Genomic DNA, 70,541 nt, shown 5'->3' on the forward strand with positions numbered 1-70,541 from the left:
CCTCTCTGACCACTCTGCATGCAGCCTCCCTCTCTGACCACTGTGCGCGCAGCCTCCCCCTCTGACCACTCTGCACGCAGCCTCACTTTCTGCGCAGCATCACTCTCTGACCACTCTGCGCGCGGCCTCACTCTCTGACCACTCTGCAATCAGCCTCACTCTCTGACCACTCTGCGCGCGGTCTCTCTCTCTGACCACTCTGCGCGCAGCCTCCCTCTCTGACCACTCTGCATGCAGCCTCCCTCTCTGACCACTGTGCGCGCAGCCTCCCCCTCTGACCACTCTGCACGCAGCCTCACTTTCTGCGCAGCATCACTCTCTGACCACTCTGCGCGCGGCCTCACTCTCTGACAACTCTGCAATCAGCCTCACTCTCTGACCACTCTGCGCGCCGTGTCTCTCTCTGACCACTCTGCAATCAGCCTCACTCTCTGATCACTCTGCGCGCGGATCCGCTCTCTCTGACCACTCTGCGCGCCGCCTCTCTATCTGACCTCTCTGCGCGCTGCCTCTCTCTCTAACCACTCTGCGCGCCGCCTCTCTCTCTGACCACTCTGCGCGCCGCCTCCCTCTCTGACCACTCTGCGCGCCGCCTCTCTCTCTGACCTCTCTGCACGCCGCCTCTCTCTCTGACCTCTCTGCGCGCCGCCATCTCTCTCTGACCTCTCTGCGCGCTGCCTCTCTCTCTGACCACTCTGCGCGCAGCCTCTCTCTCTGACCTCTCTGCGCGCCGCCTCTCTCTCTGACCACTCTGCGCGCCGCCTGTCCCTCTGACCACTCTGCGCGCCGCCTCTCCCTCTGACCACTCTGCGCGTCGCCTCTCTCTCTGACCACTCTGCGCGCAGCCTCCCTCTCTGACCACTCTGCATGCAGCCTCCCTCTCTGACCACTGTGCGCACAGCCTCCCCCTCTGACCACTCTGCACGCAGCCTCACTTTCTGCGCAGCATCACTCTCTGACCACTCTGCGCGCGGCCTCACTCTCTGACCACTCTGCAATCAGCCTCACTCTCTGACCACACTGCGCGCGGTCTCTCTCTCTGACCACTCTGCAATCAGCCTCACTCTCTGATCACTCTGCGCGCGGATCCGCTCTCTCTGACCACTCTGCGCGCCGCCTCTCTATCTGACCTCTCTGCGCGCTGCCTCTCTCTCTGACCACTCTGCAATCAGCCTCACTCTCTGATCACTCTGCGCGCGGATCCGCTCTCTCTGACCACTCTGCGCGCCGCCTCTCTATCTGACCTCTCTGCGCGCCGCCTCTCTCTCTGACCACTCTGCGCGCCGCCTCTCTCTCTGACCACTCTGCGCGCCGCCTCTCTCTCTGACCTCTAAGCGCGCCGCCTATCTCTCTGACCACTCTGCGCGCCGCCTCTCTCTCTGACCACTCTGCGCGCCGCCTCCCTCTCTGACCACTCTGCGTGCCGCCTCTCTCTCTGACCACTCTGCGCGCCGCCTCTCTCTCTGACCACTCTGCGCACCGCCTCCCTCTCTGACCACTCTGCACGCAGCATCCCTCTCTGACCACTTTGCGCGCAGCCTCCCCCTCTGACCACTCTGCACACAGCCTCACTTTCTGCGCAGCATCACTCTCTGACCACTCTGCGCGCGGCCTCACTCTCTGACCACTCTGCAATCAGCCTCACTCTCTGACCACTCTGCGCGCGGCCTCTCTCTCTGACCACTCTGCAATCAGCCTCACTCTCTGACCACTCTGCGCGCGGATCCTCCCTCTCTGACCACTCTGCGCGCAGCCTCCCTCTCTGACCACTCTGCACGCAGCCTCCCTCTCTGACCTCTGTGCGCGCAGCCTCCCCCTCTGACCACTCTGCACGCAGCCTCACTTTCTGCGCAGCATCACTCTCTGACCACTCTGCGCGCGGCCTCACTCTCTGACCACTCTGCAATCAGCCTCACTCTCTGACCACTCTGCGCGCGGCCTCTCACTCTGACCACTCTGCAATCAGCCTCACTCTCTGACCACTCTGCGCGCGGATCCTCTCTCTCTGACCACTCTGCGCGCCGCCTCTCTCTCTGACCACTCTGCGCGCCGCCTCTCTCTCTGACCACTCTGCGCGCCGCCTCTCTCTCTGACCACTCTGCGCGCCGCCTCTCTCTCTGACCACTCGGCGCGCCGCCTCTCTCTCTGACCACTCTGCGCGCCGCCTCTCTCTCTGACCACTCGCGCGCCGCCTCTCTCTCTGACCACTCAGCGCTCCGCCTCTCTCTCTGACCTCTCTGCGCGCCGCCTCTCTCTCTGACCACTCTGCGCGCCGCCTCTCTCTCTGACCACTCTGCGCACCGCCTCTCTCTCAGACCACTCTGCGCGCCGCCTCCCTCTCTGACCACTCTGCGCGCCGCATCCCTCTCTGACCACTCTGCGCGCCGCCTCCCTCTCTGACCACTCTGCGCGCAGCCTCCCTCTCTGACCACTCTGCGCGCAGCCTCCCTCTCTGACCACTCTGCGCGCAGCCTCCCTCTCTGACCACTCTGCGCGCCGCCTCCCTCTCTGACCAGTCTGCGCGCCGCCTCACTCTCTGACCACTCTGCGCGCGGATCCTCTCTCTCTGACCACTCTGCGCGCCGCCTCTCTATCTGACAACTCTGCGCGCCGCCTCTCTCTCTGACCACTCTGCGCGCCGCCTCTCTCTCTGACCTCTCTGCGCACCGCCTCTCTCTCTGACCACTCTGCGCGCCGCCTCTCTCTCTGACCACTCTGCGCGCCGCCTCTCTCTCTGACCACTCTGTGCGCCGCCTCTCTCTCTGACCACTCTGCGCGCCGCCTCTCTCTCTGACCACTCTGCGCCCCGCCTCTCTCTCTGACCACTCTGCGCGCCGCCTCTCTCTCTGACCACACTGCGCGCCGCCTCTCTCTCTGACCACTCTGCGCGCCGCCTCTCTCTCTGACCACTCTGCGCGCCGCCTCCCACTCTGACAACTCTGCGCGCCGCCTCCCTCTCTGACCACTCTGCGCGCAGCATCCCTCTCTAACCACTCTGCACGCAGCCTCCCTCTCTGACCACTCTGCGCGCAGCCTCCCTCTCTGACCTCTCTGCACGCCGCCTCTCTCTCTGACCTCTCTGCGCGCCGCCATCTCTCTCTGACCTCTCTGCGCGCCGCCTCTCTCTCTGACCACTCTGCGCGCCGCCTCTCTCTCTGACCTCTCTGCGCGCCGCCTCTCTCTCTGACCACTCTGCGCGCCGCCTCTCCCTCTGACCACTCTGCGCGCCGCATCTCCCTCTGACCACTCTGCGCGCCTCCTCTCTCTCTGACCACTCTGCGCGCAGCCTCCCTCTCTGACCACTCTGCATGCAGCCTCCCTCTCTGACAACTGTGCGCGCAGCCTCCCCCTCTGACCACTCTGCACGCAGCCTCACTTTCTGCGCAGCATCACTCTCTGACCACTCTGCGCGCGGCCTCACTCTCTGACCACTCTGCAATCAGCCTCACTCTCTGACCACACTGCGCGCGGTCTCTCTCTCTGACCACTCTGCAATCAGCCTCACTCTCTGATCACTCTGCGCGCGGATCCGCTCTCTCTGACCACTCTGCGCGCCGCCTCTCTATCTGACCTCTCTGCGCGCTGCCTCTCTCTCTGACCACTCTGCAATCAGCCTCACTCTCTGATCACTCTGCGCGCGGATCCGCTCTCTCTGACCACTCTGCGCGCCGCCTCTCTATCTGACCTCTCTGCGCGCCGCCTCTCTCTCTGACCACTCTGCGCGCCGCCTCTCTCTCTGACCACTCTGCGCGCCGCCTCTCTCTCTGACCTCTAAGCGCGCCGCCTATCTCTCTGACCACTCTGCGCGCCGCCTCTCTCTCTGACCACTCTGCACGCCGCCTCTCTCTCTGACCACTCTGCGCGCCGCCTCCCTCTCTGACCACTCTGCGTGCCGCCTCTCTCTCTGACCACTCTGCGCGCCGCCTCTCTCTCTGACCACTCTGCGCACCGCCTCCCTCTCTGACCACTCTGCACGCAGCCTCCCTCTCTGACCACTTTGCGCGCAGCCTCCCCCTCTGACCACTCTGCACACAGCCTCACTTTCTGCGCAGCATCACTCTCTGACCACTCTGCGCGCGGCCTCACTCTCTGACCACTCTGCAATCAGCCTCACTCTCTGACCACTCTGCGCGCGGCCTCTCTCTCTGACCACTCTGCAATCAGCCTCACTCTCTGACCACTCTGCGCGCGGATCCTCCCTCTCTGACCACTCTGCGCGCAGCCTCCCTCTCTGACCACTCTGCACGCAGCCTCCCTCTCTGACCACTGTGCGCGCAGCCTCCCCCTCTGACCACTCTGCACGCAGCCTCACTTTCTGCGCAGCATCACTCTCTGACCACTCTGCGCGCGGCCTCACTCTCTGACCACTCTGCAATCAGCCTCACTCTCTGACCACTCTGCGCGCGGCCTCTCACTCTGACCACTCTGCAATCAGCCTCACTCTCTGACCACTCTGCGCGCGGATCCTCTCTCTCTGACCACTCTGCGCGCCGCCTCTCTCTCTGACCACTCTGCGCGCCGCCTCTCTCTCTGACCACTCTGCGCGCCGCCTCTCTCTCTGACCACTCTGCGCGCCGCCTCTCTCTCTGACCACTCGGCGCGCCGCCTCTCTCTCTGACCACTCTGCGCGCCGCCTCTCTCTCTGACCACTCGCGCGCCGCCTCTCTCTCTGACCACTCTGCGCTCCGCCTCTCTCTCTGACCTCTCTGCGCGCCGCCTCTCTCTCTGACCACTCTGCGCGCCACCTCTCTCTCTGACCACTCTGCGCACCGCCTCTCTCTCTGACCACTCTGCGCGCCGCCTCCCTCTCTGACCACTCTGCGCGCCGCATCCCTCTCTGACCACTCTGCGCGCCGCCTCCCTCTCTGACCACTCTGCGCGCAGCCTCCCTCTCTGACCACACTGCGCGCAGCCTCCCTCTCTGACCACTCTGCGCGCAGCCTCCCTCTCTGACCACTCTGCGCGCAGCCTCCCTCTCTGACCACTCTGCGCGCCGCCTCCCTCTCTGACCAGTCTGCGCGCCGCCTCACTCTCTGACCACTCTGCGCGCGGATCCTCTCTCTCTGACCACTCTGCGCGCCGCCTCTCTATCTGACCACTCTGCGCGCCGCCTCTCTCTCTGACCACTCTGCGCGCCGCCTCTCTCTCTGACCTCTCTGCGCACCGCCTCTCTCTCTGACCACTCTGCGCGCCGCCTCTCTCTCTGACCACTCTGCGCGCCGCCTCTCTCTCTGACCACTCTGTGCGCCGCCTCTCTCTCTGACCACTCTGCGCGCCGCCTCTCTCTCTGACCACTCTGCGCCCCGCCTCTCTCTCTGACCACTCTGCGCGCCGCCTCTCTCTCTGACCACACTGCGCGCCGCCTCTCTCTCTGACCACTCTGCGCGCCGCCTCTCTCTCTGACCACTCTGCGCGCCGCCTCCCACTCTGACAACTCTGCGCGCCGCCTCCCTCTCTGACGACTCTGCGCGCAGCATCCCTCTCTAACCACTCTGCACGCAGCCTCCCTCTCTGACCACTCTGCGCGCAGCCTCCCTCTCTGACCACTCTGCGCGCAGCCTCCCTCTCTGACCACTCTGCGCGGAGCCTCCCTCTCTGACCACTCTGCGCGCAGCCTCCCTCTCTGACCACTCTGCGCGCAGCCTCCCTCTCTGACCACTCTGCGCGCCGCCTCTCTCTCTGACCTCTCTGCGCGCCGCCTCCCTCTCTGACCACTCTGCGCGCAGCCTCTCTCTCTGACCACTCTGCACGCAGCCTCCCTCTCTGACCACTTTGCGCGCAGCCTCCCCCTATGACCACTCTGCACGCAGCCTCACTTTCTGCGCAGCATCACTCTCTGACCACTCTGCGCGCGGCCTCACTCTCTGACCACTCTGCAATCAGCCTCACTCTCTGACCACTCTGCGGGCGGCCTCTATCTCTGACCACTCTGCAATCAGCCTCACTCTCTGACCACTCTGCGCGCGGATCCTCTCTCTCTGACCACTCTGCGCGCCGCCTCTCTATCTGACCTCTCTGCGCGCTGCCTCTCTCTCTGACCACTCTGCAATCAGCCTCACTCTCTGATCACTCTGCGCGCGGATCCGCTCTCTCTGACCACTCTGCGCGCCGCCTCTCTATCTGACCTCTCTGCGCGCTGCCTCTCTCTCTGACCACTCTGCAATCAGCCTCACTCTCTGATCACTCTGCGCGCGGATCCGCTCTCTCTGACCACTCTGCGCGCCGCCTCTCTATCTGACCTCTCTGCGCGCCGCCTCTCTCTCTGACCACTCTGCGCGCCGCCTCTCTCTCTGACCACTCTGCGCGCCGCCTCTCTCTCTGACCTCTAAGCGCGCCGCCTATCTCTCTGACCACTCTGCGCGCCGCCTCTCTCTCTGACCACTCTGCGCGCCGCCTCTCTCTCTGACCACTCTGCGCGCCGCCTCCCTCTCTGACCACTCTGCGTGCCGCCTCTCTCTCTGACCACTCTGCGCGCCGCCTCTCTCTCTGACCACTCTGCGCACCGCCTCCCTCTCTGACCACTCTGCACGCAGCCTCCCTCTCTGACCACTTTGCGCGCAGCCTCCCCCTCTGACCACTCTGCACACAGCCTCACTTTCTGCGCAGCATCACTCTCTGACCACTCTGCGCGCGGCCTCACTCTCTGACCACTCTGCAATCAGCCTCACTCTCTGACCACTCTGCGCGCGGCCTCTCTCTCTGACCACTCTGCAATCAGCCTCACTCTCTGACCACTCTGCGCGCGGATCCTCCCTCTCTGACCACTCTGCGCGCAGCCTCCCTCTCTGACCACTCTGCACGCAGCCTCCCTCTCTGACCACTGTGCGCGCAGCCTCCCCCTCTGACCACTCTGCACGCAGCCTCACTTTCTGCGCAGCATCACTCTCTGACCACTCTGCGCGCGGCCTCACTCTCTGACCACTCTGCAATCAGCCTCACTCTCTGACCACTCTGCGCGCGGCCTCTCACTCTGACCACTCTGCAATCAGCCTCACTCTCTGACCACTCTGCGCGCGGATCCTCTCTCTCTGACCACTCTGCGCGCCGCCTCTCTCTCTGACCACTCTGCGCGCCGCCTCTCTCTCTGACCACTCTGCGCGCCGCCTCTCTCTCTGACCACTCTGCGCGCCGCCTCTCTCTCTGACCACTCGGCGCGCCGCCTCTCTCTCTGACCACTCTGCGCGCCGCCTCTCTCTCTGATCACTCGCGCGCCGCCTCTCTCTCTGACCACTCTGCGCTCCGCCTCTCTCTCTGACCTCTCTGCGCGCCGCCTCTCTCTCTGACCACTCTGCGCGCCGCCTCTCTCTCTGACCACTCTGCGCACCGCCTCTCTCTCTGACCACTCTGCGCGCCGCCTCCCTCTCTGACCACTCTGCGCGCCGCATCCCTCTCTGACCACTCTGCGCGCCGCCTCCCTCTCTGACCACTCTGCGCGCCGCATCCCTCTCTGACCACTCTGCGCGCCGCCTCCCTCTCTGACCACTCTGCGCGCAGCCTCCCTCTCTGACCACTCTGCGCGCAGCCTCCCTCTCTGACCACTCTGCGCGCAGCCTCCCTCTCTGACCACTCTGCGCGCAGCCTCCCTCTCTGACCACTCTGCGCGCCGCCTCCCTCTCTGACCAGTCTGCGCGCCGCCTCACTCTCTGACCACTCTGCGCGCGGATCCTCTCTCTCTGACCACTCTGCGCGCCGCCTCTCTATCTGACCACTCTGCGCGCCGCCTCTCTCTCTGACCACTCTGCGCGCCGCCTCTCTCTCTGACCTCTCTGCGCACCGCCTCTCTCTCTGACCACTCTGCGCGCCGCCTCTCTCTCTGACCACTCTGCGCGCCGCCTCTCTCTCTGACCACTCTGTGCGCCGCCTCTCTCTCTGACCACTCTGCGCGCCGCCTCTCTCTCTGACCACTCTGCGCCCCGCTTCTCTCTCTGACCACTCTGCGCGCCGCCTCTCTCTCTGACCACACTGCGCGCCGCCTCTCTCTCTGACCACTCTGCGCGCCGCCTCTCTCTCTGACCACTCTGCGCGCAGCCTCCCACTCTGACAACTCTGCGCACCGCCTCCCTCTCTGACGACTCTGCGCGCAGCATCCCTCTCTAACCACTCTGCACGCAGCCTCCCTCTCTGACCACTCTGCGCGCAGCCTCCCTCTCTGACCACTCTGCGCGCAGCCTCCCTCTCTGACCACTCTGCGCGGAGCCTCCCTCTCTGACCACTCTGCGCGCAGCCTCCCTCTCTGACCACTCTGCGCGCAGCCTCCCTCTCTGACCACTCGGCGCGCCGCCTCTCTCTCTGACCACTCTGCGCACCGCCTCTCTCTCTGACCTCTCTGCGCGCCGCCTCCCTCTCTGACCACTCTGCGCGCAGCCTCTCTCTCTGACCACTCTGCACGCAGCCTCCCTCTCTGACCACTTTGCGCGCAGCCTCCCCCTATGACCACTCTGCACGTAGCCTCACTTTCTGCGCAGCATCACTCTCTGACCACTCTGCGCGCGGCCTCACTCTCTGACCACTCTGCAATCAGCCTCACTCTCTGACCAGTCTGCGGGCGGCCTCTATCTCTGACCACTCTGCAATCAGCCTCACTCTCTGACCACTCTGCGCGCGGATCCTCTCTCTCTGACCACTCTGCGCGCAGCCTCTCTCTCTGACCACTCTGCGCGCCGCCTCTCTCTCTGACCACTCTGCGCGCCGCCTCTCTCTCTGACCACTCTGCGCGCCGCCTCTCTCTCTGACCACTCGGCGCGCCGCCTCTCTCTCTGACCACTCTGCGCGCCGCCTCTCTCTCTGACCTCTCTGCGCGCCGCCTCTCTCTCTGACCACTCTGCGCGCCGCCTCTCTCTCTGACCACTCTGCGCGCCGCCTCTCTCTCTGACCACTCGGCGCGCCGCCTCTCTCTCTGACCACAATGCGCGCCGCCTCTCTCTCTGATCTCTCTGCGCGCCGCCTCTCTCTCTGACCACTCTGCGCGCCGCATCCCTCTCTGACCACTGCGCGCCGCCTCCCTCTCTGACCACTCTGCGCGCTGCATCCCTCTCTGACCACTCTGCGCGCCGCCTCACTTTCTGCGCAGAATCACTCTCTGACCACTCTGCGCGCGGCCTCACTCTCTGACCACTCTGCAATCAGCCTCACTCTCTGACCACTCTGCGCGCGGCCTCTCTCTCTGACCACTCTGCAATCAGCCTCACTCTCTGACCACTCTGCGCGCGGATCCTCTCTCTCTGACCACTCTGCGCGCCGCCTCTCTCTCTGACCACTCTGCGCGCAGCCTCCCTCTCTGACCACTCTGCGCGCTCCCTCCCTCTCTGACCACTGTGCGCGCAGCCTCCCCCTCTGACCACTCTGCACGCAGCCTCACTTTCTGCGCAGCATCACTCTCTGACCACTCTGCGCGCGGCCTCACTCTCTGACCACTCTGCAATCAGCCTCACTCTCTGACCACTCTGCGCGCGGTCTCTCTCTCTGACCACTCTGCAATCAGCCTCACTCTCTGATCACTCTGCGCGCGGATCCGCTCTCTCTGATCACTCTGCGCGCCGCCTCTCTATCTGACCACTCTGCGCGCTGCCTCTCTCTCTGACCACTCTGCGCGCCGCCTCTCTCTCTGACCACTCTGCGCGCCGCCTCTCTCTCTGACCACTCTGCGCGCCGCCTCTCTCTCTGACCTCTAAGCGCGCCGCCGCTCTCTCTGACCACTCTGCGCGCCGCCTCTCTCTCTGACCACTCTGCGCGCCGCCTCTCTCTCTGACCACTCTGCGCGCCGCCTCTCTCTCTGACCACTCTGCGTGCCGCCTCTCTCTCTGACCACTCTGCGCGCCGCCTCTCTCTCTGACCACTCTGCGCACCGCCTCCCTCTCTGACCACTCTGCGCGCAGCCTCCCCCTCTGACCACTCTGCACGCAGCCTCACTTTCTGCGCAGCATCACTCTCTGACCACTCTGCGCGCGGCCTCACTCTCTGACCACTCTGCAATCAGCCTCACTCTCTGACCACTCTGCGCGCGGCCTCTCTCTCTGACCACTCTGCAATCAGCCTCACTCTCTGACCTCTCTGCGCGCGGATCCTCTCTCTCTGAACACTCTGCGCGCCGCCTCTCTCTCTGACCACTCTGCGCGCCGCCTCTCTCTCTGACCACTCGGCGCGCCGCCTCTCTCTCTGACCACTCTGCGCGCCGCCTCTCTCTCTGACCACTCTGCGCGCCGCCTCTCTCTCTGACCTCTCTGCGCGCCGCCTCCCTCTCTGACCACTCTGCGCGCAGCCTCCCTCTCTGACCACTCTGCACGCAGCCTCCCTCTCTGACCACTCTGCGCGCAGCCTCCCCCTCTGACCACTCTGCACGCAGCCTCACTTTCTGCGCAGCATCACTCTCTGACCACTCTGCGCGCGGCCTCACTCTCTGACCACTCTGCAATCAGCCTCACTCTCTGACCACTCTGCGCGCGGCCTCACTCTCTGACCTCTCTGCGCGCGGATCCCCTCTCTCTGACCACTCTGCGCGCCGCCTCTCTCTCTGACCACTCTGCGCGCCGCCTCTCTCTCTGACCACTCAGCGCGCCGCCTCTCTCTCTGACCACTCTGCGCGCCGCCTCTCTCTCTGACCACTCTGCGCGCCGCCTCTCTCTCTGACCACTCGGCACGCCGCCTCTCTCTCTGACCACTCTGCGCTCCGCCTCTCTCTCTGACCTCTCTGCGCGCCGGCTCTCTCTCTGACCACTCTGCGCGCCGCCTCTCTCTCTGACCACTCTGCGCGCCGCCTCTCTCTCTGACCACTCTGCGCGCCGCCTCCCTCTCTGACCACTCTGCGCGCCGCCTCCCTCTCTGACCACTCTGCGCGCCGCATCCCTCTCTGACCACTCTGCGCGCCGCCTCTCTCTCTGACCACTCTGCGCGCCGCATCCCTCTCTGACCACTCTGCGCGCCGCCTCCCTCTCTGACCACTCTGCGCGCCGCATCCCTCTCTGACCACTCTGCGCGCCGCCTCCCTCTCTGACCACTCTGCGCGCAGCCTCCCTCTCTGACCACTCTGCGCGCAGCCTCCCTCTCTCACCACTCTGCGCGCAGCCTCCCTCTCTCACCACTCCGCGCGCAGCCTCCCTCTCTGACCAATCTGCGCGCCGCCTCTCTCTCTGACCACTCTGCAATCAGCCTCACTCTCTGACCACTCTGCGCGCGGCCTCTCTCTCTGACCACTCTGCAATCAGCCTCACTCTCTGACCACTCTGCGCGCGGATCCTCTCTCTCTGAACACTCTGCGCGCCGCCTCTCTCTCTGACCACTCTGCGCGCCGCCTCTCTCTCTGACCACTCGGCGCGCCGCCTCTCTCTCTGACCACTCTGCGCGCCGCCTCTCTCTCTGACCTCTCTGCGCGCCGCCTCCCTCTCTGACCACTCTGCGCGCAGCCTCCCTCTCTGACCACTCTGCACGCAGCCTCCCTCTCTGACCACTCTGCGCGCAGCCTCCCCCTCTGACCACTCTGCACGCAGCCTCACTTTCTGCGCAGCATCACTCTCTGACCACTCTGCGCGCGGCCTCACTCTCTGACCACTCTGCAATCAGCCTCACTCTCTGACCACTCTGCGCGCGGCCTCACTCTCTGACCTCTCTGCGCGCGGATCCCCTCTCTCTGACCACTCTGCGCGCCGCCTCTCTCTCTGACCACTCTGCGCGCCGCCTCTCTCTCTGACCACTCAGCGCGCCGCCTCTCTCTCTGACCACTCTGCGCGCCGCCTCTCTCTCTGACCACTCTGCGCGCCGCCTCTCTCTCTGACCACTCGGCACGCCGCCTCTCTCTCTGACCACTCTGCGCTCCGCCTCTCTCTCTGACCTCTCTGCGCGCCGGCTCTCTCTCTGACCACTCTGCGCGCCGCCTCTCTCTCTGACCACTCTGCGCGCCGCCTCTCTCTCTGACCACTCTGCGCGCCGCCTCCCTCTCTGACCACTCTGCGCGCCGCCTCCCTCTCTGACCACTCTGCGCGCCGCATCCCTCTCTGACCACTCTGCGCGCCGCCTCTCTCTCTGACCACTCTGCGCGCCGCATCCCTCTCTGACCACTCTGCGCGCCGCCTCCCTCTCTGACCACTCTGCGCGCCGCATCCCTCTCTGACCACTCTGCGCGCCGCCTCCCTCTCTGACCACTCTGCGCGCAGCCTCCCTCTCTGACCACTCTGCGCGCAGCCTCCCTCTCTCACCACTCTGCGCGCAGCCTCCCTCTCTCACCACTCCGCGCGCAGCCTCCCTCTCTGACAACTCTGCTCGCAGCATCCCTCTCTAACCACTCTGCGCACAGCCACCCTCTCTGACCAATCTGCAATCAGCCTCACTCTCTGACCACTCTTCGGGCGGCCTCTATCTCTGACCACTCTGCAATCAGCCTCACTCTATGACCACTCTGCGCGCGTATCCTCTCTCTCTGACCACTCTGCGCGCCGCCTCTCTCTCTGACCACTCTGCGCGCCGCCTCTCTCTCTGACCACTCTGCGCGCCGCCTCTCTCTCTGACTACTCTGCGCGCCGCCTCTCTCTCTGACCACTCGGCGCGCCGCCTCTCTCTCTGACCACTCTGCGCGCCGCCTCTCTCTCTGACCTCTCTGCGCGCCGCCTCTCTCTCTGACCACTCTGCACGCCGCCTCTCTCTCTGACCACTCTGCGCGCCGCCTCTCTCTCTGACCACTCGGCGCGCCGCCTCTCTCTCTGACCACTCTGCGCGCCGCCTCCCTCTCTGACCTCTCTGCGCGCCGCCTCTCTCTCTGACCACTCTGCGCGCCACATCCCTCTCTGACCACTGCGCGCCGCCTCCCTCTCTGACCACTCTGCGCGCTGCATCCCTCTCTGACCACTCTGCGCGCCGCCTCACTTTCTGCGCAGAATCACTCTCTGACCACTCTGCGCGCGGCCTCACTCTCTGACCACTCTGCAATCAGCCTCACTCTCTGACCACTCTGCGCGCGGCCTCTCTCTCTGACCACTCTGCAATCAGCCTCACTCTCTGACCACTCTGCGCGCGGATCCTCTCTCTCTGACCACTCTGCGCGCCGCCTCTCTCTCTGACCACTCTGCGCGCGGCCTCCCTCTCTGACCACTCTGCGCGCAGCCTCCCTCTCTGACCACTCTGCGCGCAGCCTCCCTCTCTGACCACTCTGCGCGCAGCCTCCCTCTCTCACCACTCTGTGCGCAGCCTCCCTTTCTCACCACTCTGCGCGCAGCCTCCCTCTCTCACCACTCTGCGCGCAGCCTCCCTCTCTGACCACTCTGCGCGCAGCCTCCCTCTCTGACCACTCTGCGCGCAGCCTCCCTCTCTCACCACTCTGTGCGCAGCCTCCCTCTCTCACCACTCTGTGCGCAGCCTCCCTCTCTGACCACTCTGCGCGCAGCATCCCTCTCTGACCACTCTGCGCGCAGCCTCCCTCTCTGACCACTCTGCGCGCTGCCTCCCTCTCTGACCACTCTGCGCGCAGCCTCCCTCTCTGACCACTCTGCGCGCAGCCTCCCTCTCTGACCACTCAGCGCGCAGTCTCCCTCTCTCACCACTCGGCGCGCAGCCTCCCTCTCTGACCACTCTGCGCGCCGCCTCCCTCTCTGACCACTCTGCGCGCCGCCTCTCTCTCTGACCACTCTGCGCGCCGCCTCTCTCTCTGACCTCTCTGCGCGCCGCCTCTCTCTCCGAACTCTCTGCGCGCCGCCATCTCTCTCTGACCTCTCTGCGCGCCGCCTCTCTCTCTGACCACTCTGCGCGCCGCCTCTCTCTCTGACCTCTCTGCGCGCCGCCTCTCTCTCTGACCACTCTGCGCACCGCCTCTCCCTCTGACCACTCTGCGCGCCGCCTCCCTCTCTGACCACTCTGCGCGCCGCCTCTCTCTCTGACCACTCTGCGCGCCGCCTCTCTCTCTGACCTCTCTGCACGCCGCCTCTCTCTCTGACCTCTCTGCGCGCCGCCATCTCTCTCTGACCTCTCTGCGCGCCGCCTCTCTCTCTGACCACTCTGCGCGCCGCCTCTCTCTCTGACCTCTCTGCACGCCGCCTCTCTCTCTGACCACTCTGCGCGCCGCCTCTCCCTCTGACCACTCTGCGCGCCGCCTCTCCCTCTGACCACTCTGCGCGCCGCCTCTCTCTCTGACCACTCTGCGCGCAGCCTCCCTCTCTGACCACTCTGCATGCAGCCTCCCTCTCTGACCACTGTGCGCGCAGCCTCCCCCTCTGACCACTCTGCACGCAGCCTCACTTTCTGCGCAGCATCACTCTCTGACCACTCTGCGCGCGGCCTCACTCTCTGACCACTCTGCAATCAGCCTCACTCTCTGACCACTCTGCGCGCGGTCTCTCTCTCTGACCACTCTGCAATCAGCCTCACTCTCTGATCACTCTGCGCGCGGATCCGCTCTCTCTGACCACTCTGCGCGCAGCCTCTCTATCTGACCTCTCTGCGCGCTGCCTCTCTCACTAACCACTCTGCGCGCCGCCTCTCTCTCTGACCACTCTGCGCGCCGCCTCTCTCTCTGACCACTCTGCGCGCCGCCTCTCTCTCTGACCTCTAAGCGCGCCGCCTCTCTCTCTGACCACTCTGCGCGCCGCCTATCTCTCTGACCACTCTGCGCGCCGCCTCCCTCTCTGACCACTCTGCGTGCCGCCTCTCTCTCTGACCACTCTGCGCACCGCCTCCCTCTCTGACCACTCTGCACGCAGCCTCCCTCTCTGACCACTTTGCGCGCAGCCTCCCCCTCTGACCACTCTGCACGCAGCCTCACTTTCTGCGCAGCATCACTCTCTGACCACTCTGCGCGCGGCCTCACTCTCTGACCACTCTGCAATCAGCCTCACTCTCTGACCACTCTGCGCGCGGCCTCTCTCTCTGACCACTCTGCAATCAGCCTCACTCTCTGACCACTCTGCGCGCGGATCCTCTCTCTCTGAACACTCTGCGCGCCGCCTCTCTCTCTGACCACGCTGCGCGCCGCCTCTCTCTCTGACCACTCTGCGCGCCGACTCTCTCTCTGAACACTCTGCGCGCCGCCTCTCTCTCTGACCACTCTGCGCGCCGCCTCTCTCTCTGACCACTCGGCGCGCCGCCTCTCTCTCTGACCACTCTGCGCGCCGCCTCTCTCTCTGACCACTCTGCGCGCCGCCTCTCTCTCTGACCTCTCTGCGCGCCGCCTCCCTCTCTGACCACTCTGCGCGCAGCCTCCCTCTCTGACCACTCTGCACGCAGCCTAACTCTCTGACCACTCTGCGCGCAGCCTCCCCCTCTGACCACTCTGCACGCAGCCTCACTTTCTGCGCAGCATCACTCTCTGACCACTCTGCGCGCGGCCTCACTCTCTGACCACTCTGCAATCAGCCTCACTCTCTGACCACTCTGCGCGCGGCCTCACTCTCTGACCTCTCTGCGCGCGGATCCCCTCTCTCTGACCACTCTGCGCGCCGCCTCTCTCTCTGACCACTCTGCGCGCCGCCTCTCTCTCTGACCACTCAGCGCGCCGCCTCTCTCTCTGACCACTCTGCGCGCCGCCTCTCTCTCTGACCACTCTGCGCGCCGCCTCTCTCTCTGACCACTCGGCACGCCGCCTCTCTCTCTGACCACTCTGCGCTCCGCCTCTCTCTCTGACCTCTCTGCGCGCCGGCTCTCTCTCTGACCACTCTGCGCGCCGCCTCTCTCTCTGACCACTCTGCGCGCCGCCTCTCTCTCTGACCACTCTGCGCGCCGCCTCCCTCTCTGACCACTCTGCGCGCCCCCTCCCTCTCTGACCACTCTGCGCGCCGCATCCCTCTCTGACCACTCTGCGCGCCGCCTCTCTCTCTGACCACTCTGCGCGCCGCATCCCTCTCTGACCACTCTGCGCGCCGCCTCCCTCTCTGACCACTCTGCGCGCCGCATCCCTCTCTGACCACTCTGCGCGCCGCCTCCCTCTCTGACCACTCTGCGCGCAGCCTCCCTCTCTGACCACTCTGCGCGCAGCCTCCCTCTCTCACCACTCTGCGCGCAGCCTCCCTCTCTCACCACTCCGCGCGCAGCCTCCCTCTCTGACAACTCTGCTCGCAGCATCCCTCTCTAACCACTCTGCGCACAGCCTCCCTCTCTGACCAATCTGCAATCAGCCTCACTCTCTGACCACTCTTCGGGCGGCCTCTATCTCTGACCACTCTGCAATCAGCCTCACTCTCTGACCACTCTGCGCGCGTATCCTCTCTCTCTGACCACTCTGCGCGCCGCCTCTCTCTCTGACCAATCTGCGCGCCGCCTCTCTCTCTGACCACTCTGCAATCAGCCTCTCTCTCTGACCTCTCTGCGCGCCGCCATCTCTCTCTGACCTCTCTGCGCGCCGCCTCTCTCTCTGACCACTCTGCGCGCCGCCTCTCTCTCTGACCTCTCTGCGCGCCGCCTCTCTCTCTGACCACTCTGCGCGCCGCCTCTCCCTCTGACCACTCTGCGCGCCGCCTCTCCCTCTGACCACTCTGCGCGCCGCCTCTCTCTCTGACCACTCTGCGCGCAGCCTCCCTCTCTGACCACTCTGCATGCAGCCTCCCTCTCTGACCACTGTGCGCGCAGCCTCCCCCTCTGACCACTCTGCACGCAGCCTCACTTTCTGCGCAGCATCACTCTCTGACCACTCTGCGCGCGGCCTCACTCTCTGACCACTCTGCAATCAGCCTCACTCTCTGACCACTCTGCGCGCGGTCTCTCTCTCTGACCACTCTGCAATCAGCCTCACTCTCTGATCACTCTGCGCGCGGATCCGCTCTCTCTGACCACTCTGCGCGCAGCCTCTCTATCTGACCTCTCTGCGCGCTGCCTCTCTCAGTAACCACTCTGCGCGCCGCCTCTCTCTCTGACCACTCTGCGCGCCGCCTCTCTCTCTGACCACTCTGCGCGCCGCCTCTCTCTCTGACCTCTAAGCGCGCCGCCTCTCTCTCTGACCACTCTGCGCGCCGCCTATCTCTCTGACCACTCTGCGCGCCGCCTCCCTCTCTGACCACTCTGCGTGCCGCCTCTCTCTCTGACCACTCTGCGCACCGCCTCCCTCTCTGACCACTCTGCACGCAGCCTCCCTCTCTGACCACTTTGCGCGCAGCCTCCCCCTCTGACCACTCTGCGCGCCGCCTCCCTCTCTGACCTCTCTGCGCGCCGCCTCTCTCTCTGACCACTCTGCGCGCCACATCCCTCTCTGACCACTGCGCGCCGCCTCCCTCTCTGACCACTCTGCGCGCTGCATCCCTCTCTGACCACTCTGCGCGCCGCCTCACTTTCTGCGCAGAATCACTCTCTGACCACTCTGCGCGCGGCCTCACTCTCTGACCACTCTGCAATCAGCCTCACTCTCTGACCACTCTGCGCGCGGCCTCTCTCTCTGACCACTCTGCAATCAGCCTCACTCTCTGACCACTCTGCGCGCGGATCCTCTCTCTCTGACCACTCTGCGCGCCGCCTCTCTCTCTGACCACTCTGCGCGCGGCCTCCCTCTCTGACCACTCTGCGCGCAGCCTCCCTCTCTGACCACTCTGCGCGCAGCCTCCCTCTCTGACCACTCTGCGCGCAGCCTCCCTCTCTCACCACTCTGTGCGCAGCCTCCCTTTCTCACCACTCTGCGCGCAGCCTCCCTCTCTCACCACTCTGCGCGCAGCCTCCCTCTCTGACCACTCTGCGCGCAGCCTCCCTCTCTGACCACTCTGCGCGCAGCCTCCCTCTCTCACCACTCTGTGCGCAGCCTCCCTCTCTCACCACTCTGTGCGCAGCCTCCCTCTCTGACCACTCTGCGCGCAGCATCCCTCTCTGACCACTCTGCGCGCAGCCTCCCTCTCTGACCACTCTGCGCGCTGCCTCCCTCTCTGACCACTCTGCGCGCAGCCTCCCTCTCTGACCACTCTGCGCGCAGCCTCCCTCTCTGACCACTCAGCGCGCAGTCTCCCTCTCTCACCACTCGGCGCGCAGCCTCCCTCTCTGACCACTCTGCGCGCCGCCTCCCTCTCTGACCACTCTGCGCGCCGCCTCTCTCTCTGACCACTCTGCGCGCCGCCTCTCTCTCTGACCTCTCTGCGCGCCGCCTCTCTCTCCGAACTCTCTGCGCGCCGCCATCTCTCTCTGACCTCTCTGCGCGCCGCCTCTCTCTCTGACCACTCTGCGCGCCGCCTCTCTCTCTGACCTCTCTGCGCGCCGCCTCTCTCTCTGACCACTCTGCGCACCGCCTCTCCCTCTGACCACTCTGCGCGCCGCCTCCCTCTCTGACCACTCTGCGCGCCGCCTCTCTCTCTGACCACTCTGCGCGCCGCCTCTCTCTCTGACCTCTCTGCACGTCGCCTCTCTCTCTGACCTCTCTGCGCGCCGCCATCTCTCTCTGACCTCTCTGCGCGCCGCCTCTCTCTCTGACCACTCTGCGCGCCGCCTCTCTCTCTGACCTCTCTGCGCGCCGCCTCTCTCTCTGACCACTCTGCGCGCCGCCTCTCCCTCTGACCACTCTGCGCGCCGCCTCTCCCTCTGACCACTCTGCGCGCCGCCTCTCTCTCTGACCACTCTGCGCGCAGCCTCCCTCTCTGACCACTCTGCATGCAGCCTCCCTCTCTGACCACTGTGCGCGCAGCCTCCCCCTCTGACCACTCTGCACGCAGCCTCACTTTCTGCGCAGCATCACTCTCTGACCACTCTGCGCGCGGCCTCACTCTCTGACCACTCTGCAATCAGCCTCACTCTCTGACCACTCTGCGCGCGGTCTCTCTCTCTGACCACTCTGCAATCAGCCTCACTCTCTGATCACTCTGCGCGCGGATCCGCTCTCTCTGACCACTCTGCGCGCAGCCTCTCTATCTGACCTCTCTGCGCGCTGCCTCTCTCACTAACCACTCTGCGCGCCGCCTCTCTCTCTGACCACTCTGCGCGCCGCCTCTCTCTCTGACCACTCTGCGCGCCGCCTCTCTCTCTGACCTCTAAGCGCGCCGCCTCTCTCTCTGACCACTCTGCGCGCCGCCTATCTCTCTGACCACTCTGCGCGCCGCCTCCCTCTCTGACCACTCTGCGTGCCGCCTCTCTCTCTGACCACTCTGCGCACCGCCTCCCTCTCTGACCACTCTGCACGCAGCCTCCCTCTCTGACCACTTTGCGCGCAGCCTCCCCCTCTGACCACTCTGCACGCAGCCTCACTTTCTGCGCAGCATCACTCTCTGACCACTCTGCGCGCGGCCTCACTCTCTGACCACTCTGCAATCAGCCTCACTCTCTGACCACTCTGCGCGCGGCCTCTCTCTCTGACCACTCTGCAATCAGCCTCACTCTCTGACCACTCTGCGCGCGGATCCTCTCTCTCTGAACACTCTGCGCGCCGCCTCTCTCTCTGACCACGCTGCGCGCCGCCTCTCTCTCTGACCACTCTGCGCGCCGCCTCTCTCTCTGAACACTCTGCGCGCCGCCTCTCTCTCTGACCACTCTGCGCGCCGCCTCTCTCTCTGACCACTCGGCGCGCCGCCTCTCTCTCTGACCACTCTGCGCGCCGCCTCTCTCTCTGACCACTCTGCGCGCCGCCTCTCTCTCTGACCTCTCTGCGCGCCGCCTCCCTCTCTGACCACTCTGCGCGCAGCCTCCCTCTCTGACCACTCTGCACGCAGCCTAACTCTCTGACCACTCTGCGCGCAGCCTCCCCCTCTGACCACTCTGCACGCAGCCTCACTTTCTGCGCAGCATCACTCTCTGACCACTCTGCGCGCGGCCTCACTCTCTGACCACTCTGCAATCAGCCTCACTCTCTGACCACTCTGCGCGCGGCCTCACTCTCTGACCTCTCTGCGCGCGGATCCCCTCTCTCTGACCACTCTGCGCGCCGCCTCTCTCTCTGACCACTCTGTGCGCCGCCTCTCTCTCTGACCACTCTGCGCGCCGCCTCTCTCTCTGACCACTCAGCGCGCCGCCTCTCTCTCTGACCACTCTGCGCGCCGCCTCTCTCTCTGACCACTCTGCGCGCCGCCTCTCTCTCTGACCACTCGGCACGCCGCCTCTCTCTCTGACCACTCTGCGCTCCGCCTCTCTCTCTGACCTCTCTGCGCGCCGGCTCTCTCTCTGACCACTCTGCGCGCCGCCTCTCTCTCTGACCACTCTGCGCGCCGCCTCTCTCTCTGACCACTCTGCGCGCCGCCTCCCTCTCTGACCACTCTGCGCGCCCCCTCCCTCTCTGACCACTCTGCGCGCCGCATCCCTCTCTGACCACTCTGCGCGCCGCCTCTCTCTCTGACCACTCTGCGCGCCGCATCCCTCTCTGACCACTCTGCGCGCCGCCTCCCTCTCTGACCACTCTGCGCGCCGCATCCCTCTCTGACCACTCTGCGCGCCGCCTCCCTCTCTGACCACTCTGCGCGCAGCCTCCCTCTCTGACCACTCTGCGCGCAGCCTCCCTCTCTCACCACTCTGCGCGCAGCCTCCCTCTCTCACCACTCCGCGCGCAGCCTCCCTCTCTGACAACTCTGCTCGCAGCATCCCTCTCTAACCACTCTGCGCACAGCCTCCCTCTCTGACCAATCTGCAATCAGCCTCACTCTCTGACCACTCTTCGGGCGGCCTCTATCTCTGACCACTCTGCAATCAGCCTCACTCTCTGACCACTCTGCGCGCGTATCCTCTCTCTCTGACCACTCTGCGCGCCGCCTCTCTCTCTGACCAATCTGCGCGCCGCCTCTCTCTCTGACCACTCTGCAATCAGCCTCTCTCTCTGACCTCTCTGCGCGCCGCCATCTCTCTCTGACCTCTCTGCGCGCCGCCTCTCTCTCTGACCACTCTGCGCGCCGCCTCTCTCTCTGACCTCTCTGCGCGCCGCCTCTCTCTCTGACCACTCTGCGCGCCGCCTCTCCCTCTGACCACTCTGCGCGCCGCCTCTCCCTCTGACCACTCTGCGCGCCGCCTCTCTCTCTGACCACTCTGCGCGCAGCCTCCCTCTCTGACCACTCTGCATGCAGCCTCCCTCTCTGACCACTGTGCGCGCAGCCTCCCCCTCTGACCACTCTGCACGCAGCCTCACTTTCTGCGCAGCATCACTCTCTGACCACTCTGCGCGCGGCCTCACTCTCTGACCACTCTGCAATCAGCCTCACTCTCTGACCACTCTGCGCGCGGTCTCTCTCTCTGACCACTCTGCAATCAGCCTCACTCTCTGATCACTCTGCGCGCGGATCCGCTCTCTCTGACCACTCTGCGCGCAGCCTCTCTATCTGACCTCTCTGCGCGCTGCCTCTCTCACTAACCACTCTGCGCGCCGCCTCTCTCTCTGACCACTCTGCGCGCCGCCTCTCTCTCTGACCACTCTGCGCGCCGCCTCTCTCTCTGACCTCTAAGCGCGCCGCCTCTCTCTCTGACCACTCTGCGCGCCGCCTATCTCTCTGACCACTCTGCGCGCCGCCTCCCTCTCTGACCACTCTGCGTGCCGCCTCTCTCTCTGACCACTCTGCGCACCGCCTCCCTCTCTGACCACTCTGCACGCAGCCTCCCTCTCTGACCACTTTGCGCGCAGCCTCCCCCTCTGACCACTCTGCACGCAGCCTCACTTTCTGCGCAGCATCACTCTCTGACCACTCTGCGCGCGGCCTCACTCTCTGACCACTCTGCAATCAGCCTCACTCTCTGACCACTCTGCGCGCGGCCTCTCTCTCTGACCACTCTGCAATCAGCCTCACTCTCTGACCACTCTGCGCGCGGATCCTCTCTCTCTGAACACTCTGCGCGCCGCCTCTCTCTCTGACCACGCTGCGCGCCGCCTCTCTCTCTGACCACTCTGCGCGCCGCCTCTCTCTCTGAACACTCTGCGCGCCGCCTCTCTCTCTGACCACTCTGCGCGCCGCCTCTCTCTCTGACCACTCGGCGCGCCGCCTCTCTCTCTGACCACTCTGCGCGCCGCCTCTCTCTCTGACCACTCTGCGCGCCGCCTCTCTCTCTGACCTCTCTGCGCGCCGCCTCCCTCTCTGACCACTCTGCGCGCAGCCTCCCTCTCTGACCACTCTGCACGCAGCCTCCCTCTCTGACCACTCTGCGCGCAGCCTCCCCCTCTGACCACTCTGCACGCAGCCTCACTTTCTGCGCAGCATCACTCTCTGACCACTCTGCGCGCGGCCTCACTCTCTGACCACTCTGCAATCAGCCTCACTCTCTGACCACTCTGCGCGCGGCCTCACTCTCTGACCTCTCTGCGCGCGGATCCCCTCTCTCTGACCACTCTGCGCGCCGCCTCTCTCTCTGACCACTCTGCGCGCCGCCTCTCTCTCTGACCACTCAGCGCGCCGCCTCTCTCTCTGACCACTCTGCGCGCCGCCTCTCTCTCTGACCACTCTGCGCGCCGCCTCTCTCTCTGACCACTCTGCACGCAGCCTCCCTCTCTGACCACTCTGCGCGCAGCCTCCCCCTCTGACCACTCTGCACGCAGCCTCACTTTCTGCGCAGCATCACTCTCTGACCACTCTGCGCGCGGCCTCACTCTCTGACCACTCTGCAATCAGCCTCACTCTCTGACCACTCTGCGCGCGGCCTCACTCTCTGACCTCTCTGCGCGCGGATCCCCTCTCTCTGACCACTCTGCGCGCCGCCTCTCTCTCTGACCACTCTGCGCGCCGCCTCTCTCTCTGACCACTCTGCGCGCCGCCTCCCTCTCTGACCACTCTGCGCACCGCCTCCCTCTCTGACCACTCTGCGCGCCGCATCCCTCTCTGACCACTCTGCGCGCCGCCTCTCTCTCTGACCACTCTGCGCGCCGCATCCCTCTCTGACCACTCTGCGCGCCGCCTCCCTCTCTGACCACTCTGCGCGCCGCATCCCTCTCTGACCACTCTGCGCGCCGCCTCCCTCTCTGACCACTCTGCGCGCAGCCTCCCTCTCTGACCACTCTGCGCGCAGCCTCCCTCTCTCACCACTCTGCGCGCAGCCTCCCTCTCTCACCACTCCGCGCGCAGCCTCCCTCTCTGACAACTCTGCTCGCAGCATCCCTCTCTAACCACTCTGCGCACAGCCTCCCTCTCTGACCAATCTGCAATCAGCCTCACTCTCTGACCACTCTTCGGGCGGCCTCTATCTCTGACCACTCTGCAATCAGCCTCACTCTCTGACCACTCTGCGCGCGTATCCTCTCTCTCTGACCACTCTGCGCGCCGCCTCTCTCTCTGACCAATCTGCGCGCCGCCTCTCTCTCTGACCACTCTGCAATCAGCCTCACTCTCTGACCACTCTGCGCGCGGCCTCTCTCTCTGACCACTCTGCAATCAGCCTCACTCTCTGACCACTCTGCGCGCGGATCCTCTCTCTCTGAACACTCTGCGCGCCGCCTCTCTCTCTGACCACTCTGCGTGCCGCCTCTCTCTCTGACCACTCGGCGCGCCGCCTCTCTCTCTGACCACTCTGCGCGCCGCCTCTCTCTCTGACCTCTCTGCGCGCCGCCTCCCTCTCTGACCACTCTGCGCGCAGCCTCCCTCTATGACCACTCTGCACGCAGCCTCCCTCTCTGACCACTCTGCGCGCAGCCTCCCCCTCTGACCACTCTGCACGCAGCCTCACTTTCTGCGCAGCATCACTCTCTGACCACTCTGCGCGCGGCCTCACTCTCTGACCTCTCTGCGCGCGGATCCCCTCTCTCTGACCACTCTGCGCGACGCCTCTCTCTCTGACCACTCTGCGCGCCGCCTCTCTCTCTGACCACTCAGCGCGCCGCCTCTCTCTCTGACCACTCTGCGCGCCGCCTCTCTCTCTGACCACTCTGCGCGCCGCCTCTCTCTCTGACCACTCGGCACGCCGCCTCTCTCTCTGACCACTCTGCGCTCCGCCTCTCTCTCTGACCTCTCTGCGCGCCGGCTCTCTCTCTGACCACTCTGCGCGCCGCCTCTCTCTCTGACCACTCTGCGAGCCGCCTCTCTCTCTGACCACTCTGCGCGCCGCCTCCCTCTCTGACCACTCTGCTCGCAGCATCCCTCTCTAACCACTCTGCGCACAGCCTCCCTCTCTGACCAATCTGCAATCAGCCTCACTCTCTGACCACTCTTCGGGCGGCCTCTATCTCTGACCACTCTGCAATCAGCCTCACTCTCTGACCACTCTGCGCGCGTATCCTCTCTCTCTGACCACTCTGCGCGCCGCCTCTCTCTCTGACCAATCTGCGCGCCGCCTCTCTCTCTGACCACTCTGCAATCAGCCTCACTCTCTGACCACTCTGCGCGCGGCCTCTCTCTCTGACCACTCTGCAATCAGCCTCACTCTCTGACCACTCTGCGCGCGGATCCTCTCTCTCTGAACACTCTGCGCGCCGCCTCTCTCTCTGACCACTCTGCGCGCCGCCTCTCTCTCTGACCACTCGGCGCGCCGCCTCTCTCTCTGACCACTCTGCGCGCCGCCTCTCTCTCTGACCTCTCTGCGCGCCGCCTCCCTCTCTGACCACTCTGCGCGCAGCCTCCCTCTCTGACCACTCTGCACGCAGCCTCCCTCTCTGACCACTCTGCGCGCAGCCTCCCCCTCTGACCACTCTGCACGCAGCCTCACTTTCTGCGCAGCATCACTCTCTGACCACTCTGCGCGCGGCCTCACTCTCTGACCACTCTGCAATCAGCCTCACTCTCTGACCACTCTGCGCGCGGCCTCACTCTCTGACCTCTCTGCGCGCGGATCCCCTCTCTCTGACCACTCTGCGCGCCGCCTCTCTCTCTGACCACTCTGCGCGCCGCCTCTCTCTCTGACCACTCAGCGCGCCGCCTCTCTCTCTGACCACTCTGCGCGCCGCCTCTCTCTCTGACCACTCTGCGCGCCGCCTCTCTCTCTGACCACTCGGCACGCCGCCTCTCTCTCTGACCACTCTGCGCTCCGCCTCTCTCTCTGACCTCTCTGCGCGCCGGCTCTCTCTCTGACCACTCTGCGCGCCGCCTCTCTCTCTGACCACTCTGCGCGCCGCCTCTCTCTCTGACCACTCTGCGCGCCGCCTCCCTCTCTGACCACTCTGCGCGCCGCCTCCCTCTCTGACCACTCTGCGCGCCGCATCCCTCTCTGACCACTCTGCGCGCCGCCTCTCTCTCTGACCACTCTGCGCGCCGCATCCCTCTCTGACCACTCTGCGCGCCGCCTCCCTCTCTGACCACTCTGCGCGCCGCATCCCTCTCTGACCACTCTGCGCGCCGCCTCCCTCTCTGACCACTCTGCGCGCAGCCTCCCTCTCTGACCACTCTGCGCGCAGCCTCCCTCTCTCACCACTCTGCGCGCAGCCTCCCTCTCTCACCACTCCGCGCGCAGCCTCCCTCTCTGACAACTCTGCTCGCAGCATCCCTCTCTAACCACTCTGCGCACAGCCTCCCTCTCTGACCAATCTGCAATCAGCCTCACTCTCTGACCACTCTTCGGGCGGCCTCTATCTCTGACCACTCTGCAATCAGCCTCACTCTCTGACCACTCTGCGCGCGTATCCTCTCTCTCTGACCACTCTGCGCGCCGCCTCTCTCTCTGACCACTCTGCGCGCCGCCTCTCTCTCTGACCACTCTGCGCGCCGCCTCTCTCTCTGACCACTCTGCGCGCCGCCTCTCTCTCTGACCACTCGGCGCGCCGCCTCTCTCTCTGACCACTCTGCGCGCCGCCTCTCTCTCTGACCTCTCTGCGCGCCGCCTCTCTCTCTGACCACTCTGCACGCCGCCTCTCTCTCTGACCACTCTGCGCGCCGCCTCTCTCTCTGACCACTCGGCGCGCCGCCTCTCTCTCTGACCACTCTGCGCGCCGCCTCCCTCTCTGACCTCTCTGCGCGCCGCCTCTCTCTCTGACCACTCTGCGCGCCACATCCCTCTCTGACCACTGCGCGCCGCCTCCCTCTCTGACCACTCTGCGCGCTGCATCCCTCTCTGACCACTCTGCGCACCGCCTCACTTTCTGCGCAGAATCACTCTCTGACCACTCTGCGCGCGGCCTCACTCTCTGACCACTCTGCAATCAGCCTCACTCTCTGACCACTCTGCGCGCGGCCTCTCTCTCTGACCACTCTGCAATCAGCCTCACTCTCTGACCACTCTGCGCGCGGATCCTCTCTCTCTGACCACTCTGCGCGCCGCCTCTCTCTCTGACCACTCTGCGCGCAGCCTCCCTCTCTGACCACTCTGCGCGCAGCCTCCCTCTCTGACCACTCTGCGCGCAGCCTCCCTCTCTGACCACTCTGCGCGCAGCCTCCCTCTCTCACCACTCTGTGCACAGCCTCCCTTTCTCACCACTCTGCGCGCAGCCTCCCTCTCTCACCACTCTGCGCGCAGCCTCCCTCTCTGACCACTCTGCGCGCAGCCTCCCTCTCTGACCACTCTGCGCGCAGCCTCCCTCTCTCACCACTCTGTGCGCAGCCTCCCTCTCTCACCACTCTGTGCGCAGCCTCCCTCTCTGACCACTCTGCGCGCAGCATCCCTCTCTGACCACTCTGCGCGCAGCCTCCCTCTCTGACCACTCTGCGCGCTGCCTCCCTCTCTGACCACTCTGCGCGCAGCCTCCCTCTCTGACCACTCTGCGCGCAGCCTCCCTCTCTGACCACTCAGCGCGCAGTCTCCCTCTCTCACCACTCGGCGCGCAGCCTCCCTCTCTGACCACTCTGCGCGCCGCCTCCCTCTCTGACCACTCTGCGCGCCGCCTCTCTCTCTGACCACTCTGCGCGCCGCCTCTCTCTCTGACCTCTCTGCGCGCCGCCTCTCTCTCCGAACTCTCTGCGCGCCGCCATCTCTCTCTGACCTCTCTGCGCGCCGCCTCTCTCTCTGACCACTCTGCGCGCCGCCTCTCTCTCTGACCTCTCTGCACGCCGCCTCTCTCTCTGACCACTCTGCGCACCGCCTCTCCCTCTGACCACTCTGCGCGCCGCCTCCCTCTCTGACCACTCTGCGCGCCGCCTCTCTCTCTGACCACTCTGCGCGCCGCCTCTCTCTCTGACCTCTCTGCACGCCGCCTCTCTCTCTGACCTCTCTGCGCGCCGCCATCTCTCTCTGACCTCTCTGCGCGCCACCTCTCTCTCTGACCACTCTGCGCGCCGCCTCTCTCTCTGACCTCTCTGCGCGCCGCCTCTCTCTCTGACCACTCTGCGCGCCGCCTCTCCCTCTGACCACTCTGCGCGCCGCCTCTCCCTCTGACCACTCTGCGCGCCGCCTCTCTCTCTGACCACTCTGCGCGCAGCCTCCCTCTCTGACCACTCTGCATGCAGCCTCCCTCTCTGACCACTGTGCGCGCAGCCTCCCCCTCTGACCACTCTGCACGCAGCCTCACTTTCTGCGCAGCATCACTCTCTGACCACTCTGCGCGCGGCCTCACTCTCTGACCACTCTGCAATCAGCCTCACTCTCTGACCACTCTGCGCGCCGCCTCCCTCTCTGACCACTCTGCAATCAGCCTCACTCTCTGATCACTCTGCGCGCGGATCCGCTCTCTCTGACCACTCTGCGCGCAGCCTCTCTATCTGACCTCTCTGCGCGCTGCCTCTCTCACTAACCACTCTGCGCGCCGCCTCTCTCTCTGACCACTCTGCGCGCCGCCTCTCTCTCTGACCACTCTGCGCGCCGCCTCTCTCTCTGACCTCTAAGCGCGCCGCCTCTCTCTCTGACCACTCTGCGCGCCGCCTATCTCTCTGACCACTCTGCGCGCCGCCTCCCTCTCTGACCACTCTGCGTGCCGCCTCTCTCTCTGACCACTCTGCGCACCGCCTCCCTCTCTGACCACTCTGCACGCAGCCTCCCTCTCTGACCACTTTGCGCGCAGCCTCCCCCTCTGACCACTCTGCACGCAGCCTCACTTTCTGCGCAGCATCACTCTCTGACCACTCTGCGCGCGGCCTCACTCTCTGACCACTCTGCAATCAGCCTCACTCTCTGACCACTCTGCGCGCGGCCTCTCTCTCTGACCACTCTGCAATCAGCCTCACTCTCTGACCACTCTGCGCGCGGATCCTCTCTCTCTGAACACTCTGCGCGCCGCCTCTCTCTCTGACCACGCTGCGCGCCGCCTCTCTCTCTGACCACTCTGCGCGCCGCCTCTCTCTCTGACCACTCTGCGCGCCGCCTCTCTCTCTGACCACTCGGAGCGCCGCCTCTCTCTCTGACCACTCTGCGCGCCGCCTCTCTCTCTGACCTCTCTGCGCGCCGCCTCCCTCTCTGACCACTCTGCGCGCAGCCTCCCTCTCTGACCACTCTGCACGCAGCCTCCCTCTCTGACCACTTTGCGCGCAGCCTCCCCCTCTGACCACTCTGCACGCAGCCTCACTTTCTGCGCAGCATCACTCTCTGACCACTCTGCGCGCGGCCTCACTCTCTGACCACTCTGCAATCAGCCTCACTCTCTGACCACTCTGCGCGCGGCCTCACACTCTGACCACTCTGCAATCAGCCTCACTCTCTGACCACTCTGCGCGCGGATCCTCTCTCTCTGACCACTCTGCGCGCCGCCTCTCTCTCTGACCACTCTGCGCGCCGCCTCTCTCTCTGACCACTCTGCGCGCCGCCTCTCTCTCTGACCACTCGGCGCGCCACCTCTCTCTCTGACCACTCGGCGCGCCGCCTCTCTCTCTGACCACTCTGCGCTCCGCCTCTCTCTCTGACCTCTCTGCGCGCCGCCTCTCTCTCTGACCACACTGCGCGCCGCCTCTCTCTCTGACCACTCTGCGCACCGCCTCTCTCTCTGACCACTCTGCGCGCCGCCTCCCTCTCTGACCACTCTGCGCGCCGCCTCCCTCTCTGACCACTCTGCGCGCCGCATCCCTCACTGACCACTCTGCGCGCCGCCTCCCTCTCTGACCACTCTGCGCGCCGCATCCCTCTCTGACCACTCTGCGCGCCGCCTCCCTCTCTGACCACTCTGCGCGCCGCATCCCTCTCTGACCACTCTGCGTGCCGCCTCCCTCTCTGACCACTCTGCGCGCAGCCTCCCTCTCTGACCACTCTGCGCGCAGCCTCCCTCTCTCACCACTCTGCGCGCAGCCTCCCTCTCTCACCACTCTGCGCGCAGCCTCCCTCTCTGACGACTCTGCGCGCAGCATCCCTCTCTAACCACTCTGCGCGCAGCCTCCCTCTCTGACCACTCTGCGCGCAGCCTCCCTCTCTGACCACTCTGCGCGCAGCCTCCCTCTCTGACCACTCTGCGCGGAGCGTCCCTCTCTGACCACTCTGCGCGGAGCCTCCCTCTCTGACCACTCTGCGCGCAGCCTCCCTCTCTGACCACTCGGCGCGCCGCCTCTCTCTCTGACCACTCGGCGCGCCGCCTCTCTCTCTGACCACTCTGCGCGCCGCCTCTCTCTCTGACCTCTCTGCGCGCCGCCTCTCTCTCTGACCACTCTGCACGCCGCCTCTCTCTCTGACCACTCTGCGCGCCGCCTCTCTCTCTGACCACTCGGCGCGCCGCCTCTCTCTCTGACCACTCTGCGCGCCGCCTCTCTCTCTGACCTCTCTGCGCGCCGCCTCTCTCTCTGACCACTCTGCGCGCCGCATCCCTCTCTGACCACTGCGCGCCGCCTCCCTCTCTGACCACTCTGCGCGCTGCATCCCTCTCTGACCACTCTGCGCGCCGCCTCACTTTCTGCGCAGAATCACTCTCTGACCACTCTGCGCGCGGCCTCACTCTCTGACCACTCTGCAATCAGCCTCACTCTCTGACCACTCTGCGCGCGGCCTCTCTCTCTGACCACTCTGCAATCAGCCTCACTCTCTGACCACTCTGCGCGCGGATCCTCTCTCTCTGACCACTCTGCGCGCCGCCTCTCTCTCTGACCACTCTGCGCGCAGCCTCCCTCTCTGACCACTCTGCGCGCAGCCTCCCTCTCTGACCACTCTGCGCGCAGCCTCCCTCTCTGACCACTCTGCGCGCAGCCTCCCTCTCTCACCACTCTGTGCGCAGCCTCCCTTTCTCACCACTCTGCGCGCAGCCTCCCTCTCTCACCACTCTGCGCGCAGCCTCCCTCTCTGACCACTCTGCGCGCAGCCTCCCTCTCTGACCACTCTGCGCGCAGCCTCCCTCTCTCACCACTCTGTGCGCAGCCTCCCTCTCTCACCACTCTGTGCGCAGCCTCCCTCTCTGACCACTCTGCGCGCAGCATCCCTCTCTGACCACTCTGCGCGCAGCCTCCCTCTCTGACCACTCTGCGCGCTGCCTCCCTCTCTGACCACTCTGCGCGCAGCCTCCCTCTCTGACCACTCTGCGCGCAGCCTCCCTCTCTGACCACTCAGCGCGCAGTCTGCCTCTCTCACCACTCGGCGCGCAGCCTCCCTCTCTGACCACTCTGCGCGCCGCCTCCCTCTCTGACCACTCTGCGCGCCGCCTCTCTCTCTGACCACTCTGCGCGCCGCCTCTCTCTCTGACCTCTCTGCGCGCCGCCTCTCTCTCCGAACTCTCTGCGCGCCGCCATCTCTCTCTGACCTCTCTGCGCGCCGCCTCTCTCTCTGACCACTCTGCGCGCCGCCTCTCTCTCTGACCTCTCTGCGCGCCGCCTCTCTCTCTGACCACTCTGCGCACCGCCTCTCCCTCTGACCACTCTGCGCGCCGCCTCCCTCTCTGACCACTCTGCGCGCCGCCTCTCTCTCTGACCACTCTGCGCGCCGCCTCTCTCTCTGACCTCTCTGCACGCCGCCTCTCTCTCTGACCTCTCTGCGCGCCGCCATCTCTCTCTGACCTCTCTGCGCGCCGCCTCTCTCTCTGACCACTCTGCGCGCCGCCTCTCTCTCTGACCTCTCTGCGCGCTGCCTCTCTCTCTGACCACTCTGCGCGCCGCCTCTCCCTCTGACCACTCTGCGCGCCGCCTCTCCCTCTGACCACTCTGCGCGCCGCCTCTCTCTCTGACCACTCTGCGCGCAGCCTCCCTCTCTGACCACTGTGCGCGCAGCCTCCCCCTCTGACCACTCTGCACGCAGCCTCACTTTCTGCGCAGCATCACTCTCTGACCACTCTGCGCGCGGCCTCACTCTCTGACCACTCTGCAATCAGCCTCACTCTCTGACCACTCTGCGCGCGGTCTCTCTCTCTGACCACTCTGCAATCAGCCTCACTCTCTGATCACTCTGCGCGCGGATCCGCTCTCTCTGACCACTCTGCGCGCAGCCTCTCTATCTGACCTCTCTGCGCGCTGCCTCTCTCACTAACCACTCTGCGCGCCGCCTCTCTCTCTGACCACTCTGCGCGCCGCCTCTCTCTCTGACCACTCTGCGCGCCGCCTCTCTCTCTGACCTCTAAGCGCGCCGCCTCTCTCTCTGACCACTCTGCGCGCCGCCTATCTCTCTGACCACTCTGCGCGCCGCCTCCCTCTCTGACCACTCTGCGTGCCGCCTCTCTCTCTGACCACTCTGCGCACCGCCTCCCTCTCTGACCACTCTGCACGCAGCCTCCCTCTCTGACCACTTTGCGCGCAGCCTCCCCCTCTGACCACTCTGCACGCAGCCTCACTTTCTGCGCAGCATCACTCTCTGACCACTCTGCGCGCGGCCTCACTCTCTGACCACTCTGCAATCAGCCTCACTCTCTGACCACTCTGCGCGCGGCCTCTCTCTCTGACCACTCTGCAATCAGCCTCACTCTCTGACCACTCTGCGCGCGGATCCTCTCTCTCTGAACACTCTGCGCGCCGCCTCTCTCTCTGACCACGCTGCGCGCCGCCTCTCTCTCTGACCACTCTGCGCGCCGCCTCTCTCTCTGACCACTCTGCGCGCCGCCTCTCTCTCTGACCACTCGGAGCGCCGCCTCTCTCTCTGACCACTCTGCGCGCCGCCTCTCTCTCTGACCTCTCTGCGCGCCGCCTCCCTCTCTGACCACTCTGCGCGCAGCCTCCCTCTCTGACCACTCTGCACGCAGCCTCCCTCTCTGACCACTTTGCGCGCAGCCTCCCCCTCTGACCACTCTGCACGCAGCCTCACTTTCTGCGCAGCATCACTCTCTGACCACTCTGCGCGCGGCCTCACTCTCTGACCACTCTGCAATCAGCCTCACTCTCTGACCACTCTGCGCGCGGCCTCTCACTCTGACCACTCTGCAATCAGCCTCACTCTCTGACCACTCTGCGCGCGGATCCTCTCTCTCTGACCACTCTGCGCGCCGCCTCTCTCTCTGACCACTCTGCGCGCCGCCTCTCTCTCTGACCACTCTGCGCGCCGCCTCTCTCTCTGACCACTCTGCGCGCCGCCTCTCTCTCTGACCACTCGGCGCGCCGCCTCTCTCTCTGACCACTCTGCGCTCCGCCTCTCTCTCTGACCTCTCTGCGCGCCGCCTCTCTCTCTGACCACTCTGCGCGCCGCCTCTCTCTCTGACCACTCTGCGCACCGCCTCTCTCTCTGACCACTCTGCGCGCCGCCTCCCTCTCTGACCACTCTGCGCGCCGCCTCCCTCTCTGACCACTCTGCGCGCCGCATCCCTCACTGACCACTCTGCGCGCCGCCTCCCTCTCCGACCACTCTGCGCGCCGCATCCCTCTCTGACCACTCTGCGCGCCGCCTCCCTCTCTGACCACTCTGCGCGCCGCATCCCTCTCTGACCACTCTGCGCGCCGCCTCCCTCTCTGACCACTCTGCGCGCAGCCTCCCTCTCTGACCACTCTGCGCGCAGCCTCCCTCTCTGAGCACACTGCGCGCAGCCTCCCTCTCTCACCACTCTGCGCGCAGCCTCCCTCTCTGACGACTCTGCGCGCAGCATCCCTCTCTAACCACTCTGCGCGCAGCCTCCCTCTCTGACCACTCTGCGCGCAGCCTCCCTCTCTGACCACTCTGCGCGCAGCCTCCCTCTCTGACCACTCTGCGCGGAGCGTCCCTCTCTGACCACTCTGCGCGGAGCCTCCCTCTCTGACCACTCTGCGCGCAGCCTCCCTCTCTGACCACTCGGCGCGCCGCCTCTCTCTCTGACCACTCTGCGCACCGCCTCTCTCTCTGACCTCTCTGCGCGCCGCCTCCCTCTCTGACCACTCTGCGCGCAGCCTCTCTCTCTGACCACTCTGCACGCAGCCTCCCTCTCTGACCACTTTGCGCGCAGCCTCCCCCTCTGACCACTCTGCACGCAGCCTCACTTTCTGCGCAGCATCACTCTCTGACCACTCTGCGCGCGGCCTCACTCTCTGACCACTCTGCAATCAGCCTCACTCTCTGACCTCTCTGCGGGCGGCCTCTATCTCTGACCACTCTGCAATCAGCCTCACTCTCTGACCACTCTGCGCGCGGATCCTCTCTCTCTGACCACTCTGCGCGCCGCCTCTCTCTCTGACCACTCTGCGCGCCGCCTCTCTCTCTGACCACTCTGCGCGCCGCCTCTCTCTCTGACCACTCTGCGCGCCGCCTCTCTCTCTGACCACTCGGCGCGCCGCCTCTCTCTCTGACCACTCTGCGCGCCGCCTCTCTCTCTGACCTCTCTGCGCGCCGCCTCTCTCTCTGACCACTCTGCGCGCCGCCTCTCTCTCTGACCACTCTGCGCGCCGCCTCTCTCTCTGACCACTCGGCGCGCCGCCTCTCTCTCTGACCACTCTGCGCGCCGCCTCTCTCTCTGACCTCTCTGCGCGCCGCCTCTCTCTCTGACCACTCGGCGCGCTGCATCCCTCTCTGACCACTCTGCGCGCCGCCTCACTTTCTGCGCAGAATCACTCTCTGACCACTCTGCGCGCGGCCTCACTCTCTGACCACTCTGCAATCAGCCTCACTCTCTGACCACTCTGCGCGCTGCCTCTCTCTCTGACCACTCTGCAATCAGCCTCACTCTCTGACCACTCTGCGCGCGGATCCTCTCTCTCTGACCACTCTGCGCGCCGCCTCTCTCTCTGACCACTCTGCGCGCAGCCTCCTTCTCTGACCACTCTGCGCGCAGCCTCCCTCTCTGACCACTCTGCGCGCAGCCTCCCTCTCTGACCACTCTGCGCGCAGCCTCCCTCTCTGACCACTCTGCGCGCAGCCTCCCTCTCTCACCACTCTGTGCGCAGCCTCCCTCTCTCACCACTCTGCGCGCAGCCTCCCTCTCTGACCACTCTGCGCGCAGCCTCCCTCTCTCACCACTCTGCGCGCAGCCTCCCTCTCTGACCACTCTGCGCGCAGCCTCCCTCTCTCACCACTCTGTGCGCAGCCTCCCTCTCTCACCACTCTGTGCGCAGCCTCCCTCTCTGACCACTCTGCGCGCAGCATCCCTCTCTGACCACTCTGCGCGCAGCCTCCCTCTCTGACCACTCTGCGCGCAGCCTCCCTCTCTGACCACTCTGCGCGCAGCCTCCCTCTCTGACCACTCTGCGCGCAGCCTCCCTCTCTGACCACTCTGCGCGCAGTCTCCCTCTCTCACCACTCGGCGCGCAGCCTCCCTCTCTGACCACTCTGCGCGCCGCCTCCCTCTCTGACCACTCTGCGCGCCGCCTCTCTCTCTGACCACTCTGCGCGCCGCCTCTCTCTCTGACCTCTCTGCGCGCCGCCTCTCTCTCTGACCACTCTGCGCACCGCCTCTCCCTCTGACCACTCTGCGCGCCGCCTCTCCATCTGACCACTCTGTGCGCCGCCTCTCTCTCTGACCACTCTGCACGCAGCCTCCCTCTCTGACCACAGTGCGCGCAGCCTCCCCCTCTGACCACTCTGCACGCAGCCTCACTTTCTGCGCAGCATCACTCTCTGACCACTCTGCGCGCGGCCTCACTCTCTGACAACTCTGCAATCAGCCTCACTCTCTGACCACTCTGCGCGCGGCCTCTCTCTCTGACCACTCTGCAATCAGCCTCACTCTCTGACCACTCTGCGCGCGGATCCTCTCTCTCTGACCACTCTGCGCGCCGCCTCTCTCTCTGACCACTCTGCGCGCCGCCTCCCTCTCTGACCACTCTGCGCGCCGCCTCCCTCTCTGACCACTCTGCGCGCCGCCTCCCTCTCTGACCACTCTGCGCGCCGCCTCCCTCTCTGACCACTCTGCGCGCCGCCTCCCTCTCTGACCACTCTGCGCGCCGCCTCCCTCTCTGACCACTCTGCGCGCCGCCTCCCTCTCTGACCACTCTGCGCGCAGCCTCCCTCTCTGACCACTCTGCGCGCAGCCTCCCTCTCTGACCACTCTGCGCGCAGCCTCCCTCTCTGACCACTCTGCACGCAGCCTCCCTCTCTCACCACTCTGCGCGCAGCCTCCCTCTCTGACCACTCTGCGCGCAGCCTCCCTCTCTGACCACTCTGCGCGCAGCCTCCCTCTCTGACCACTCTGCGCGCAGCCTCCCTCTCTGACCACTCTGCGCGCAGCCTCCCTCTCTGACCACTCTGCGCGCAGCCTCCCTCTCTCACCACTCTGCGCGCAGCCTCCCTCTCTGACCACTCTGCGCGCAGCCTCCCTCTCTGACCACTCTGCGCGGACCCTCCCTCTCTGACCACTCTGCGCGCAGCCTCCCTCTCTGACCACTCTCCGCGCAGCCTCCCTCTCTGACCACTCGGCGCGCCGCCTCCCTCTCTGACCACTCTGCGCGCCGCCTCTATCTCTGACCTCTCTGCGCGCCGCCTCCCTCTCTGACCACTCTGCGCGCTGCCTCCCCCTCTGACCACTCTGCACGCAGCCTCACTTTCTGCGCAGCATCACTCTCTGACCACTCTGCGCGCGGCCTCACGCTCTGACCACTCTGCAATCAGCCTCACTCTCTGACCACTCTGCGCGCGGCCTCTCTCTCTGACCACTCTGCAATCAGCCTCACTCTCTGACCACTCTGCGCGCGGATCCTCTCTCTCTGACCACTCTGCGCGCCGCCTCTCTCTCTGACCACTCTGCGCGCCGCCTCTCTCTCTGACCACTCTGCGCGCCGCCTCTCTCTCTGACCACTCTGCGCGCCGCCTCTCTCTCTGACCACTCAGCGCGCCGCCTCTCTCTCTGACCACTCTGCAATCAGCCTCACTCTCTGACCACTCTGCGCGCGGCCTCTCTCTCTGACCACTCTGCAATCAGCCTCACTCTCTGACCACTCTGCGCGCGGATCCTCTCTCTCTGACCAGTCTGCGCGCCGCCTCTCTCTCTGACCACTCTGCGCGCAGCCTCCCTGTCTGACCACTTTGCGCGCAGCCTCCCCCTCTGACCACTCTGCACGCAGCCTCACATTCTGCGCAGCATCACTCTCTGACCACTCTGCCCGCAGCCTCCCTCTCTGACCACTTTGCGCGCAGCCTCCCCCTCTGACCACTCTGCACGCAGCCTCACTTTCTGCGCAGCATCACTCTCTGACCACTCTGCGCGCGGCCTCACTCTCTGACCACTCTGCAATCAGCCTCACTCTCTGACCACTCTGCGCGCCGCCTCTCTCTCTGACCTCTCTGCGCGCCGCCTCTCTCTCTGACCACTCTGCGCGCCGCCTCTCTCTCTGACCACTCTGCGCGCCGCCTCTCTCTCTGACCACTCGGCGCGCCGCCTCTCTCTCTGACCACTCTGCGCGCCGCCTCTCTCTCTGACCTCTCTGCGCGCCGCCTCTCTCTCTGACCACTCTGCGCGCCGCATCCCTCTCTGACCACTGCGCGCCGCCTCCCTCTCTGACCACTCTGCGCGCTGCATCCCTCTCTGACCACTCTGCGCGCCGCCTCACTTTCTGCGCAGAATCACTCTCTGACCACTCTGCGCGCGGCCTCACTCTCTGACCACTCTGCAATCAGCCTCACTCTCTGACCACTCTGCGCGCGGCCTCTCTCTCTGACCACTCTGCAATCAGCCTCACTCTCTGACCACTCTGCGCGCGGATCCTCTCTCTCTGACCACTCTGCGCGCCGCCTCTCTCTCTGACCACTCTGCGCGCAGCCTCCCTCTCTGACCACTCTGCGCGCAGCCTCCCTCTCTGACCACTCTGCGCGCAGCCTCCCTCTCTGACCACTCTGCGCGCAGCCTCCCTCTCTGACCACTCTGCGCGCAGCCTCCCTCTCTCACCACTCTGTGTGCAGCCTCCCTCTCTCACCACTCTGCGCGCAGCCTCCCTCTCTGACCACTCTGCGCGCAGCCTCCCTCTCTCACCACTCTGCGCGCAGCCTCCCTCTCTGACCACTCTGCGCGCAGCCTCCCTCTCTCACCACTCTGTGCGCAGCCTCCCTCTCTCACCACTCTGTGCGCAGCCTCCCTCTCTGACCACTCTGCGCGCAGCATCCCTCTCTGACCACTCTGCGCGCAGCCTCCCTCTCTGACCACTCTGCGCGCAGCCTCCCTCTCTGACCACTCTGCGCGCAGCCTCCCTCTCTGACCACTCTGCGCGCAGCCTCCCTCTCTGACCACTCTGCGCGCAGTCTCCCTCTCTCACCACTCGGCGCGCAGCCTCCCTCTCTGACCACTCTGCGCGCCGCCTCCCTCTCTGACCACTCTGCGCGCCGCCTCTCTCTCTGACCACTCTGCGCGCCGCCTCTCTCTCTGACCTCTCTGCGCGCCGCCTCTCTCTCCGAACTCTCTGCGCGCCGCCATCTCTCTCTGACCACTCTGCGCGCCGCCTCTCTCTCTGACCACTCTGCGCGCCGCCTCTCTCTCTGACCTCTCTGCGCGCCGCCTCTCTCTCTGACCACTCTGCGCACCGCCTCTCCCTCTGACCACTCTGCGCGCCGCCTCTCCATCTGACCACTCTGCGCGCCGCCTCTCTCTCTGACCACTCTGCACGCAGCCTCCCTCTCTGACCACAGTGCGCGCAGCCTCCCCCTCTGACCACTCTGCACGCAGCCTCACTTTCTGCGCAGCATCACTCTCTGACCACTCTGCGCGCGGCCTCACTCTCTGACAACTCTGCAATCAGCCTCACTCTCTGAACACTCTGCGCGCGGCCTCTCTCTCTGACCACTCTGCAATCAGCCTCACTCTCTGACCACTCTGCGCGCGGATCCTCTCTCTCTGACCACTCTGCGCGCCGCCTCTCTCTCTGACCACTCTGCGCGCCGCCTCCCTCTCTGACCACTCTGCGCGCCGCCTCCCTCTCTGACCACTCTGCGCGCCGCCTCCCTCTCTGACCACTCTGCGCGCCGCCTCCCTCTCTGACCACTCTGCGCGCCGCCTCCCTCTCTGACCACTCTGCGCGCCTCCTCCCTCTCTGACCACTCTGCGCGCCGCCTCCCTCTCTGACCACTCTGCGCGCAGCCTCCCTCTCTGACCACTCTGCGCGCAGCCTCCCTCTCTGACCACTTTGCGCGCAGCCTCCCTCTCTGACCACTCTGCACGCAGCCTCCCTCTCTCACCACTCTGCGCGCAGCCTCCCTCTCTGACCACTCTGCGCGCAGCCTCCCTCTCTGACCACTCTGCGCGCAGCCTCCCTCTCTGACCACTCTGCGCGCAGCCTCCCTCTCTGACCACTCTGCGCGCAGCCTCCCTCTCTGACCACTCTGCGCGCAGCCTCCCTCTCTCACCACTCTGCGCGCAGCCTCCCTCTCTGACCACTCTGCGCGCAGCCTCCCTCTCTGACCACTCTGCGCGGACCCTCCCTCTCTGACCACTCTGCGCGCAGCCTCCCTCTCTGACCACTCTCCGCGCAGCCTCCCTCTCTGACCACTCGGCGCGCCGCCTCCCTCTCTGACCACTCTGCGCGCCGCCTCTATCTCTGACCTCTCTGCGCGCCGCCTCCCTCTCTGACCACTCTGCGCGCTGCCTCCCCCTCTGACCACTCTGCACGCAGCCTCACTTTCTGCGCAGCATCACTCTCTGACCACTCTGCGCGCGGCCTCACTCTCTGACCACTCTGCAATCAGCCTCACTCTCTGACCACTCTGCGCGCGGCCTCTCTCTCTGACCACTCTGCAATCAGCCTCACTCTCTGACCACTCTGCGCGCGGATCCTCTCTCTCTGACCACTCTGCGCGCCGCCTCTCTCTCTGACCACTCTGCGCGCCGCCTCTCTCTCTGACCACTCTGCGCGCCGCCTCTCTCTCTGACCACTCTGCGCGCCGCCTCTCTCTCTGACCACTCAGCGCGCCGCCTCTCTCTCTGACCACTCTGCAATCAGCCTCACTCTCTGACCACTCTGCGCGCGGCCTCTCTCTCTGACCACTCTGCAATCAGCCTCACTCTCTGACCACTCTGCGCGCGGATCCTCTCTCTCTGACCAGTCTGCGCGCCGCCTCTCTCTCTGACCACTCTGCGCGCAGCCTCCCTGTCTGACCACTTTGCGCGCAGCCTCCCCCTCTGACCACTCTGCACGCAGCCTCACTTTCTGCGCAGCATCACTCTCTGACCACTCTGCCCGCAGCCTCCCTCTCTGACCACTTTGCGCGCAGCCTCCCCCTCTGACCACTCTGCACGCAGCCTCACTTTCTGCGCAGCATCACTCTCTGACCACTCTGCGCGCGGCCTCACTCTCTGACCACTCTGCAATCAGCCTCACTCTCTGACCACTCTGCGCGCCGCCTCTCTCTCTGACCTCTCTGCGCGCCGCCTCTCTCTCTGACCACTCTGCGCGCCGCCTCTCTCTCTGACCACTCTGCGCGCCGCCTCTCTCTCTGACCACTCGGCGCGCCGCCTCTCTCTCTGACCACTCTGCGCGCCGCCTCTCTCTCTGACCTCTCTGCGCGCCGCCTCTCTCTCTGACCACTCTGCGCGCCGCATCCCTCTCTGACCACTGCGCGCCGCCTCCCTCTCTGACCACTCTGCGCGCTGCATCCCTCTCTGACCACTCTGCGCGCCGCCTCACTTTCTGCGCAGAATCACTCTCTGACCACTCTGCGCGCGGCCTCACTCTCTGACCACTCTGCAATCAGCCTCACTCTCTGACCACTCTGCGCGCGGCCTCTCTCTCTGACCACTCTGCAATCAGCCTCACTCTCTGACCACTCTGCGCGCGGATCCTCTCTCTCTGACCACTCTGCGCGCCGCCTCTCTCTCTGACCACTCTGCGCGCAGCCTCCCTCTCTGACCACTCTGCGCGCAGCCTCCCTCTCTGACCACTCTGCGCGCAGCCTCCCTCTCTGACCACACTGCGCGCAGCCTCCCTCTCTGACCACTCTGCGCGCAGCCTCCCTCTCTCACCACTCTGTGCGCACCCTCCCTCTCTCACCACTCTGCGCGCAGCCTCCCTCCCTGACCACTCTGGCGCAGCCTCCCTCTCTGACCTCTCTGCGCGCCGCCTCTCTCTCTGACCACTCTGCGCGCCGCATCCCTCTCTGACCACTGCGCGCCGCCTCCCTCTCTGACCACTCTGCGCGCTGCATCCCTCTCTGACCACTCTGCGCGCCGCCTCACTTTCTGCGCAGAATCACTCTCTGACCACTCTGCGCGCGGCCTCACTGTCTGACCACTCTGCAATCAGCCTCTCTCTCTGACCACTCTGCGCGCGGCCTCTCTCTCTGACCACTCTGCAATCAGCCTCACTCTCTGACCACTCTGCGCGCGGATCCTCTCTCTCTGACCACTCTGCGCGCCGCCTCTCTCTCTGACCACTCTGCGCGCAGCCTCCCTCTCTGACCACTCTGCGCGCAGCCTCCCTCTCTGACCACTCTGCGCGCAGCCTCCCTCTCTGACCACTCTGCGCGCAGCCTCCCTCTCTCACCACTCTGTGCGCAGCCTCCCTCTCTCACCACTCTGCGCGCAGCCTCCCTCTCTGACCACTCTGCGCGCAGCCTCCCTCTCTGACCACTCTGCGCGCAGCCTCCCTCTCTGAGCACTCTGCGCGCTGCCTCCCTCTCTCACCACTCTGTGCGCAGCCTCCCTCTCTCACCACTCTGTGCGCAGCCTCCCTCTCTGACCACTCTGCGCACAGCATCCCTCTCTGACCACTCTGCGCGCAGCCTCCCTCTCTGACCACTCTGCGCGCAGCCTCCCTCTCTGACCACTCTGCGCGCAGCCTCCCTCTCTGACCACTCTGCGCGCAGCCTCCCTCTCTGACCACTCTGCGCGCAGTCTCCCTCTCTCACCACTCGGCGCGCAGCCTCCCTCTCTGACCACTCTGCGCGCCGCCTCCCTCTCTGACCACTCTGCGCGCCGCCTCTCTCTCTGACCTCTCTGCGCGCCGCCTCTCTCTCCGAACTCTCTGCGCGCCGCCATCTCTCTCTGACCACTCTGCGCGCCGCCTCTCTCTCTGACCACTCTGCGCGCCGCCTCTCTCTCTGACCTCTCTGCGCGCCGCCTCTCTCTCTGACCACTCTGCGCACCGCCTCTCCCTCTGACCACTCTGCGCGCCGCCTCTCCATCTGACCACTCTGCGCGCCGCCTCTCTCTCTGACCACTCTGCACGCAGCCTCCCTCTCTGACCACAGTGCGCGCAGCCTCCCCCTCTGACCACTCTGCACGCAGCCTCACTTTCTGCGCAGCATCACTCTCTGACCACTCTGCGCGCGGCCTCACTCTCTGACAACTCTGCAATCAGCCTCACTCTCTGACCACTCTGCGCACGGCCTCTCTCTCTGACCACTCTGCAATCAGCCTCACTCTCTGACCACTCTGCGCGCGGATCCTCTCTCTCTGACCACTCTGCGTGCCGCCTCTCTCTCTGACCACTCTGCGCGCCGCCTCCCTCTCTGACCACTCTGCGCGCCGCCTCCCTCTCTGACCACTCTGCGCGCCGCCTCCCTCTCTGACCACTCTGCGCGCCGCCTCCCTCTCTGACCACTCTGCGCGCCGCCTCCCTCTCTGACCACTCTGCGCGCCGCCTCCCTCTCTGACCACTCTGCGCGCCGCCTCCCTCTCTGACCACTCTGCGCGCCGCCTCCCTCTCTGACCACTCTGCGCGCCGCCTCCCTCTCTGACCACTCTGCGCGCAGCCTCCCTCTCTGACCACTCTGCGCGCAGCCTCCCTCTCTGAGCACTCTGCGCGCAGCCTCCCTCTCTGACCACTCTGCGCGCCGCCTCTCTCTCTGACCACTCTGCACGCAGCCTCCCTCTCTGACCACAGTGCGCGCAGCCTCCCCCTCTGACCACTCTGCACGCAGCCTCACTTTCTGCGCAGCATCACTCTCTGACCACTCTGCGCGCGGCCTCACTCTCTGACAACTCTGCAATCAGCCTCACTCTCTGACCACTCTGCGCGCGGCCTCTCTCTCTGACCACTCTGCAATCAGCCTCACTCTCTGACCACTCTGCGCGCGGATCCTCTCTCTCTGACCACTCTGCGTGCCGCCTCTCTCTCTGACCACTCTGCGCGCCGCCTCCCTCTCTGACCACTCTGCGCGCCGCCTCCCTCTCTGACCACTCTGCGCGCCGCCTCCCTCTCTGACCACTCTGCGCGCCGCCTCCCTCTCTGACCACTCTGCGCGCCGCCTCCCTCTCTGACCACTCTGCGCGCCGCCTCCCTCTCTGACCACTCTGCGCGCAGCCTCCCTCTCTGACCACTCTGCGCGCAGCCTCCCTCTCTGAGCACTCTGCGCGCAGCCTCCCTCTCTGACCACTCTGCGCGCCGCCTCTCTCTCTGACCACTCTGCACGCAGCCTCCCTCTCTGACCACAGTGCGCGCAGCCTCCCCCTCTGACCACTCTGCACGCAGCCTCACTTTCTGCGCAGCATCACTCTCTGACCACTCTGCGCGCGGCCTCACTCTCTGACAACTCTGCAATCAGCCTCACTCTCTGACCACTCTGCGCGCGGCCTCTCTCTCTGACCACTCTGCAATCAGCCTCACTCTCTGACCACTCTGCGCGCGGATCCTCTCTCTCTGACCACTCTGCGTGCCGCCTCTCTCTCTGACCACTCTGCGCGCCGCCTCCCTCTCTGACCACTCTGCGCGCCGCCTCCCTCTCTGACCACTCTGCGCGCCGCCTCCCTCTCTGACCACTCTGCGCGCCGCCTCCCTCTCTGACCACTCTGCGCGCCGCCTCCCTCTCTGACCACTCTGCGCGCCGCCTCCCTCTCTGACCACTCTGCGCGCCGCCTCCCTCTCTGACCACTCTGCGCGCCGCCTCCCTCTCTGACCACTCTGCGCGCCGCCTCCCTCTCTGACCACTCTGCGCGCAGCCTCCCTCTCTGACCACTCTGCGCGCAGCCTCCCTCTCTGAGCACTCTGCGCGCAGCCTCCCTCTCTGACCACTCTGCACGCAGCCTCCCTCTCTCACCACTCTGCGCGCAGCCTCCCTCTCTGACCACTCTGCGCGCAGCCTCCCTCTCTGACCACTCTGCGCGCAGCCTCCCTCTCTGACCACTCTGCGCGCAGCCTCCCTCTCTGACCACTCTGCGCGCAGCCTCCCTCTCTGACCACTCTGCGCGCAGCCTCCCTCTCTCACCACTCTGCGCGCAGCCTCCCTCTCTGACCACTCTGCGCGCAGCCTCCCTCTCTGACCACTCTGCGCGGACCCTCCCTCTCTGACCACTCTGCGCGCAGCCTCCCTCTCTGACCACTCTGCGCGCAGCCTCCCTCTCTGACCACTCGGCGTGCCGCCTCCCTCTCTGACCACTCTGCGCGCCGCCTCTCTCTCTGACCTCTCTGCGCGCCGCCTCCCTCTCTGACCACTCTGCGCGCAGCCTCCCCCTCTGACCACTCTGCACGCAGCCTCACTTTCTGCGCAGCATCACTCTCTGACCACTCTGCGCGCGGCCTCACTCTCTGACCACTCTGCAATCAGCCTCACTCTCTGACCACTCTGCGCGCGGCCTCTCTCTCTGACCACTCTGCAATCAGCCTCACTCTCTGACCACTCTGCGCGCGGATCCTCTCTCTCTGACCACTCTGCGCGCCGCCTCTCTCTCTGACCACTCTGCGCGCCGCCTCTCTCTCTGACCACTCTGCGCGCCGCCTCTCTCTCTGACCACTCTGCGCGCCGCCTCTCTCTCTGACCACTCAGCGCGCCGCCTCTCTCTCTGACCACTCTGCAATCAGCCTCACTCTCTGACCACTCTGCGCGCGGCCTCTCTCTCTGACCACTCTGCAATCAGCCTCACTCTCTGACCACTCTGCGCGCGGATCCTCTCTCTCTGACCAGTCTGCGCGCCGCCTCTCTCTCTGACCACTCTGCGCGCAGCCTCCCTGTCTGACCACTTTGCGCGCAGCCTCCCCCTCTGACCACTCTGCACGCAGCCTCACTTTCTGCGCAGCATCACTCTCTGACCACTCTGCCCGCAGCCTCCCTCTCTGACCACTTTGCGCGCAGCCTCCCCCTCTGACCACTCTGCACGCAGCCTCACTTTCTGCGCAGCATCACTCTCTGACCACTCTGCGCGCGGCCTCACTCTCTGACCACTCTGCAATCAGCCTCACTCTCTGACCACTCTGCGCGCCGCCTCTCTCTCTGACCTCTCTGCGCGCCGCCTCTCTCTCTGACCACTCTGCGCGCCGCCTCTCTCTCTGACCACTCTGCGCGCCGCCTCTCTCTCTGACCACTCGGCGCACCGCCTCTCTCTCTGACCACTCTGCGCGCCGCCTCTCTGTCTGACCTCTCTGCGCGCCGCCTCTCTCTCTGACCACTCTGCGCGCCGCATCCCTCTCTGACCACTGCGCGCCGCCTCCCTCTCTGACCACTCTGCGCGCTGCATCCCTCTCTGACCACTCTGCGCGCCGCCTCACTTTCTGCGCAGAATCACTCTCTGACCACTCTGCGCGCGGCCTCACTCTCTGACCACTCTGCAATCAGCCTCACTCTCTGACCACTCTGCGCGCGGCCTCTCTCTCTGACCACTCTGCAATCAGCCTCACTCTCTGACCACTCTGCGCGCGGATCCTCTCTCTCTGACCACTCTGCGCGCCGCCTCTCTCTCTGACCACTCTGCGCGCAGCCTCCCTCTCTGACCACTCTGCGCGCAGCCTCCCTCTCTGACCACTCTGCGCGCAGCCTCCCTCTCTGACCACTCTGCGCGCAGCCTCCCTCTCTGACCACTCTGCGCGCAGCCTCCCTCTCTCACCACTCTGTGCGCAGCCTCCCTCTCTCACCACTCTGCGCGCAGCCTCCCTCTCTGACCACTCTGGCGCAGCCTCCCTCTCTGACCTCTCTGCGCGCCGCCTCTCTCTCTGACCACTCTGCGCGCCGCATCCCTCTCTGACCACTGCGCGCCGCCTCCCTCTCTGACCACTCTGCGCGCTGCATCCCTCTCTGACCACTCTGCGCGCCGCCTCACTTTCTGCGCAGAATCACTCTCTGACCACTCTGCGCGCGGCCTCACTCTCTGACCACTCTGCAATCAGCCTCACTCTCTGACCACTCTGCGCGCGGCCTCTCTCTCTGACCACTCTGCAATCAGCCTCACTCTCTGACCACTCTGCGCGCGGATCCACTCTCTCTGACCACTCTGCGCGCCGCCTCTCTCTCTGACCACTCTGCGCGCAGCCTCCCTCTCTGACCACTCTGCGCGCAGCCTCCCTCTCTGACCACTCTGCGCGCAGCCTCCCTCTCTGACCACTCTGCGCGCAGCCTCCCTCTCTGACCACTCTGCGCGCAGCCTCCCTCTCTCACCACTCTGTGCGCAGCCTCCCTCTCTCACCACTCTGCGCGCAGCCTCCCTCTCTGACCACTCTGCGGGCAGCCTCCCTCTCTGACCACTCTGCGCGCAGCCTCCCTCTCTGAGCACTCTGCGCGCTGCCTCCCTCTCTCACCACTCTGTGCGCAGCCTCCCTCTCTCACCACTCTGTGCGCAGCCTCCCTCTCTGACCACTCTGCGCGCAGCCTCCCTCTCTGACCACTCTGCGCGCAGCCTCCCTCTCTGACCACTCTGCGCGCAGCCTCCCTCTCTGACCACTCTGCGCGCAGCCTCCCTCTCTGACCACTCTGCGCGCAGTCTCCCTCTCTCACCACTCGGCGCGCAGCCTCCCTCTCTGACCACTCTGCGCGCCGCCTCCCTCTCTGACCACTCTGCGCGCCGCCTCTCTCTCTGACCTCTCTGCGCGCCGCCTCTCTCTCCGAACTCTCTGCGCGCCGCCATCTCTCTCTGACCACTCTGCGCGCCGCCTCTCTCTCTGACCACTCTGCGCGCCGCCTCTCTCTCTGACCTCTCTGCGCGCTGCCTCTCTCTCTGACCACTCTGCGCACCGCCTCTCCCTCTGACCACTCTGCGCGCCGCCTCTCCATCTGACCACTCTGCGCGCCGCCTCTCTCTCTGACCACTCTGCACGCAGCCTCCCTCTCTGACCACAGTGCGCGCAGCCTCCCCCTCTGACCACTCTGCACGCAGCCTCACTTTCTGCGCAGCATCACTCTCTGACCACTCTGCGCGCGGCCTCACTCTCTGACAACTCTGCAATCAGCCTCACTCTCTGACCACTCTGCGCGTGGCCTCTCTCTCTGACCACTCTGCAATCAGCCTCACTCTCTGACCACTCTGCGCGCGGATCCTCTCTCTCTGACCACTCTGCGCGACGCCTCTCTCTCTGACCACTCTGCGCGCCGCCTCCCTCTCTGACCACTCTGCGCGCCGCCTCCCTCTCTGACCACTCTGCGCGCCGCCTCCCTCTCTGACCACTCTGCGCGCCGCCTCCCTCTCTGACCACTCTGCGCGCCGCCTCCCTCTCTGACCACTCTGCGCGCCGCCTCCCTCTCTGACCACTCTGCGCGCCGCCTCCCTCTCTGACCACTCTGCGCGCCGCCTCCCTCTCTGACCACTCTGCGCGCCGCCTCCCTCTCTGACCACTCTGCGCGCAGCCTCCCTCTCTGACCACTCTGCGCGCAGCCTCCCTCTCTGAGCACCCTGCGCGCAGCCTCCCTCTCTGACCACTCTGCACGCAGCCTCCCTCTCTCACCACTCTGCGCGCAGCCTCCCTCTCTGACCACTCTGCGCGCAGCCTCCCTCTCTGACCACTCTGCGCGCAGCCTCCCTCTCTGACCACTCTGCGCGCAGCCTCCCTCTCTCACCACTCTGCGCGCAGCCTCCCTCTCTCACCACTCTGCGCGCAGCCTCCCTCTCTGACCACTCTGCGCGCAGCCTCCCTCTCTGACCACTCTGCGCGGACCCTCCCTCTCTGACCACTCTGCGCGCAGCCTCCCTCTCTGACCACTCTGCGCGCAGCCTCCCTCTCTGACCACTCGGCGTGCCGCCTCCCTCTCTGACCACTCTGCGCGCCGCCTCTCTCTCTGACCTCTCTGCGCGCCGCCTCCCTCTCTGACCACTCTGCGCGCAGCCTCCCGCTCTGACCACTCTGCGCGCCGCCTCACTTTCTGCGCAGAATCACTCTCTGACCACTCTGCGCGCGGCCTCACTCTCTGACCACTCTGCAATCAGCCTCACTCTCTGACCACTCTGCGCGCGGCCTCTCTCTCTGACCACTCTGCAATCAGCCTCACTCTCTGACCACTCTGCGCGCGGATCCACTCTCTCTGACCACTCTGCGCGCCGCCTCTCTCTCTGACCACTCTGCGCGCAGCCTCCCTCTCTGACCACTCTGCGCGCAGCCTCCCTCTCTGACCACTCTGCGCGCAGCCTCCCTCTCTGACCACTCTGCGCGCAGCCTCCCTCTCTGACCACTCTGCGCGCAGCCTCCCTCTCTCACCACTCTGTGCGCAGCCTCCCTCTCTCACCACTCTGCGCGCAGCCTCCCTCTCTGACCACTCTGCGGGCAGCCTCCCTCTCTGACCACTCTGCGCGCAGCCTCCCTCTCTGAGCACTCTGCGCGCTGCCTCCCTCTCTCACCACTCTGTGCGCAGCCTCCCTCTCTCACCACTCTGTGCGCAGCCTCCCTCTCTGACCACTCTGCGCGCAGCCTCCCTCTCTGACCACTCTGCGCGCAGCCTCCCTCTCTGACCACTCTGCGCGCAGCCTCCCTCTCTGACCACTCTGCGCGCAGCCTCCCTCTCTGACCACTCTGCGCGCAGTCTCCCTCTCTCACCACTCGGCGCGCAGCCTCCCTCTCTGACCACTCTGCGCGCCGCCTCCCTCTCTGACCACTCTGCGCGCCGCCTCTCTCTCTGACCTCTCTGCGCGCCGCCTCTCTCTCCGAACTCTCTGCGCGCCGCCATCTCTCTCTGACCACTCTGCGCGCCGCCTCTCTCTCTGACCACTCTGCGCGCCGCCTCTCTCTCTGACCTCTCTGCGCGCTGCCTCTCTCTCTGACCACTCTGCGCACCGCCTCTCCCTCTGACCACTCTGCGCGCCGCCTCTCCATCTGACCACTCTGCGCGCCGCCTCTCTCTCTGACCACTCTGCACGCAGCCTCCCTCTCTGACCACAGTGCGCGCAGCCTCCCCCTCTGACCACTCTGCACGCAGCCTCACTTTCTGCGCAGCATCACTCTCTGACCACTCTGCGCGCGGCCTCACTCTCTGACAACTCTGCAATCAGCCTCACTCTCTGACCACTCTGCGCGTGGCCTCTCTCTCTGACCACTCTGCAATCAGCCTCACTCTCTGACCACTCTGCGCGCGGATCCTCTCTCTCTGACCACTCTGCGCGACGCCTCTCTCTCTGACCACTCTGCGCGCCGCCTCCCTCTCTGACCACTCTGCGCGCCGCCTCCCTCTCTGACCACTCTGCGCGCCGCCTCCCTCTCTGACCACTCTGCGCGCCGCCTCCCTCTCTGACCACTCTGCGCGCCGCCTCCCTCTCTGACCACTCTGCGCGCCGCCTCCCTCTCTGACCACTCTGCGCGCCGCCTCCCTCTCTGACCACTCTGCGCGCCGCCTCCCTCTCTGACCACTCTGCGCGCCGCCTCCCTCTCTGACCACTCTGCGCGCAGCCTCCCTCTCTGACCACTCTGCGCGCAGCCTCCCTCTCTGAGCACCCTGCGCGCAGCCTCCCTCTCTGACCACTCTGCACGCAGCCTCCCTCTCTCACCACTCTGCGCGCAGCCTCCCTCTCTGACCACTCTGCGCGCAGCCTCCCTCTCTGACCACTCTGCGCGCAGCCTCCCTCTCTGACCACTCTGCGCGCAGCCTCCCTCTCTCACCACTCTGCGCGCAGCCTCCCTCTCTCACCACTCTGCGCGCAGCCTCCCTCTCTGACCACTCTGCGCGCAGCCTCCCTCTCTGACCACTCTGCGCGGACCCTCCCTCTCTGACCACTCTGCGCGCAGCCTCCCTCTCTGACCACTCTGCGCGCAGCCTCCCTCTCTGACCACTCGGCGTGCCGCCTCCCTCTCTGACCACTCTGCGCGCCGCCTCTCTCTCTGACCTCTCTGCGCGCCGCCTCCCTCTCTGACCACTCTGCGCGCAGCCTCCCGCTCTGACCACTCTGCACGCAGCCTCACTTTCTGCGCAGCATCACTCTCTGACCACTCTGCGCGCGGCCTCACTCTCTGACCACTCTGCAATCAGCCTCACTCTCTGACCACTCTGCGCGCGGCCTCTCTCTCTGACCACTCTGCAATCAGCCTCACTCTCTGACCACTCTGCGCGCGGATCCTCTCTCTCTGACCACTCTGCGCGCCGCGTCTCTCTCTGACCACTCTGCGCGCCGCCTCTCTCTCTGACCACTCTGCGCGCCGCCTCTCTCTCTGACCACTCTGCGCGCCACCTCTCTCTCTGACCACTCAGCGCGCCGCCTCTCTCTCTGACCACTCTGCAATCAGCCTCACTCTCTGACCACTCTGCGCGCGGCCTCTCTCTCTGACCACTCTGCAATCAGCCTCACTCTCTGACCACTCTGCGCGCGGATCCTCTCTCTCTGACCAGTCTGCGCGCCGCCTCTCTCTCTGACCACTCTGCGCGCAGCCTCCCTCTCTGACCACTTTGCGCGCAGCCTCCCCCTCTGACCACTCTGCACGCAGCCTCACTTTCTGCGCAGCATCACTCTCTGACCACTCTGCCCGCAGCCTCCCTCTCTGACCACTTTGCGCGCAGCCTCCCCCTCTGACCACTCTGCACGCAGCCTCACTTTCTGCGCAGCATCACTCTCTGACCACTCTGCGCGCGGCCTCACTCTCTGACCACTCTGCAATCAGCCTCACTCTCTGACCACTCTGCGCGCGGCCTCTCTCTCTGACCACTCTGCAATCAGCCTCAGTCTCTGACCACTCTGCGCGCGGATCCTCTCTCTCTGACCACTCTGCTCGCCGCCTCTCTCTCTGACCACTCTGCGCGCAGCCTCTCTCTCTGACCACTCTGCGCGCCGCCTCTCTCTCTGACCACTCTGAGCGCCGCCTCTCTCTCTGACCACTCGGCGCGCCGCCTCTCTCTCTGACCACTCTGCGCGCGGCCTCTCTCTCTGACCTCTCTGCGCGCCGGCTCTCTCTCTGACCACTCTGCGCGCCGCCTCTCTCTCTGACCACTCTGCGCGCCGCCTCTCTCTCTGACCACTCTGCGCGCCGCCTCTCTCTCTGACCACTCTGCGCGCCGCCTCTCTCTCTGACCACTCTGCGCGCCGCCTCCCTCTCTGACCACTCTGCGCGCCGCATCCCTCTCTGACCACTCTGCGTGCCGCCTCCCTCTCTGACCGCTCTGCGCGCCGCATCCCTCTCTGACCACTCTGCGCGCCGCCTCCCTCTCTGACCACTCTGCGCGCAGCCTCCCTCTCTGACCACGCTGCGCGCAGCCTCCCTCTCTGACCACTCTGCGCGCAGCCTCCCTCTCTCACCACTCTGCGCGCCGCATCCCTCTCTGACCACTCTGCGCGCCGCCTCCCTCTCTGACCACTCTGCGCGCAGCCTCCCTCTCTGACCACTCTGCGCGCAGCCTCCCTCTCTGACCACTCTGCGTGCCGCCTCTCTCTCTGACCACTCTGCGCGCCGCCTCTCTCTCTGACCACTCTGCGCACAGCCTCCCTCTCTGACCACTCTGCACGCAGCCTCCCTCTCTGACCACTTTGCGCGCAGCCTCCCCCTCTGACCACTCTGCACGCAGCCTCACTTTCTGCGCAGCATCACTCTCTGACCACTCTGCGCGCGGCCTCACTCTCTGACCACTCTGCAATCAGCCTCACTCTCTGACCACTCTGCGCGCGGCCTCTCTCTCTGACCACTCTGCAATCAGCCTCACTCTCTGACCACTCTGCGCGCGGATCCTCTCTCTCTGAACACTCTGCGCGCCGCCTCTCTCTCTGACCACGCTGCGCGCCGCCTCTCTCTCTGACCACTCTGCGCGCCGCCTCTCTCTCTGACCACTCTGCGCGCCGCCTCTCTCTCTGACCACTCGGCGCGCCGCCTCCCTCTCTGACCACTCTGCGCGCAGCCTCCCTCTCTGACCACTCTGCACGCAGCCTCCCTCTCTGACCACTTTGCGCGCAGCCTCCCCCTCTGACCACTCTGCACGCAGCCTCACTTTCTGCGCAGCATCACTCTCTGACCACTCTGCGCGCGGCCTCACTCTCTGACCACTCTGCAATCAGCCTCACTCTCTGACCACTCTGCGCGCGGCCTCTCACTCTGACCACTCTGCAATCAGCCTCACTCTCTGACCACTCTGCGCGCGGATCCTCTCTCTCTGACCACTCTGCGCGCCGCCTCTCTCTCTGACCACTCTGCGCGCCGCCTCTCTCTCTGACCACTCTGCGCGCCGCCTCTCTCTCTGACCACTCTGCGCGCCGCCTCTCTCTCTGACATCTCGGCGCGCCGCCTCTCTCTCTGACCACTCTGCGCTCCGCCTCTCTCTCTGACCTCTCTGCGCGCCGCCTCTCTCTCTGACCACTCTGCGCGCAGCCTCTCTCTCTGACCACTCTGCACGCAGCCTCTCTCTCTGACCACTCTGCGCGCAGCCTCCCTCTCTGACCACTTTGCGCGCAGCCTCCCCATCTGACCACTCTGCACGCAGCCTCACTTTCTGCGCAGCATCACTCTCTGACCACTCTGCCCGCAGCCTCCCTCTCTGACCACTTTGCGCGCAGCCTCCCCCTCTGACCACTCTGCACGCAGCCTCACTTTCTGCGCAGCATCACTCTCTGACCACTCTGCGCGCGGCCTCACTCTCTGACCACTCTGCAATCAGCCTCACTCTCTGACCACTCTGCGCGCGGCCTCTCTCTCTGACCACTCTGCAATCAGCCTCACTCTCTGACCACTCTGCGCGCGGATCCTCTCTCTCTGACCACTCTGCGCGCCGCCTCTCTCTCTGACCACTCTGCGCGCAGCCTCCCTCTCTGACCACTCTGCGTGCAGCCTCCCTCTCTGACCACTCTGCGCGCAGCCTCCCTCTCTCACCACTCTGCGCGCAGCCTCCCTCTCTGACGACTCTGCGCGCAGCATCCCTCTCTGACCACACTGCGCGCAGCCTCCCTCTCTGACCACACTGCGCGCAGCCTCCCTCTCTGACCACTCTGCGCGGAGCCTCCCTCTCTGACCACTCTGCGCGCAGCCTCCCTCTCTGACCACTCTGCGCGCAGCCTCCCTCTCTGACCACTCGGCGCGCCGCCTCTCTCTCTGACCACTCTGCGCGCCGCCTCTCTCTCTGACCTCTCTGCGCGCCGCCTCCCTCTCTGACCACTCTGCGCGCAGCCTCCCTCTCTGACCACTCTGCACGCAGCCTCCCTCTCTGACCACTTTGCGCGCAGCCTCCCCCTCTGACCACTCTGCACGCTGCCTCACTTTCTGCGCAGAATCACTCTCTGACCACTCTGCGCGCGGCCTCACTCTCTGACCACTCTGCAATCAGCCTCACTCTCTGACCACTCTGCGCGCGGCCTCTCTCTCTGACCACTCTGCAATCAGCCTCAGTCTCTGACCACTCTGCGCGCGGATCCTCTCTCTCTGACCACTCTGCTCGCCGCCTCTCTCTCTGACCACTCTGCGCGCAGCCTCTCTCTCTGACCACTCTGCGCGCCGCCTCTCTCTCTGACCACTCTGAGCGCCGCCTCTCTCTCTGACCACTCGGCGCGCCGCCTCTCTCTCTGACCACTCTGCGCGCGGCCTCTCTCTCTGACCTCTCTGCGCGCCGGCTCTCTCTCTGACCACTCTGCGCGCCGCCTCTCTCTCTGACCACTCTGCGCGCCGCCTCTCTCTCTGACCACTCTGCGCGCCGCCACTCTCTCTGACCACTCTGCGCGCCGCCTCTCTCTCTGACCACTCTGCGCGCCGCCTCCCTCTCTGACCACTCTGCGCGCCGCATCCCTCTCTGACCACTCTGCGTGCCGCCTCCCTCTCTGACCGCTCTGCGCGCCGCATCCCTCTCTGACCACTCTGCGCGCAGCCTCCCTCTCTGACCACTCTGCGCGCAGCCTCCCTCTCTGACCACGCTGCGCGCAGCCTCCCTCTCTGACCACTCTGCGCGCAGCCTCCCTCTCTCACCACTCTGCGCGCCGCATCCCTCTCTGACCACTCTGCGCGCCGCCTCCCTCTCTGACCACTCTGCGCGCAGCCTCCCTCTCTGACCACTCTGCGCGCAGCCTCCCTCTCTGACCACTCTGCGTGCCGCCTCTCTCTCTGACCACTCTGCGCGCCGCCTCTCTCTCTGACCACTCTGCGCACCGCCTCCCTCTCTGACCACTCTGCACGCAGCCTCCCTCTCTGACCACTTTGCGCGCAGCCTCCCCCTCTGACCACTCTGCACGCAGCCTCACTTTCTGCGCAGCATCACTCTCTGACCACTCTGCGCGCGGCCTCACTCTCTGACCACTCTGCAATCAGCCTCACTCTCTGACCACTCTGCGCGCGGCCTCTCTCTCTGACCACTCTGCAATCAGCCTCACTCTCTGACCACTCTGCGCGCGGATACTCTCTCTCTGAACACTCTGCGCGCCGCCTCTCTCTCTGACCACGCTGCGCGCCGCCTCTCTCTCTGACCACTCTGCGCGCCGCCTCTCTCTCTGACCACTCTGCGCGCCGCCTCTCTCTCTGACCACTCGGCGCGCCGCCTCCCTCTCTGACCACTCTGCGCGCAGCCTCCCTCTCTGACCACTCTGCACGCAGCCTCCCTCTCTGACCACTTTGCGCGCAGCCTCCCCCTCTGACCACTCTGCACGCAGCCTCACTTTCTGCGCAGCATCACTCTCTGACCACTCTGCGCGCGGCCTCACTCTCTGACCACTCTGCAATCAGCCTCACTCTCTGACCACTCTGCGCGCGGCCTCTCACTCTGACCACTCTGCAATCAGCCTCACTCTCTGACCACTCTGCGCGCGGATCCTCTCTCTCTGACCACTCTGCGCGCCGCCTCTCTCTCTGACCACTCTGCGCGCCGCCTCTCTCTCTGACCACTCTGCGCGCCGCCTCTCTCTCTGACCACTCTGCGCGCCGCCTCTCTCTCTGACATCTCGGCACGCCGCCTCTCTCTCTGACCACTCTGCGCTCCGCCTCTCTCTCTGACCTCTCTGCGCGCCGCCTCTCTCTCTGACCACTCTGCGCTCCGCCTCTCTCTCTGACCACTCTGCGCACCGCCTCTCTCTCTGACCACTCTGCGCGCCGCCTCCCTCTCTGACCACTCTGCGCGCCGCCTCCCTCTCTGACCACTCTGCGCGCCGCCTCCCTCTCTGACCAGTCTGCGCGCCGCATCCCTCTCTGACCACTCTGCGCGCCGCCTCCCTCTCTGACCACTCTGCACGCCGCATCCCTCTCTGACCACTCTGCGCGCCGCCTCCCTCTCTGACCACTCTGCGCGCCGCATCCCTCTCTGACCACTCTGCGCTCCGCCTCCCTCTCTGACCACTCTGCGCGCCGCCTCTCTCTCTGACCACTCTGTGCGCAGCCTCCCTCTCTCACCACTCTGCGCGCAGCCTCCCTCTCTCACCACTCTGCGCGCAGCCTCCCTCTCTGACGACTCTGCGCGCAGCATCCCTCTCTAACCACTCTGCGCGCAGCCTCCCTCTCTGACCACTCTGCGCGCAGCCTCCCTCTCTGACCACTCTGCGCGCAGCCTCCCTCTCTGACCACTCTGCGCGGAGCCTCCCTCTCTGACCACTCTGCGCGGAGCCTCCCTCTCTGACCACTCTGCGCGCAGCCTCCCTCTCTGACCACTCGGCGCGCCGCCTCTCTCTCTGACCACTCTGCGCCCCGCCTCTCTCTCTGACCTCTCTGCGCGCCGCCTCCCTCTCTGACCACTCTGCGCGCAGCCTCTCTCTCTGACCACTCTGCACGCAGCCTCCCTCTCTGACCACTTTGCGCGCAGCCTCCCCCTCTGACCACTCTGCACGCAGCCTCACTTTCTGCGCAGCATCACTCTCTGACCACTCTGCGCGCGGCCTCACTCTCTGACCACTCTGCAATCAGCCTCACTCTCTGACCACTCTGCGGGCGGCCTCTATCTCTGACCACTCTGCAATCAGCCTCACTCTCTGACCACTCTGCGCGCGGATCCTCTCTCTCTGACCACTCTGCGCGCCGCCTCTCTCTCTGACCACTCTGCGCGCCGCCTCTCTCTCTGACCACTCTGCGCGCCGCCTCTCTCTCTCTGACCACTCTGTGCGCCGCCTCTCTCTCTGACCACTCGGCGCGCCGCCTCTCTCTCTGACCACTCTGCGCGCCGCCTCTCTCTCTGACCTCTCTGCGCGCCGCCTCTCTCTCTGACCACTCTGCGCGCCGCCTCTCTCTCTGACCACTCTGCGCGCCGCCTCTCTCTCTGACCACTCGGCGCGCCGCCTCTCTCTCTGACCACTCTGCGCGCCGCCTCTCTCTCTGACCTCTCTGCGCGCCGCCTCTCTCTCTGACCACTCTGCGCGCCGCATCCCTCTCTGACCACTGCGCGCCGCCTCCCTCTCTGACCACTCTGCGCGCTGCATCCCTCTCTGACCACTCTGCACGCCGCCTCACTTTCTGCGCAGAATCACTCTCTGACCACTCTGCGCGCGGCCTCACTCTCTGACCACTCTGCAATCAGCCTCACTCTCTGACCACTCTGCGCGCGGCCTCTCTCTCTGACCACTCTGCAAACAGCCTCACTCTCTGACCACTCTGCGCGCGGATCCTCTCTCTCTGACCACTCTGCGCGCCGCCTCTCTCTCTGACCACTCTGCGCGCAGCCTCCCTCTCTGACCACTCTGCGCGCAGCCTCCCTCTCTGACCACTCTGCGCGCAGCCTCCCTCTCTGACCACTCTGCGCGCAGTCTCCCTCTCTCACCACTCGGCGCGCAGCCTCCCTCTCTGACCACTCTGCGCGCCGCCTCCCTCTCTGACCACTCTGCGCGCCGCCTCTCTCTCTGACCACTCTGCGCGCCGCCTCTCTCTCTGACCTCTCTGCGCGCCGCCTCTCTCTCCGAACTCTCTGCGCGCCGCCATCTCTCTCTGACCACTCTGCGCGCCGCCTCTCTCTCTGACCACTCTGCGCGCCGCCTCTCTCTCTGACCTCTCTGCGCGCCGCCTCTCTCTCTGACCACTCTGCGCACCGCCTCTCCCTCTGACCACTCTGCGCGCCGCCTCTCCATCTGACCACTCTGCGCGCCGCCTCTCTCTCTGACCACTCTGCACGCAGCCTCCCTCTCTGACCACAGTGCGCGCAGCCTCCCCCTCTGACCACTCTGCACGCAGCCTCACTTTCTGCGCAGCATCACTCTCTGACCACTCTGCGCGCGGCCTCTCTCTCTGACCACTCTGCAATCAGCCTCACTCTCTGACCACTCTGCGCGCGGATCCTCTCTCTCTGACCACTCTGCGCGCCGCCTCTCTCTCTGACCACTCTGCGCGCCGCCTCCCTCTCTGACCACTCTGCGCGCCGCCTCCCTCTCTGACCACTCTGCGCGCCGCCTCCCTCTCTGACCACTCTGCGCGCCGCCTCCCTCTCTGACCACTCTGCGCGCCGCCTCCCTCTCTGACCACTCTGCGCGCCGCCTCCCTCTCTGACCACTCTGCGCGCCACCTCCCTCTCTGACCACTCTGCGCGCCACCTCCCTCTCTGACCACTCTGCGCGCCGCCTCCCTCTCTGACCACTCTGCGCACAGCCTCCCTCTCTGACCACTCTGCGCGCAGCCTCCCTCTCTGACCACTCTGCGCGCCGCCTCACTTTCTGCGCAGAATCACTCTCTGACCACTCTGCGCGCGGCCTCACTCTCTGACCACTCTGCAATCAGCCTCACTCTCTGACCACTCTGCGCGCGGCCTCTCTCTCTGACCACTCTGCAATCAGCCTCACTCTCTGACCACTCTGCGCGCGGATCCTCTCTCTCTGACCACTCTGCGCGCCGCCTCTCTCTCTGACCACTCTGCGCGCAGCCTCCCTCTCTGACCACTCTGCGCGCAGCCTCCCTCTCTGACCACTCTGCGCGCAGCCTCCCTCTCTGACCACTCTGCGCGCAGTCTCCCTCTCTCACCACTCGGCGCGCAGCCTCCCTCTCTGACCACTCTGCGCGCCGCCTCCCTCTCTGACCACTCTGCGCGCCGCCTCTCTCTCTGACCACTCTGCGCGCCGCCTCTCTCTCTGACCTCTCTGCGCGCCGCCTCTCTCTCCGAACTCTCAGCGCGCCGCCATCTCTCTCTGACCACTCTGCGCGCCGCCTCTCTCTCTGACCACTCTGCGCGCCGCCTCTCTCTCTGACCTCTCTGCGCGCCGCCTCCCTCTCTGACCACTCTGCGCACCGCCTCTCCCTCTGACCACTCTGCGCGCCGCCTCTCCATCTGACCACTCTGCGCGCCGCCTCTCTCTCTGACCACTCTGCACGCAGCCTCCCTCTCTGACCACAGTGCGCGCAGCCTCCCCCTCTGACCACTCTGCACGCAGCCTCACTTTCTGCGCAGCATCACTCTCTGACCACTCTGCGCGCGGCCTCTCTCTCTGACCACTCTGCAATCAGCCTCACTCTCTGACCACTCTGCGCGCGGATCCTCTCTCTCTGACCACTCTGCGCGCCGCCTCTCTCTCTGACCACTCTGCGCGCCGCCTCCCTCTCTGACCACTCTGCGCGCCGCCTCCCTCTCTGACCACTCTGCGCGCCGCCTCCCTCTCTGACCACTCTGCGCGCCGCCTCCCTCTCTGACCACTCTGCGCGCCGCCTCCCTCTCTGACCACTCTGCGCGCCGCCTCCCTCTCTGACCACTCTGCGCGCCGCCTCCCTCTCTGACCACTCTGCGCGCCGCCTCCCTCTCTGACCACTCTGCGCGCCGCCTCCCTCTCTGACCACTCTGCGCACAGCCTCCCTCTCTGACCACTCTGCGCGCAGCCTCCCTCTCTGACCACTCTGCGCGCAGCCTCCCTCTCTGACCACTCTGCACGCAGCCTCCCTCTCTCACCACTCTGCGCGCAGCCTCCCTCTCTGACCACTCTGCGCGCAGCCTCCCTCTCTGACCACTCTGCGCGCAGCCTCCCTCTCTGACCACTCTGCGCGCAGCCTCCCTCTCTCACCACTCTGCGCGCAGCCTCCCTCTCTGACCACTCTGCCCGCAGCCTCCCTCTCTGACAACTCTGCGCGGACCCTCCCTCTCTGACCACTCTGCGCGCAGCCTCCCTCTCTGACCACTCGGCGCGCCGCCTCCCTCTCTGACCACTCGGCGCGCCGCCTCCCTCTCTGACCACTCTGCGCGCCGCCTCTCTCTCTGACCTCTCTGCGCGCCGCCTCCCTCTCTGACCACTCTGCGCGCAGCCTCCCCCTCTGACCACTCTGCACGCAGCCTCACTTTCTGCGCAGCATCACTCTCTGACCACTCTGCGCGCGGCCTCACTCTCTGACCACTCTGCAATCAGCCTCACTCTCTGACCACTCTGCGCGCGGCCTCTCTCTCTGACCACTCTGCAATCAGCCTCACTCTCTGACCACTCTGCGCGCGGATCCTCTCTCTCTGACCACTCTGCGCGCCGCCTCTCTCTCTGACCACTCTGCGCGCCGCCTCTCTCTCTGACCACTCTGCGCGCCGCCTCTCTCTCTGACCACTCTGCGCGCCGCCTCTCTCTCTGACCACTCAGCACGCCGCCTCTCTCTCTGACCACCCTGCAATCAGCCTCACTCTCTGACCACTCTGCGCGCGGCCTCTCTCTCTGACCACTCTGCAATCAGCCTCACTCTCTGACCACTCTGCGCGCGGATCCTCTCTCTCTGACCAGTCTGCGCGCCGCCTCTCTCTCTGACCACTCTGCGCGCAGCCTCCCTCTCTGACCACTTTGCGCGCAGCCTCCCCCTCTGACCACTCTGCACGCAGCCTCACTTTCTGCGCAGCATCACTCTCTGACCACTCTGCCCGCAGCCTCCCACTCTGACCACTTTGCGCGCAGCCTCCCCCTCTGACCACTCTGCACGCAGCCTCACTTTCTGCGCAGCATCACTCTCTGACCACTCTGCGCGCGGCCTCACTCTCTGACCACTCTGCAATCAGCCTCACTCTCTGACCACTCTGCGCGCGGCCTCTCTCTCTGACCACTCTGCAATCAGCCTCACTCTCTGACCACTCTGCGCGCGGATCCTCTCTCTCTGACCACTCTGCGCGCCGCCTCTCTCTCTGACCACTCTGCGCGCAGCCTCCCTCTCTGACCACTCTGCGCGCAGCCTCCCTCTCTGACCACTCTGCGCGCAGCCTCCCTCTCTCACCACTCTGCGCGCAGCCTCCCTCTCTGACGACTCTGCGCGCAGCATCCCTCTCTGACCACTCTGCGCGCAGCCTCCCTCTCTGACCACACTGCGCGCAGCGTCCCTCTCTGACCACACTGCGCGCAGCCTCCCTCTCTGACCACTCTGCGCGGAGCCTCCCTCTCTGACCACTCTGCGCGCAGCCTCCCTCTCTGACCACTCTGCGCGCAGCCTCCCTCTCTGACCACTCGGCGCGCCGCCTCTCTCTCTGACCACTCTGCGCGCTGCCTCTCTCTCTGACCTCTCTGCGCGCCGCCTCCCTCTCTGACCACTCTGCGCGCAGCCTCCCTCTCTGACCACTCTGCACGCAGCCTCCCTCTCTGACCACTTTGCGCGCAGCCTCCCCCTCTGACCACTCTGCGCGCGGCCTCACTCTCTGACCACTCTGCAATCAGCCTCACTCTCTGACCACTCTGCGCGCGGCCTCTCTCTCTGACCACTCTGCAATCAGCCTCAGTCTCTGATCACTCTGCGCGCGGATCCTCTCTCTCTGACCACTCTGCTCGCCGCCTCTCTCTCTGACCACTCTGCGCGCAGCCTCTCTCTCTGACCACTCTGCGCGCCGCCTCTCTCTCTGACCACTCTGAGCGCCGCCTCTCTCTCTGACCACTCGGCGCGCCGCCTCTCTCTCTGACCACTCTGCGCGCGGCCTCTCTCTCTGATCTCTCTGCGCGCCGCCTCTCTCTCTGACCACTCTGCGCGCCGCCTCTCTCTCTGACCACTCTGCGCGCCGCCTCTCTCTCTGACCACTCTGCGCGCCGCCTCTCTCTCTGACCACTCTGCGCGCCGCCTCTCTCTCTGACCACTCTGCGCGCCGCCTCCCTCTCTGACCACTCTGCGCGCCGCATCCCTCTCTGACCACTCTGCGTGCCGCCTCCCTCTCTGACCGCTCTGCGCGCCGCATCCCTCTCTGACCACTCTGCGCGCCGCCTCCCTCTCTGACCACTCTGCGCGCAGCCTCCCTCTCTGACCACGCTGCGCGCAGCCTCCCTCTCTGACCACTCTGCGCGCAGCCTCCCTCTCTCACCACTCTGCGCGCCGCATCCCTCTCTGACCACTCTGCGCGCCGCCTCCCTCTCTGACCACTCTGCGCGCAGCCTCCCTCTCTGACCACTCTGCGCGCAGCCTCCCTCTCTGACCACTCTGCGTGCCGCCTCTCTCTCTGACCACTCTGCGCGTTGCCTCTCTCTCTGACCACTCTGCGCACCGCCTCCCTCTCTGACCACTCTGCACGCAGCCTCCCTCTCTGACCACTTTGCGCGCAGCCTCCCCCTCTGACCACTCTGCACGCAGCCTCACTTTCTGCGCAGCATCACTCTCTGACCACTCTGCGCGCGGCCTCACTCTCTGACCACTCTGCAATCAGCCTCACTCTCTGACCACTCTGCGCGCGGCCTCTCTCTCTGACCACTCTGCAATCAGCCTCACTCTCTGACCACTCTGCGCGCGGATCCTCTCTCTCTGAACACTCTGCGCGCCGCCTCTCTCTCTGACCACGCTGCGCGCCGCCTCTCTCTCTGACCACTCTGCGCGCCGCCTCTCTCTCTGACCACTCTACGCGCCGCCTCTCTCTCTGACCACTCGGCGCGCCGCCTCTCTCTCTGACCACTCTGCGCGCCGCCTCTCTCTCTGACCTCTCTGCGCGCCGCCTCCCTCTCTGACCACTCTGCGCGCAGCCTCCCTCTCTGACCACTCTGCACGCAGCCTCCCTCTCTGACCACTTTGCGCGCAGCCTCCCCCTCTGACCACTCTGCACGCAGCCTCACTTTCTGCGCAGCATCACTCTCTGACCACTCTGCGCGCGGCCTCACTCTCTGACCACTCTGCAATCAGCCTCACTCTCTGACCACTCTGCGCGCGGCCTCTCACTCTGACCACTCTGCAATCAGCCTCACTCTCTGACCACTCTGCGCGCGGATCCTCTCTCTCTGACCACTCTGCGCGCCGCCTCTCTCTCTGACCACTCTGCGCGCCGCCTCTCTCTCTGACCACTCTGCGCGCCGCCTCTCTCTCTGACTACTCTGCGCGCCGCCTCTCTCTCTGACATCTCGGCGCGCCGCCTCTCTCTCTGACCACTCTGCGCTCCGCCTCTCTCTCTGACCTCTCTGCGCGCCGCCTCTCTCTCTGACCACTCTGCGCTCCGCCTCTCTCTCTGACCACTCTGCGCACCGCCTCTCTCTCTGACCACTCTGCGCGCCGCCTCCCTCTCTGACCACTCTGCGCGCCGCCTCCCTCTCTGACCACTCTGCGCGCCGCCTCCCTCTCTGACCACTCTGCGCGCCGCAAATCTCTCTGACCACTCTGCGCGCCGCCTCCCTCTCTGACCACTCTGCGCGCCGCATCCCTCTCTGACCACTCTGCGCGCCGCCTCCCTCTCTGACCACTCTGCGCGCCGCATCCCTCTCTGACCACTCTGCGCGCCGCCTCCCTCTCTGACCACTCTGCGCGCAGCCTCACTCTCTGACCACTCTGCGCGCAGCCTCCCTCTCTCACCACTCTGCGCGCAGCCTCCCTCTCTCACCACTCTGCGCGCAGCCTCCCTCTCTGACGACTCTGCGCGCAGCATCCCTCTCTAACCACTCTGCGCGCAGCCTCCCTCTCTGACCACTCTGCGCGCAGCCTCCCTCTCTGACCACTCTGCGCGCAGCCTCCCTCTCTGACCACTCTGCGCGGAGCCTCCCTCTCTGACCACTCTGCGCGCAGCCTCCCTCTCTGACCACTCTGCGCGCAGCCTCCCTCTCTGACCACTCGGCGCGCCGCCTCTCTCTCTGACCACTCTGCGCCCCGCCTCTCTCTCTGACCTCTCTGCGCGCCACCTCCCTCTCTGACCACTCTGCGCGCAGCCTCTCTCTCTGACCACTCTGCACGCAGCCTCCCTCTCTGACCACTTTGCGCGCAGCCTCCCCCTCTGACCACTCTGCACGCAGCCTCACTTTCTGCGCAGCATCACTCTCTGACCACTCTGCGCGCGGCCTCACTCTCTGACCACTCTGCAATCAGCCTCACTCTCTGACCACTCTGCGGGCGGCCTCTATCTCTGACCACTCTGCAATCAGCCTCACTCTCTGACCACTCTGCGCGCGGATCCTCTCTCTCTGACCACTCTGCGCGCCGCCTCTCTCTCTGACCACTCTGCGCGCCGCCTCTCTCTCTGACCACTCTGCGCGCCGCCTCTCTCTCTGACCACTCTGCGCGCCGCCTCTCTCTCTGACCACTCGGCGCGCCGCCTCTCTCTCTGACCACTCTGCGCGCCGCCTCTCTCTCTGACCTCTCTGCGCGCCGCCTCTCTCTCTGACCACTCTGCGCGCCGCCTCTCTCTCTGACCACTCTGCGCGCCGCCTCTCTCTCTGACCACTCGGCGCGCCGCCTCTCTCTCTGACCACTCTGCGCGCCACCTCTCTCTCTGACCTCTCTGCGCGCCGCCTCTCTCTCTGACCACTCTGCGCGCCGCATCCCTCTCTGACCACTGCGCGCCGCCTCCCTCTCTGACCACTCTGCGCGCTGCATCCATCTCTGACCACTCTGCGCGCCGCCTCACTTTCTGCGCAGAATCACTCTCTGACCACTCTGCGCGCGGCCTCACTCTCTGACCACTCTGCAATCAGCCTCACTCTCTGACCACTCTGTGCGCGGCCTCTCTCTCTGACCACTCTGCGCGCAGCCTCCCTCTCTGACCACTCTGCGCGCAGCCTCCCTCTCTGACCACTCTGCGCGCAACCTCCCTCTCTGACCACTCTGCGCGGAGCCTCCCTCTCTGACCACTCTGCGCGCAGCCTCCCTCTCTGACCACTCTGCGCGCAGCCTCCCTCTCTGACCACTCGGCGCGCCGCCTCTCTCTCTGACCACTCTGCGCCCCGCCTCTCTCTCTGACCTCTCTGCGCGCCGCCTCCCTCTCTGACCACTCTGCGCGCAGCCTCTCTCTCTGACCACTCTGCACGCAGCCTCCCTCTCTGACCACTTTGCGCGCAGCCTCCCCCTCTGACCACTCTGCACGCAGCCTCACTTTCTGCGCAGCATCACTCTCTGACCACTCTGCGCGTGGCCTCACTCTCTGACCACTCTGCAATCAGCCTCACTCTCTGACCACTCTGCGGGCGGCCTCTATCTCTGACCACTCTGCAATCAGCCTCACTCTCTGACCACTCTGCGCGCGGATCCTCTCTCTCTGACCACTCAGCGCGCCGCCTCTCTCTCTGACCACTCTGCGCGCCGCCTCTCTCTCTGACCACTCTGCGCGCCGCCTCTCTCTCTGACCACTCAGCGCGCCGCCTCTCTCTCTGACCACTCGGCGCGCCGCCTCTCTCTCTGACCACTCTGCGCGCCGCCTCTCTCTCTGACCTCTCTGCGCGCCGCCTCTCTCTCTGACCACTCTGCGCGCCGCCTCTCTCTCTGACCACTCAGCGCGCCGCCTCTCTCTCTGACCACTCTGCGTGCCGCCTCTCTCTCTGACCTCTCTACGCGCCGCCTCTCTCTCTGACCACTCTGCGCGCCGCATCCCTCTCTGACCACTGCGCGCCGCCTCCCTCTCTGACCACTCTGCGCGCTGCATCCCTCTCTGACCACTCTGCGCGCCGCCTCACTTTCTGCGCAGAATCACTCTCTGACCACTCTGCGCGCGGCCTCACTCTCTGACCACTCTGCAATCAGCCTCACTCTCTGACCACTCTGCGCGCGGCCTCTCTCTCTGACCACTCTGCAATCAGCCTCACTCTCTGACCACTCTGCGCGCGGATCCTCTCTCTCTGACCACTCTGCGCGCCGCCTCTCTCTCTGACCACTCTGCGCGCAGCCTCCCTCTCTGACCACTCTGCGCGCAGCCTCCCTCTCTGACCACTCTGCGCGCAGCCTCCCTTTCTGACCACTCTGCGCGCAGCCTCCCTCTCTGACCACTCTGCGCGCAGCCTCCCTCTCTCACCACTCTGTGCGCAGCCTCCCTCTCTCACCACTCTGCGCGCAGCCTCCCTCTCTGACCACTCTGCGCGCAGCCTCCCTCTCTGACCACTCTGCGCGCAGCCTCCCTCTCTGACCACTCTGCGCGCAGCCTCCCTCTCTGACCACTCTGCGCGCAGCCTCCCTCTCTCACCACTCTGTGCGCAGCCTCCCTCTCTCACCACTCTGTGCGCAGCCTCCCTCTCTGACCACTCTGCGCGCAGCATCCCTCACTGACCACTCTGCGCGCAGCCTCCCTCTCTGACCACTCTGCGCGCAGCCTCCCTCTCTGACCACTCTGCGCGCAGCCTCCCTCTCTGACCACTCTGCGCGCAGCCTCCCTCTCTGAGCACTCTGCGCGCAGTCTCCCTCTCTCACCACACGGCGCGCAGCCTCCCTCTCTGACCACTCTGCGCGCCGCCTCCCTCTCTGACCACTCTGCGCGCCGCCTCTCTCTCTGACCACACTGCGCGCCGCCTCTCTCTCTGACCTCTCTGCGCGCCGCCTCTCTCTCCGAACTTCTGCGCGCCGCCATCTCTCTCTGACCTCTCTGCGCGCCGCCTCTCTCTCTGACCACTCTGCGCGCCGCCTCTCTCTCTGACCTCTCTGCGCGCCGCCTCTCTCTCTGACCACTCTGCGCACCGCCTCTCCCTCTGACCACTCTGCGCGCCGCCTCTCCATCTGACCACTCTGCGCGCCGCCTCTCTCTCTGACCACTCTGCGCGCAGCCTCCCTCTCTGACCCCTCTGCGCGCAGCCTCCCTCTCTGACCACTCTGCACGCAGCCTCCCTCTCTGACCACAGTGCGCGCAGCCTCCCCCTCTGACCACTCTGCACGCAGCCTCACTTTCTGCGCAGCATCACTCTCTGACCACTCTGCGCGCGGCCTCACTCTCTGACAACTCTGCAATCAGCCTCACTCTCTGACCACTCTGCGCGTGGCCTCTCTCTCTGACCACTCTGCAATCAGCCTCACTCTCTGACCACTCTGCGCGCGGATCCTCTCTCTCTGACCACTCTGCGCGCCGCCTCTCTCTCTGACCACTCTGCGCGCCGCCTCCCTCTCTGACCACTCTGCGCGCCGCCTCCCTCTCTGACCACTCTGCGCGCCGCCTCCCTCTCTGACCACACTGCGCGCCGCCTCCCTCTCTGACCACTCTGCGCGCCGCCTCCCTCTCTGACCACTCTGCGTGCCGCCTCCCTCTCTGACCACGCTGCGTGCCGCCTCCCTCTCTGACCACTCTGCGCGCTGCCTCCCTCTCTGACCACTCTGCGCGCCGCCTCCCTCTCTCACCACTCTGCGCGCAGCCTCCCTCTCTGACCACTCTGCGCGCAGCCTCCCTCTCTGACCACTCTGCGCGGACCCTCCCTCTCTGACCACTCTGCGCGCAGCCTCCCTCTCTGACCACTCTGCGCGCAGCCTCCCTCTCTGACCACTCGGCGCGCCGCCTCCCTCTCTGACCACTCTGCGCGCCGCCTCTCTCTCTGACCTCTCTGCGCGCCGCCTCCCTCTCTGACCACTCTGCGCGCAGCCTCCCCCTCTGACCACTCTGCACGCAGCCTCACTTTCTGCGCAGCATCACTCTCTGACCACTCTGCGCGCGGCCTCACTCTCTGACCACTCTGCAATCAGCCTCACTCTCTGACCACTCTGCGCGCGGCCTCTCTCTCTGACCACTCTGCAATCAGCCTCACTCTCTGACCACTCTGCGCGCGGATCCTCTCTCTCTGACCACTCTGCGCGCCACCTCTCTCTCTGACCACTCTGCGCGCCGCCTCTCTCTCTGACCACTCTGCGCGCCGCCCCTCTCTCTCTGACCACTCTGCGCGCCGCCTCTCTCTCTGACCACTCAGCGCGCCGCCTCTCTCTCTGACCACTCTGCAATCAGCCTCACTCTCTGACCACTCTGCGCGCGGCCTCTCTCTCTGACCACTCTGCAATCAGCCTCACTCTCTGACCACTCTGCGCGCGGATCCTCTCTCTCTGACCAGTCTGCGCGCCGCCTCTCTCTCTGACCACTCTGCGCGCAGCCTCCCTCTCTGACCACTTTGCGCGCAGCCTCCCCCTCTGACCACTCTGCACGCAGCCTCACTTTCTGCGCAGCATCACTCTCTGACCACTCTGCCCGCAGCCTCCCTCTCTGACCACTTTGCGCGCAGCCTCCCCCTCTGACCACTCTGCACGCAGCCTCACTTTCTGCGCAGCATCACTCTCTGACCACTCTGCGCGCGGCCTCACTCTCTGACCACTCTGCAATCAGCCTCACTCTCTGACCACTCTGCGCGCGGCCTCTCTCTCTGACCACTCTGCAATCAGCCTCACTCTCTGACCACTCTGCGCGCGGATCCTCTCTCTCTGACCACTCTGCGCGTCGCCTCTCTCTCTGACCACTCTGCGCGCAGCCTCCCTCTCTGACCACTCTGCGCGCAGCCTCCCTCTCTGACCACTCTGCGCGCAGCCTCCCTCTCTGACGACTCTTGCGCAGCATCCCTCTCTGACCACTCTGCGCGCAGCCTCCCTCTCTGACCACACTGCGCGCAGCCTCCCTCTCTGACCACTCTGCGCGCAGCCTCCCTCTCTGACCACACTGCGCGGAGCCTCCCTCTCTGACCACTCTGCGCGCGGCCTCCCTCTCTGACCACTCTGCGCGCAGCCTCCCTCTCTGACCACTCGGCGCGCCGCCTCTCTCTCTGACCACTCTGCGCGCCGCCTCTCTCTCTGACCTCTCTGCGCGCCGCCTCCCTCTCTGACCACTCTGTGCGCAGCCTCCCTCTCTGACCACTCTGCACGCAGCCTCCCTCTCTGACCACTTTGCGCGCAGCCTCCCCCTCTGACCACTCTGCACGCTGCCTCACTTTCTGCGCAGAATCATTCTCTGACCACTCTGCGCGCGGCCTCACTCTCTGACCACTCTGCAATCAGCCTCACTCTCTGACCACTCTGCGCGCGGCCTCTCTCTCTGACCACTCTGCAATCAGCCTCAGTCTCTGACCACTCTGCGCGCGGATCCTCTCTCTCTGACCTCTCTGCGCGCCGCCTCTCTCTCTGACCACTCTGCGCGCAGCCTCTCTCTCTGACCACTCTGCGCGCCACCTCTCTCTCTGACCACTCTGAGCGCCGCCTCTCTCTCTGACCACTCGGCGCGCCGCCTCTCTCTCTGACCACTCTGCGCGCCGCCTCTCTCTCTGACCTCTCTGCGCGCCGCCTCTCTCTCTGACCACTCTGCGCGCCGCCTCTCTCTCTGACCACTCTGCGCGCCGCCTCTCTCTCTGACCACTCTGCGCGCCGCCTCTCTCTCTGACCACTCTGCGCGCCGCATCCCTCTCTGACCACTCTGCGTGCCGCCTCCCTCTCTGACCGCTCTGCGCGCCGCATCCCTCTCTGACCACTCTGCGCGCCGCCTCCCTCTCTGACCACTCTGCGCGCAGCCTCCCTCTCTGACCACGCTGCGCGCAGCCTCCCTCTCTGACCACTCTGCGCGCAGCCTCCCTCTCTCACCACTCTGCGCGCCGCATCCCTCTCTGACCACTCTGCGCGCCGCCTCCCTCTCTGACCACTCTGCGCGCAGCCTCCCTCTCTGACCACTCGGCGCGCCGCCTCTCTCTCTGACCACTCTGCGCGCCGCCTCTCTCTCTGACCTCTCTGCGCGCCGCCTCCCTCTCTGACCACTCTGCGCGCAGCCTCTCTCTCTGACCACTCTGCACTCAGCCTCCCTCTCTGACCACTTTGCGCGCAGCCTCCCCCTCTGACCACTCTGCACGCAGCCTCACTTTCTGCGCAGAATCACTCTCTGACCACTCTGCAATCAGCCTCACTCTCTGACCACTCTGCGCGCGGCCTCTCTCTCTGACCACTCTGCAATCAGCCTCACTCTCTGACCACTCTGCGCGCGGATCCTCTCTCTCTGACCACTCTGCGCGCCGCCTCTCTCTCTGACCACTCTGCGCGCAGCCTCCCTCTCTGACCACTCTGCGGGCAGCCTCCCTCTCTGACCACTCTGCGCGCAGCCTCCCTCTCTGACCACTCTGCGCGCAGCCTCCCTCTCTGACCACTCTGCGAGCAGCCTCCCTCTCTCACCACTCTGTGCGCCGCCTCCCTCTCTCACCACTCTGCGCGCAGCCTCCCTCTCTGACCACTCTGCGCGCAGCATCCCTCTCTGACCACTCTGCGCGCAGCCTCCCTCTCTGACCACTCTGCGCGCAGCCTCCCTCTCTGACCACTCTGCACGCAGCCTCCCTCTCTGACCACTCTGCGCGCAGTCTCCCTCTCTCACCACTCGGCGCGCAGCCTCCCTCTCTCACCACTCTGCGCGCCGCCTCCCTCTCTGACCGCTCTGCGCGCCGCATCCCTCTCTGACCATTCTGCGCGCCGCCTCCCTCTCTGACCACTCTGCGCGCAGCCTCCCTCTCTGACCACGCTGCGCGCAGCCTCCCTCTCTCACCACTCTGCGCGCCGCATCCCTCTCTGACCACTCTGCGCGCCGCCTCCCTCTCTGACCACTCTGCGCGCAGCCTCCCTCTCTGACCACTCGGCGCGCCGCCTCTCTCTCTGACCACTCTGCGCGCCGCCTCTCTCTCTGACCTCTCTGCGCGCCGCCTCCCTCTCTGACCACTCTGCGCGCAGCCTCCCTCTCTGACCACTCTGCACGCAGCCTCCCTCTCTGACCACTTTGCGCGCAGCCTCCCTCTCTGACCACTCTGCGCGCAGCCTCCCTCTCTGACCACTCTGCGCGCAGCCTCCCTCTCTCACCACTCTGTGCGCAGCCTCCCTCTCTCACCACTCTGTGCGCAGCCTCCCTCTCTGACCACTCTGCGCGCAGCATCCCTCACTGACCACTCTGCGCGCAGCCTCCCTCTCTGACCACTCTGCGCGCAGCCTCCCTCTCTGACCACTCTGCGCGCCGCCTCCCTCTCTGACCACTCTGCGCGCAGCCTCCCTCTCTGAGCACTCTGCGCGCAGTCTCCCTCTCTCACCACTTGGCGCGCAGCCTCCCTCTCTGACCACTCTGCGCGCCGCCTCCCTCTCTGACCACTCTGCGCGCCGCCTCTCTCTCTGACCACTCTGCGCGCCGCCTCTCTCTCTGACCTCTCTGCGCGCCGCCTCTCTCTCCGAACTTCTGCGCGCCGCCATCTCTCTCTGACCTCTCTGCGCGCCGCCTCTCTCTCTGACCACTCTGCGCGCCGCCTCTCTCTCTGACCTCTCTGCGCGCCGCCTCTCTCTCTGACCACTCTGCGCACCGCCTCTCCCTCTGACCACTCTGCGCGCCGCCTCTCCATCTGACCACTCTGCGCGCCGCCTCTCTCTCTGACCACTCTGCGCGCAGCCTCCCTCTCTGACCCCTCTGCGCGCAGCCTCCCTCTCTGACCACTCTGCACGCAGCCTCCCTCTCTGACCACAGTGCGCGCAGCCTCCCCCTCTGACCACTCTGCACGCAGCCTCACTTTCTGCGCAGCATCACTCTCTGACCACTCTGCGCGCGGCCTCACTCTCTGACAACTCTGCAATCAGCCTCACTCTCTGACCACTCTGCGCGTGGCCTCTCTCTCTGACCACTCTGCAATCAGCCTCACTCTCTGACCACTCTGCGCGCGGATCCTCTCTCTCTGACCACTCTGCGCGCCGCCTCTCTCTCTGACCACTCTGCGCGCCGCCTCCCTCTCTGACCACTCTGCGCGCCGCCTCCCTCTCTGACCACTCTGCGCGCCGCCTCCCTCTCTGACCACACTGCGCGCCGCCTCCCTCTCTGACCACTCTGCGCGCCGCCTCCCTCTCTGACCACTCTGCGCGCCGCCTCCCTCTCTGACCACGCTGCGTGCCGCCTCCCTCTCTGACCACTCTGCGCGCTGCCTCCCTCTCTGACCACTCTGCGCGCAGCCTCCCTCTCTCACCACTCTGCGCGCAGCCTCCCTCTCTGACCACTCTGCGCGCAGCCTCCCTCTCTGACCACTCTGCGCGGACCCTCCCTCTCTGACCACTCTGCGCGCAGCCTCCCTCTCTGACCACTCTGCGCGCAGCCTCCCTCTCTGACCACTCGGCGCGCCGCCTCCCTCTCTGACCACTCTGCGCGCCGCCTCTCTCTCTGACCTCTCTGTGCGCCGCCTCCCTCTCTGACCACTCTGCGCGCAGCCTCCCCCTCTGACCACTCTGCACGCAGCCTCACTTTCTGCGCAGCATCACTCTCTGACCACTCTGCGCGCGGCCTCACTCTCTGACCACTCTGCAATCAGCCTCACTCTCTGACCACTCTGCGCGCGGCCTCTCTCTCTGACCGCTCTGCAATCAGCCTCACTCTCTGACCACTCTGCGCGCGGATCCTCTCTCTCTGACCACTCTGCGCGCCACCTCTCTCTCTGACCACTCTGCGCGCCGCCTCTCTCTCTGACCACTCTGCGCGCCGCCTCTCTCTCTGACCACTCTGCGCGCCGCCTCTCTCTCTGACCACTCAGCGCGCCGCCTCTCTCTCTGACCACTCTGCAATCAGTCTCACTCTCTGACCACTCTGCGCGCGGCCTCTCTCTCTGACCACTCTGCAAT

This window comes from Heterodontus francisci, chromosome 3 (assembly GCF_036365525.1).
Source record: "Heterodontus francisci isolate sHetFra1 chromosome 3, sHetFra1.hap1, whole genome shotgun sequence".
Classification (NCBI taxonomy): Eukaryota; Metazoa; Chordata; class Chondrichthyes; order Heterodontiformes; family Heterodontidae; genus Heterodontus; species Heterodontus francisci.